This window comes from Tinamus guttatus, unplaced genomic scaffold, assembly GCF_059628265.1.
Source record: "Tinamus guttatus ecotype Peru unplaced genomic scaffold, ASM5962826v1 Tinamus_guttatus_pri_ptg000652l, whole genome shotgun sequence".
NCBI lineage: Eukaryota > Metazoa > Chordata > Aves > Tinamiformes > Tinamidae > Tinamus > Tinamus guttatus.
Window position 1 is genome coordinate 406,062 of NW_028289186.1, and position 62,145 is coordinate 468,206.

Genomic DNA, 62,145 nt, shown 5'->3' on the forward strand with positions numbered 1-62,145 from the left:
GTTGTACAGAACATTTACCACTTTCTGGGAACAGGCCCCCACAGTAATTCTAAACAGTTACATTGCCAAGGCCAGAGTCAGGTAGCACCCTAAGGGCCAAAGAGCTTGGATCTTCAAGTCACCCAAGTCACTGTCGTGGAGGCCTGGATCTGCACAAGCACCCCGTGAATCCTCATACCATTAGATACTGGGGTGTTCTGACGTTGTAGCTTTGGGCCTTATTCCCAGTTGCACAGCTGCACAGTTCTCTGGCACAAGAAATGATTCCCAGGTCAGAAAGGCAACTCCCAGCAGCTACCATGAGACAGCTCTGCAGTGAAGATGGCTTTGCTTTTACTCAGAGGCAGCTTCATGGATGGAGAGGCCTCCAACTGCTCTAATTGACTCTTTGGGGAGGTGCTGTTAGAACAACACAGCTTTTGTCTTCTCAAACAGGCTTTCCAGACGCACCCCTGCAGTCCTCTGTTTCCCACTGCAGTAAGATGGGAATGGGCAGCTGGATCTCTCCACTAGCACTCAGCAACAGCCTGCCTGCTGCTACAAAGTAAAACAAATTATTATGCTCTAAGAACAACAGTCCTTGCTGCATTTCACCCAGTCAAGCAAAACCAGTGCAGACACATCAATTCCCTATAAATTGCTCCTCCTTGTCTGCCCCTGAAGGCACAAAACACTAAAGAGTTCAGTGGAATGTGCTAAAAAGGGCAAAAAGTGTTGGCACTGCCTGATGCAAAGCCAGGTGGGGCCAGTATTAACAGCAAGCCAGTTCTCGGTGGAACAAGTCTGTATTGGCTTGCAGGCAGTATGTTAATAGACCCTGCGGTCTCAGAGGGCTTAACTTTAAGTAGATAATCTAGGAAAAAAGCATCTCTGTGGCTGAGTTTGTACTGCTACTCCCACAAAGACACCAAGTTATAAACCCTCCCCAGAGAAAACTGACAGCCAGCTCAGAACAGGACAAGACACAGGTAACAGCACTTGGGAAAGCTGAAGGATAACTGATGATCTCTACAGGAAAAGAGCATCACCCCCAAGGACATGCAAAGCTAGCACTGTTGTACCAGGGCAAGAAGAGCTCTGACCCATCAGTATCAACAGCAAATGCCAGAGTTCTTCCCTGAAAGTCAACAGACAACAGGAGAACAGAGGCACGAGCAGTTACCCCAGCATGAGAGGTGCTTTATAGGCTTAGGCTCACGTCACTGTGACATGGACCCGTGTTTGTGGTTCTGCTGTTCAGAGGAAGGCCCTGTTGCTCCCCGCTCACTTTTGGCACATCAGGTGCTAAACCCTCTCTGCTGCTTTTCCCTTTGGTACAGATGAAGGCAAACAGCTGATGGAGATTTCTCCCTTTTGCTGTCGCTGTTGCTGCAGGGGATTTGCAGAGTGATGTGTTCTGCCCACCAAAGGATGCAGATACCCCTTTTAATCAGGCCAAGCTCTCCTCTAGCAGTAGCCACTTTGGCATAGACCTGCATCTAAATGTGAATTAGTTTCCTTCAGGCTCATGGTGAATCTGCTATCTGAAACCTGGCAGTTTTTGAAAGCAGTTCCAAAAGAACTTGTCAGAGGGAAAATACAGGACTGAGGAGAAATAAGCAGCACCAGACTCTCGTGAGGGCAAGAACTAAAGATTAATGCATTCCTACTAAATCCTCACACCTCTCCAAGACAGATCTCAAGCCTTCCATCTCAAGCTCCTCTAGGGGAAGAGAAGGATGCCAGTAACATGTGAGTGTCAGTACCAGTGTAGGAAAAATATTGGCAGCCAGGCAGCCCAGAAAGCACTTTTTTTTTCTCTAGAAACCAGCACAGAAAGAACTGTGAGGCAGCCCCAAGACAGGGAATCAGCAGAGCCTGGCATTGTAAACAACTTGGAATCGGCCTAAATGCAGCCTTTGGGACAAAGCTACCGCTGCAAAACAAGAGCTGATACCAAAAACAAGTTAATGAGGATTAGGTTTCAAATGACTACTCAGTATTGCGCACGGAGCAGGATACTGAAACCCTGTCCTTCCCTTCATCAGGCATCTAACACTGTTTTATAAACTTCAATCAGCCCTTCCTCAGTGCAGCACCTAGGATGTACCCGAGCCCTGTCAGGCTCATGGTGCAAAGGAAGAAATATCCCAGGGAGATCTGAGAGGGAGAGCAGCCAGGCACCCTCCGTCCTGCTCTAATGCCATTTGCCACCTCCTGCAATGCTGGACTTCCTTTTTGCCAACAGATTCTAGTGGTAGCCCTGACCAGCAGCGCATAGTTCAGCAGTTTTTTTTTCAACTTTAGAATACAGTAATTACACTGGGATGCCTCATGCTGATGCCAGGGCACAGCACAAGCCTTACAGAAAAACATAGTCCGCTTTTTGTGGTGCTGGGTTTTTTTTGTAAATCTGATTTGAGGGTCTTTTCCTCTCTTTCAGACACAGTTACCCCTTTTCAGCTTTCCACTACATAAAATATTTGACTGAAATCCCAGCCTACATGCAAGAATACTAAGAAGAGATGTCACTACTGCTTTGTCTCTCTAGGAAATTGTATGTGAAACATAGGGCACACATGCAGAAAACAGCAAAGCTGTGCCACTGTGCGTAACAATCTGGCCTTATCAGTTTTCTTGATTTACATCCCCTGAATCTTGGCTCCCCAACCCTTTGCTGATAGATATCTGCTGATGACAGTGTTCCAGTCGGCTCAGGCAGCAACATTTTACAGACTACAATACAGCAGGGCCATGCCTAGAGACAGAGGCTACCAGCAATCTGTTCATATCCCCTGGAACAAAGAAAAGTCTTGACTTTAATGGAAGACTTGCTGACAATTCTCCTGTGCTGAGAGCAGCCTTTCCCCGTGTCTCTCCCCTGCCTACCCAAAGGTACAGCTCACATTAGAGGGCTGGTATCCAGTTGTCAAACACTGGCCTTGTGATTTCCACAATTTAGAAGCAGGAGTCAAGAGGCATCGCTGTGAGATAAAGGAAGAGGAACCTTTTCTGGTGCTTCTCACACCACCGAAGTGCGAAATCTCCTGAAACAAACCAGCAGGAATGTGCCTGGCAGCAGACGTCCCCGCGCTGTCATTCCCTGCTGAAGTCAACGAACCACCATCACCCCAGCGACAGCTGCTTGGGACAAACAGCTCCAGAAGGCAAGTCTCCTGATTCCAATCTGTGCTCCTTTACCACAGCAAGTGACAGAATGCAGTGGGTTCACTCCAGGCATGAACAAAACCCCTCAAATCGCTGCCGTTTAAAAGCTGCAGTGGACAGGGGAGTCCTGGCTGTGAGAAGGGGCCGAGCGCAACTCGCTGAGGCTGAAAACCACTTCAGCACCTTGGACAAGAAGAGCTGGTTCAGGCTCAGGCTCAGTCTCGCAGCAAACGCCCGCGAGGGGAGCAGAGCGCGGCAGGTTCCTCCCTGCGCGCACACCAACGCACTTGCACGGGTAGGCACCTCCGCTGAAGGAGGCAGCTTGCATGCTGCCACCAAAAAAACAGAACAAAACCCCTCCATGAACAGCACTAAATTCTTCTGCCAATTGCATAATTTACAGGGACTGGGGTCATGACACATGGTTGGGTTTAATGAGCCTATAAACCTCGGTGGAAAGGGATTTTAATCTAAACAAGAAGCTGGTTGCTTTAAGCATAAATGCATTACAGCTTTTCTAATAACCGCCTCTATCACCCAAGATAAAAATGCCAGGCAAACAGCTACTAGCAATTATTTTTGCTCCTTTCTTCAGGGAAGAAGCTTAACTGCTTTTATTCTCTAAAATGAAAAAAAAAAAAATAAAATCAACTTGCACACTATCTTGATACCAAAGCAGTCCTATAGCTGACAAAGGCTCTAGCCAAGTGTCGGTATCTGCTTAAGTTCAGCTGCTGCTTTGGTAGGTCACCATCGCACCAAACTGTTGTGGCCTAGAGGGTGGCCAGACTACCCTGCCACGGTGCCCGTTTCATTTTCAATTTTATTTATGGAGACGAAGTAAGTAGACAAAACATGAAGAGTTTGTTTCCTCCTTTAGTTTCTGCTATGCTAAAGCAGCAGCTGCTCAATTTATGTTTGTGGAGGCAATAGCTGATCTGAAGCAGAGCCCCACCAGGTAGCCCTGCCCTGGCTAGCAGCACAGTTAAACAGGACCCTGCACCTCTGACACTGCTCCCAACCACAGACGCTGCCATCTCCTCTCAAATCCCTTTCAAACACTTGCTGTCATCACGTACGCACCAAAAATGAGGCTAAGGGCAGAAGTTACATGAGAGCTGCTGGTTGACTTGAGATTAGAGTGCGCCAGGGAGCAACTATGTGCATCTAGCACAACACAACTACTTGATAAAGAAAAATAGGTAGCGAAAGGCAGGGAGCTTTTCATTCACGATGGTGCTCAAAAATTATACTTATTTGTATCTTTGGCCTGGAGGAAACTAGTAGAGAAATGAAATTTGTCAGAAATTCTTTCCTGTGAGGTAGCTGGAGAAAGGAGGAAAACCACTCCTATTAGCTAAATAAAAGCTAATGATGATATTAAGATTTTTCACACCCCAGAGAAGTCAGCTGTGAAACAAGAGGTGTAACACTGCACTCAAATGTCTTTTATCGATGTATGGTGGGGAGGGAGTGGTAAGCAAGAACTTCCACATAAGAAAAGCAGCAGTTGGCACCAGCACAATTTGTCCAGTTTAGCTCCTTAGCATACGTTTTAATCCTTTCCTTTACACAGCTGCTGTAAGAGAACAGCAGATTAGAGTGGTCATAACCTAAAGAAGGGAACCAATTCTTGTATGCATGAGCCTCAGGGCACCTTCTGCACAGACTTAAATCCAGACAGCTCTAAGAGCGACCATTCATTTACCTCAAATCATGCTCTTAAATGTATGCATGTTCTACCAGCTTTATTATAAGGGTCAAAAATAAGACAACGCTAGGAACACTGAAAGGCCTTGAAAGTGCTGAAGGAGACACACGAACATTTTACTCTCAGACATGTTATGGTTACATGAATACTTCAAATGCCATAGTTTAAATAAAAATATATTCATACAAATTTTAAAAAAAATACAATTTATACACATGGAGGAATTAGCTTACATCATCTCAAAACAACAACAAAAAACCCAAAAAACAGTGCAAAAAAAAACAAATGGAAAGGTAAGTTGCTACCATTGGAATGATTCACAGTTAACAATTCAAAACTGCATATTATCACTGCACAGGAAACCACGAGGCAGGGAAGAGTGCCCCATATTACCACTAACCATCGTACTAATCCAGTTCTTGATTGCTATCCTTGTAGAGTTGCTCTAGGTAAAAGGTTACAGGCACCTGTGTTAGAAATAAGTTTATTGGTAAATTACGGAGGAGCCAGAGGCAGAATTGAAGCCGTTAGTTTGTTGTGAGAAAGGAGTTAAACGACCAGTTAAGTGCAAGAACAAGATTGATCCAATACACGACTCTTTGTATCAATCCTCAGATGCAAAATGCTGCATCTTCAAACATCACACAAACTAGTAATTCCCTTTCTGAAAGCTACGTAACAAGTGATTGCACATGGAACATTTCCCTTTAAAGCAGTTCAGAGTCACCCCTCGTCACTGGTTAAATCTTACTCCTTGTGTGGCACATACAACTTCCTTTGCAACAATTGCCACTGCAGGTACCACACTCAACCCTTCCTTTGCAGAAAGGCTACAATATCCATTTCTCAAAGCAGAGATCTGCCCTTTCTTTTCTACTATGAAGGCAGGGAGGAAAGAACACCAAAAGAAAAGGCCTCCAGATGTCAGTGGAAAGGAACCAAGTGCTTATTACCAGCTTTGCTAAAAACACTTGCCATCACAGCTGTGCCATGCCCTGCATGAGGACTAACTGTACCCTGAACTTTGCCCTAGGAACCACCAGCAGGACCAAGTTCTCTCTCATTTGCAGGACAAGATGCATCCTCCGACTCATCCATCTCTGAAACAAACACAGCCTGATAATAAATCTGTTCCCCAGCTAGCTGGACTGAAAAAACAAAGAAAAAAAGAAAAAAAAAAAAAACACGTGAGCATCCCAAAACTTTATCACAGCAAAAGGTGACTCAAAGAGGCCTGCCAAGAGCATGGTAGGTGTCCTGGCCACAAAATCCCCTCCCAGTCTCAAGTGTAGTAGAGTTCAGCAGTCAGCAGCTTGCAGAGTATGGCCCTGGAACAAGCAGCTTCCTCAAAGTGAGTCAAAGAGGCTGATTTAACAGCTTTAGTGTCTTGATGCACATTAATGAAACTTCCCTATGCTTATCCAGGACAATCTTCAATATAGCTCCTGGATGGAGAAAATGCAATAATGCCTTTCTCCTGCCACAGATAACTCATTTAGCTTGACCCTTTATGGCAGGCAACAGGTTAACAGGAATGCTGAGGCTGTGGAGAAGCTATCCCTGGGATACATTCCCCATGTTACTTCGTCCAGTCTCTTGGCCGAGAGAATGATCTGTGCTTTATCAAGCCAATCAGTTCTGTATTCCCCCGGAGGCACAAGGCTGCCTTCCCACAGAGTTTATCTGCATGCAAAACTCACAAGGGCAGGTGCCCGCTGGAATAACACAGGTGCTTGCCAGGATGGTACCTGCTAAAGCACCAAGCTGGCTGCAACTGGCTTCTAAGTGCTAATATTGCCCTTATGGACATTTGGCTGCTGCAGTTAATAACATTATTTCAAGCATTTTCAGAGCCACAGACAACCCCACTTACCACCCTCAGAGTAGAGTCTTGCCTGTCAGTCGCCAGCACCAAGGATTTCTCCTATATAATAGTCTGAAGTGACACCAATATCATGACACGTAGACAAGGTAGCCAAGCCCAGACACAGGGTATCAGTTACAGATGCCTCCAGGAAGCAACCACTACCTTCCTATGCTCTGAGGAAATAGGGCTCCCTGGTCCACAGCCACAATTAGAAAGGTGTCCCTGGTTCTCACTGCTGGAACAGTACAAGGATCCTGTGTAAGAAACACTAAGAAATGCAGGAGTGCCAGGGTAGTGACAAAGAGGAGTGCCACAAAGTGTCTTAAAAGAGTCTTATGGGACATAATAGCAGCAATAGCTTACAGGAAAAAAAAAAAAAGGGATCTCTCTCTTCTGAGATGCTCTGCAAGCATACTAAAATTTATACACCCAAACAGGAATTGGAACAGAAAAATTTCGGATTCCTGACTTAACTGAGGTGCTCTCAGAAGCCAGCTGCTATCAAGTCATAGAAGGGACTCTCTCCCCTGAAGGGAGGAGACAAACTGGAAATAAGACAGTGAAAAAATATGGGTAATGGAGCACTGGCAAGGAGAGATGAATATCCAAAGAGTTTTTTTTTTTTTTTAAATACAGTTTTCAAGAAAACATAGCCTGGAACTTCAAACTGCAGTATCTCCTCCCAGCTTGGCTTGGCAGCAATCTCTTTCTCACACAAATAAGGCAACAGTTGCAGGAACAAGGGAGGAAGAGGAAAAGGGAGACACAGAGATGGGCAGGGAGAAGATGCTGCAGTTCTCTGCACAGGATACAGTGGAACTATATGATCCTTTTTTCCAAATATCTCAAGTAGCCTAACCCCAAGCAAAGTAGTAGAACGTACAATGTCAGGACAACATCTGATGAAGGGAGATAGCTGGGGCACAGGAAGAGAAAAAAAATGGATTAGGAGTGGTCAAACCAAGTGCTTGAGACCAGTCAACAGCTCTGGACTCAGGCAGCTCCTCTAATTCTCTGGCTAGCAAGATGTTTTCCAGTTCCCCAGGCTTGATATGCGTGTGAGAAGCCAAACGGCAAGTCTTGGGCCTTGTGGGGTCCAAGAAGAATGCGAGTGCGTGTACAGGCTTGGAAGAGGGAGGTAGCCAAATGGCACGTAGGGGCATCAAATGGTCTGATAGTGTTGTCGCAATCTTGCCTGCAGAAACTCGTGGGTCAGGTTGTGCCGAGTGATTATCCCAACAATCTTAAAGAGGAAGAAAAGAGGAAAAGAGATACAAGTCAGTATCACAGATGTGCTGCTAAGACACTCACTGTAAAGCTGTTCTTTCCAACAAGAGCAACAAATTAACAACACACCACACACAAGCAGGAACCAGAAAAGAGGTCTTACCCAAAACGGAGTCAGAATGAGCTCAAACTCAAATCTCACCAAAACAACCCCACCTCTCCCACAGCCTAGCAACAGGCAATGCACACTGCTTTAACTACACCAAAATGGGCAGCTTACTGGCTGGTGTTCTGTCCCTCCAATAAATCGTTTTTCTGCTATGAAGTCTTTTGCTAGAGAATGTATATATGCAATGAAACACTTTGGAAAACGCAAAGTATAATTTGAAATGATCGAACCATGTTTTATGGCTTCATTATAGACTTATGTATCTGTTTTGTCATCTGATAGGACTGCAGACATTTCACATCAGATATAGAAGCTTTAAAGAGCAAAATGGAGAGATACTAGGAACTCGTTAAGTGCTGACCACACACTGGACATCACTGGCTGGCAGGTCACCAAAGGGCCCCCTTCCAGACTGCTTGGGGAACTCTCAACCAACATTTCAGTGATGAAACACCATAGTAATTTTACATAGTGGAAGAGCTTAAAAACTAGGTTGCTCCCTAGTATCCAGTACTGCAGGAGCATCTTGTACTAAATTTGGAACCAGTCAACAGCTCTCATCTTCAGTACAGGCTCTGTGAGGTAGTTACTAGGAACCCTAACAGGTCAAAAAAGGCAAAAAAACGCACACACCACCGAACAAGCACTCAAATTGTCTCATAGGACACATGAGTTATGGCTATTATTGTCAAAATTTGTTTTGCTGCTCAGGCTTAAAGGAAACATGGTTTGTCATTATATTTATAGGAAGTTACTGACACCTGCTGACTATTCCTGAGCATTGTAGAAGACAGATGACTAAAGTGAATCAAGCTCAAAGTACTCAAGAATTATTTTTTATTTTGCTGCTCCTACAAGTAAGGACAGATTGCAAGCTCCTGTCCACTAGAAAAACTGCCTGCTTCAACACACAGAAAATTCTGCACCTGGCCTTGGATAAAGCTGTCTAAAATGAAGCTAAATTAGTGGCCCCTGATGGGTTCACGGTCTCTGAATGGTTATAAGACAGAAAGAGCCTTCACTTGCTGCCAACCAGAGCAGAAGAGAGACAAGTCCTGCTCATTTTGGGAGGAAGGAGGATTCAACATAATCGATGGTAATGAAGTCACAGTAATCAATGACATTTCATGCCCTCAAGAACACATTTCAGGGCCACAAGAACACATGCTGATCCCATTGAAAGTTACCTGTTTCAGGCTAAAATGGATTTTAATTCTCCCAAAGGGCATTACAAACACATAGCTGCTTCCTTGCTCAACCAGGACAGAAAGGAAACACGGACTCACCTCTCCCACTGCATTCACAACTGGTAAGTGCCTGAGTCCCATTGTCCTGAACAGGTTGAAGACTTGTGACACATGAGTGTTTGGAGACACAGCAAATGGTGATGGGTTCATGTATGGTGTGACATCCTATGCAAGAATAAGAATAGTATCATTTGTAAGACGTGTCTTCAGTACTTCTGTAACCTTCCTACTAAAAAGAGAATGACAATACTGCACTGACAGAGCTAACAGCACATGGTTGGTAGCTCCAGAGAGCCTGTAAGTTCCATCTCACTCGAGCGAGAGTCTAATTTTGAGGAAACTAAACTAGATAGGCAGAATCCCACTTCAAGACTAAAGCAGTTATGTGGGACATTATCTCATGTCAGGTACGAGAAGTGATGTCCAGGCAGGGTTCCTGGGAGAATACACGAGCATTTAAAGGTTTGAGACAGTCTTAAACACATATCAGGAAACACTACCACATTGCAGTGCATCTCTTTACCACTATCATGCGAGGGTTCAGCAACGTGAGGTCCAGGTCATGGATATCTGGATAGCGGGGATAATCCTCTAACATCTCTGCATGGGACAGACGAGGCTGACTCGCACTCTGAAATTAAAACAAATCCTACTGAATGGATCTGTCATCTTCCCAAACAATACAGTTGGCTGCAAGCAGCACAGCAAACAATTCCTCCTACTCTCCTCGCTCATCCTGATCTCCTCTTCCTCCCATGCCCACACACACACACAACTTCTGGACCGGCACTTGCAGCAGCTCATCTCCTAATGCAGTGCAAGTCCAAAATTAACTAGGCATTTAGCTGAGGGAATGGTGGATCTGCTCTCCAATTCTTGCCAGATCTATACTAAACACCAGAGGGGAGTAACAGTCTTGTGTCAGACCTCAAACACAAATCCTCATACTGGTGTCAGTGCTACAGATACTCTCCTGGTAAGGATAAATCAGGAAGACTCACCGACTGGCTCTCGGAGTAACAAACTCCCCTAACAAGGAGCGTGACCAGCTGCGAGCGTAAGATCATGCCATGGAAGGTCAAAGGTCTGAAACGTTCCTCCATGGTCCACTCTTCACTGGGTGACTGGTCAGGATACAGGTTGGGATAGGGTGTATATCTGTGATAAATTTAACACTACACGTTATAGATCGCACAAACTTGAGGAAAGATCCCAAAAGAACAAACCCAATAGCTGTATTAGTACTATGGCAGCAGGCCATTAGCTTCTTTTCTCTACAGGCTTTGCAGGCCCCTCAGACTTCGGCAGACAAGACAATATCACTTTCTATATACAGGGCATTTCCCCAGGCATTGCATCCCCTCCAGGAAATAGTTCTGGATGGGCATTTGTACAAAAGTTAACAGGCTGAACATCATCAGCCTTGGACTCAGTCACAGGTGTCCTGAGTACTAGCTTCTGAGACCTTTCTTGCAAAAAATGGGGACACTAGCACTGCTTCCTTTGACCTACAGGATAACAGGAGCTCTACAAAGCATCATGAGAAACACCATTTCCATATATTTGTCCCTCCTCAGATCTTACCTTCTCTCTAGCATCTGCTGCAACAGGTCCTCCTTTTCTGGTGGTTCCTCTGTTGCTATGTGCTCATCACACATGTTACGCAATTCACTAGAAGGGTAGGATTTCATGGACTGACTTCTCTTGCGCTGCTCTCCTGCTCGGGTAAGGATGCTAGATTTCTGGACACAACAAGCAATTTTCAGTACCCATTGAACAGGTCAACTATTATTACAGAGACTTAATTATTTGGTTTGTTTTATATCACCAGATAAGGTGTTTCTCAGTCACTGCTGTTACAGGTACTTCTGTTACAAGAAACGGTCTGTCACCAATGCATTCATTTTCCATTTGCCTGACCTTCATCCAGATTCTAAGTTTCCCAAAAGACTAAATCATTCTCTCTGTCTTACACAGAGGAATATTGAGGCATCTAATACTAGTCTCAAAAGGTGGGTTCAGTACTTTATCCAATCCTTTTTTTACTTCTGCCCTTGAGAGGTTACTTAGGGCCCTATTAAACTTTTGTTTCTGAGAGTATAGCCCATTTTCTGTCTTTATATGTGAATGAAAGATCAGAATGAAACCACGTCCTCAAATATTTAGCATTCCAGTACCTGAATCCTGCACTGCCAAAAGCCTAGATAACATGGGAATGTGCTTTATACCTGCCCAAAGCTCTTTACCCTTCCAATTATTGAACAAGCTGCTTCCTACCTTGAATTTGATGTTGTTGCTGATCAGCTGATTTCCCTTCATGAACTCCCTCTCATTGCCACGGTTCTCAGTCACTACAGGGAAGGCATGATGGACAGTGGTACGCAGGATGCTGACAAGGGACTGGATCCGGGTGTGGGGGTAGACATACGTCAGGTTGGGTTCCATTATGTCACTGGCTCGCAGCCTGTAGAAACAGACAAAACCAAATCTGCAATCTGCTGTGGATTTCTTCTGCCAGGTCCTTGAACTGGTGTGCCCATTATTTCTGCTCTTCTAGTTCTAGCATTTACTTTTTAAATATAACATATCACTGATGCATTACAGGTAAGGACAAAGGTTCCAAATTAGGATAACATAACTATTGAGAAAGAAGGCAGGAGGAAAGACCATGAAAATCTGCAAGGAGCAAAGACCAGTGCAATAGCATTTTCACCAAGTTCTTGCTGAACCTCAAAGATCTTTTCCTCAGATTGCCATTTCCTCAAAAAGGGTTCTAGGACATCTGTCCTACTGCTAGCATCATGCACAGCATCCAATTCCTCTCACAGAAGTTGGTGCAGTCAAGTTCAGAGAGGAAAAAGCATCATCCCCCTACTACTTCATTATTCTCTGAGCCAGACCCTAGGACAAAGTAACCCACAGCCCTGTCGAGAAGAGAAACCTTACTTATCCATTTCCACCTCTGTTTCCCACTCCAGAAGGGGCACTCCTCGCAGGTTCACGTGGATGTCGTAGATGCCTTTGTTGAAAAAGTCTCCCGTCCATTTGGCTACCTGCAAAATGAACAGAAGATCTACTGAGTTGTTGCTCCACATGCAAGACTCCTTAGCTCATTGCTTGGGAGGGGAAGAGGATAAGGACTAGACAGCTTTCAAGCAGACAGCAAGAAGCCTGAACTAAGACCATGCACTCACCATGAGGGTGATCATTATTGGGAGCCCATAGGTGATCTCGTTGGTGGATTCAATCAGGATGACCGTCAAGCTGATCGTCATGCGGACCACTCCTCCCAGGAATGCTGCTGCCCCGATCAGCGCAAACGTTCCTGAGTAGATGTGATCCAAGCCAATATAGCTGAGGTGGAACACAGAGTCCCAGGATTAGAATAACCTAACTGGGAGCAGAGTGTGCATATACAGCGCATCATTCACACACACACTCAGGGCACCTTTTGAGGAGGTTGGCGACCAGGCGTCCGAAGGCAGCCCCACAAAGCAGTGATGGCACAAAAAGACCACTGGGCACAGAGATCCCGTAGGTCCAGCACGAGAGTAAGAAATAAAGAAGGAAGAACAAGGAGAGTGTGACTGGGCTGAAAGTACCTGCAACACAAGAAGAATCATGACTAAAGGGGTAAAGGTGTGTTGGTTGAAGAGTACCAGCTTGGTCCATCCACCCCTCAGCTCACAGCAGACTTCTCACATCTACCTAATTTCATAGTACAAACACAAAAACACTAAAATGAAAGGAAAAAAAGAGAGGAAGAACAGGCCTTACTTCCCAGAGAGGTCCTTCATCTAGTACACTGTCAGATCCCCACAGCCATGAAGGCTTGAAGATGTTCTAGTCTTGTTACTCTTAGGACAGCATGGTTTCAAGCAAGAGGACACTATGAAGCCTAAGCATGGTATGGGCACTGCCACCTAGCTACTCACCATCCTGGTGGAAGAGTTGCAGAATAGCTGACTCCTGTGGGTTGAAGAAGAGTGTTGCCATATCATTGTAGGTTTCGTTCGGGCAGAAAAAAGTTTTGATGCTTGAATTCACATCCTCTGACATACTCTAATGCAGAACACAAAGGACAAAGTTTTACTCCAGTTCCTACTAGCTTTTCCTCTGTGAAGAATGGGAGAAACTTCTGTGCAGGGCTTTCAGCACACACTTCGGGAAGTTTAATCTATAAATGAATAGAAGATATGGGGCCCACTGCACAAACGGGCTCCCCGGTTCATAGCTTGAGCTACTTTGCCAAAATAGGAAAGCACAAAGGGCAGCTTTCATCATCACCCTGAGCTCCCAACAGTGTATGAAGGCTTTCGCTGAAGTTCTGGGAACATATTATATGTTGTCAAGAGCTCATTTTATGTCACTGCCTCTCTGGAGGATGACTGAAACTACGAGGACACATACTCTTCACATGAGAGCCCTTACCTGCAAGCTCAGAGTGCCATTGCCACTATGACTGGTGGAAGACATCTGCCGGCATTCCCCCAGAACCATGGAGGCTACAAAGACCACCACTGTCGTAGTGAGGGCCACCAGCAGGCTCTCCAAGACTCTGCAAGCACACAGCAGAAGACATGCACTGAAGCCAAACTCAGACATTTCACCCTGTCCAAGCTGTGAAGAGGCTGCAGGAGGAAGTAGCCTAAACAGCCACTAGAATTTGTTTAACGTGTAAAACAAGAGACCCGAGGCAAACTTGAACTCGATTGTCAGGAATTGCACTGCCTCCACTTTTCACTGCTTGCCCCAAAGAGGGGTTATTTCTAGCCAGAGAGCAAACAGCAGTCGCATATAAAAAGCCACAGGGAAGGGTTCTGTGATGAGGCTATTCACATGGATGGAAATTATGTTCTGTGGATCCTTACAGGGTAAATGTCTATCCTGTTGATGGTCCTGTTGATGGCAGGCAAAATAACACTTTTTTCCCCACCCCCACAAGGCTTCTTATTTAGAAGTTTTGTCTAGAGCAGACAAACAACTATTTTCCATAAGTACATATAATCCTCTCTCTAAACAACACAGATAGAACCCAATTGTGGATTTAATTAAACAAGATAATTAATAAATGAATGGGACCAGCTGTTTCTTCCACATCTGTTTGGCCATGGCATAGAAAAAACTGTATGGAGATAAAGCTCTGGTTTGTTGAGCAATAGCTGTTGCTATAAAGAGCTCCTCTCAGCCTGTATAAGTGGATCCCAGCTCTCTTTATACCACCTGAATAACTACAGAAATGGAGAAGGACTTTAACATCTGCTTTCTGGTATTTCTATTCAAACTCTATGGATGTTTAATTTTGTGATTTCAATAAATCTCCTCAAACCCTTCTTACTGGGCTTTCTAGATCAATACCTTTGCTTTCGGACACTGAACAAAGACCAGAGATATCTCCAAAAACTCAAGGGAGCTCAAATACCTGACCAGCTTTGGCTTGGGATGCACATTCCGCATACGATACTTTGCGAGCCTCTTGTTCAAGCAATTGAAGGTGGCTCCAAGAAGACCTCCTACAATTCCCATCAGAATGAAGAAGCCCAAATCCACAGCAGTCCAGAGGTGGCATTTTTTATCAGACTCAGAGCACTAAGGGCAGCAAAGCATAAAAAGGCCTCAGGATAGTTGCTGCAATTCCTTACCAACACTTCTGTCTCCACAGCAGACTTTCATCAGCAGCGCCCAGAGCAGAAAAATCCTGTCTTATGCTCTAAACATTGCAGCTAAATATGAACTATCTTCATTCAAATACAAATATGTATCGACAAAACCAGGAAGAAGCACCAAACCACTGAGATCAGAGGGGAAAACATAACATCACTAAAACTTACCTTAAATTCCCCAAAGTTCAGCAGCCCAGGGAGCTGGAAAGACCCCCAACTCCCAAACTGAATCCCAGAGCGGAAGAAATTCAAAGTGAAGGTGGCAGCCATGGAACAGAAGAGCTGAGGAAATAAAAAAGTAGGAATAAATGAACACTTCCAGACATAAGACTGAAACAGTCAGCTCTTGAGACTTACAGCTGGAAAGGGGAACCTCAGAGCCTTTGAGAGTTTTATGAAAATGGTCCTACTGAGAAACTACTAACACAGTTTCCTTGCTGCAAAGAAAAGATTGGAACTAGAATGGCCCATTGTAGACATGATCTGGCTTAATGAACAAGAATTCAGTGCATAGCTATTCTTGCACTGAAAGCTCGTGATTTGTCACTGATGCCAAATTGCACTTGAAAATTAATCACAAAGCTCTAGTATGCTAGTAAGCTTGTTAAGAGTTAAAATTGAAGTCTTTGTTGGCTCAGAGAGTTGCAGGGTATTTGGCATAAAGAATACAAACAGAATCATGAAATCCAGTATCTTTCAAAACACCATCAAGCCAGCAAAGCAGGCATTGGAGGCAGAGAAATCACCATTAGCCATTACTCACCACCTTCCATGTAAGCCCCTGGTTCCAGAAAGAGGAGCCTTCTTCCAAGCTGAAAAGAGTCCCCCCAATTGGAGCCCCAAAGGCAGCCGCAACCCCCGCAGCAGCTCCAGCAGACACAAAGTCCCTTTTGTCTCTGAAAAGGAGGAGAAACCCATGTCAGTTTATCAAAGCAGAGCTCTGGAGGTGCTTGGGCTTTGCAAACTAAGTAACCATTCCCATTTAATGACCCAGGGATACACAAGTGGCAGCTGGGAGGAGTGTTGGCCATGGCAGGCAACACCATTTACTGAGAAGTCATTGCAGTATTGTTCTGTTCTTCCAGAGCACCAATACAGAACAAAGTATTGAAACACTATGTGACTGCTCAGTACAAGGGAACAAATCCAAACCCTAGGTCTCCTGCATCACTTGAACGAGCTACAGACTGAAGGGAAGGGCAAAAGTTTGTTCAGAGTCAGGTAAACTAATCTTCCCTGGAGTCTACCCTTGCCATAAGGGGTGCATAAACTAGTGCCCAAGAGTGGCACCATTGATCCCAACAGTGAAACCATTAACGCTTCAGACTGAAGGTTTTAAACATGGAGGATTTTTTGGGGCAGCACAAGAGAATAAAATGAACAAGACCACCAGGGAGCCATTAAGGGCAACACCAAAGAGTCAAGTGAAATGCCCTAAAACTCATGCTGCAGCATGAGACTGCAGGCAGGACACCAGAGAAACTGGAAAAACAAGTGCCTTCCTTGTAGGAAAATCTACTTTTTCATTTTCCTCACCTCTCCTGCTGCATATCTTGGGTACAGTACCTGTCACTGCGAAAATAGGGAAAGTTAAACTGGATCTTCCTCAAAGAGATGCTCTGAAACTGCAAACAGAGTAAAGGCATCAGAAAAACAAACCAATAAAAAATAACAACTCTTGTCTACCAAAGTCCTTTTTTCCCACCATATTCCTGTGATCAAGTAAACCCGAGACAAAGCTCTTGAGACAAGAGACATTCCTGCCCAACACCACATTTCAGTCAGGAGTCAGAGAAGTGAAACAGGGCTTCCCCACCTCACCCAGTCTAGAGCCCAGGCCAGCACTCACCTGTGGCAAACCCGCGCCCACGACAGCACCACTGTGGATCATTGGACCCTCCTTCCCAACAAAGAGACCTGGAAAAACAGGATTTATGAGCACATTTTGCCTCTCTCTTGCTCCCCTCTCCCAGTCTCCATCAAGAGATTCACCCACCACTCCCAAACCATGACAGGGACCCGTAATTTTGAATGGGCATAACTTTGAATAGCCTCCTTAAGCTTGCTCTAGATAAAACATTCTGGAGGTCACATCTCAGGCCTCCTGCTCAGGCACTTCTGACTATCTCACCTAGGAATGTACCCACTCCCCAGATAGTCCTGACCCTTCCATCTGTTTTCCACTCAGTGTGTGCATTCAGGGGTCGTGACTTGGCTCCAGTCCATCAAAGTCACTTCACTAGAAAGGTAAGAGAAGCCTCCTGTGCGCTACAGACAGCAGTGTCAGCACCTCCCAGTGTTAGTAACTCCCTATCCCAGCAAGATCAAGTCGCCACAGCCCTTCTTACCTCCTGCCACACTGAAGAGCACTCCTATAGCTTTGCACACCACTGTCCGGAGACGTACAACCCCTGGAACCTTTACTCCATTCAAGTAGCATTTAATCTCAGGGATTCCTGATCCAGCTGCCACAGGCTGCAGAGAAAACATTGACACTAAGTTGTACCAACATCATAACTGCCTGGCAACCCTTTGCCAGCAAGCACAGCAAGGGACCAAGAGACACTGCCTAGCTAAGCACTATAATTTACTAGTATTGTAAAGTCTGCTTGAGAACTCTGGGATGAGCACACTTTAGGCAGGCAAGCAAACCTCACAGGTCAGATCTGTGAGAGAGCAAAGCATGGCTGCTTAAGCAGAAGCAGTGGACCTCAGTCTTACCTGGATCAGGACCAGAAGACTGGCAAGAAAGACAAAGGTCAGGTTGAAACCCAGCAGCTCCAACAGTGACAGGGCCAGACACCCTTTCTCAGTGCATTCCTCCACGGCTGCAGGAAGGGTCAAGGAACACAACAGAGCTCCCCCGCACCAACACACAACCATCTGCTACTGTCTGGAGATCCCACTGGCCTCAGGAGCCAAGCCCACATTTCCAACTAGGGCGTCTGACATGACCCATTCAAAAGTCAGATTTCATTTTCAGAGCTTCCAAGCGAATCACAAGCAAAGGAAAGACCTTGTTCCCTGTGCTCTAGGTGTCCCTGTTTGAGCAGAGGGGTTGGACTAGATGATCCCTAGAGGTCTGTTCCAACCACAACCATTCTGTGATTCTGTGTGAAAGCATTTATCACTTTCAAGGACTAGCCTTTTCCAAGATATTGATACTGGAACCATTTTTTTGTACATTTTTAAGTACAGAACTTAATTAACCTACAAGCCAATTGACAGCAGAAATCTCTAAAAGGGCCAACTTGCCCAAGCAAAAGCATGGTATTAAAAAGAAAGAGATCACTGGAGTCCAACAAGAAGTTAGACTCTATCTAAAGGATACAGCTTTGCACTATCTGGAACTTGAGCTGGGTAAAGAGCCGTACAAAGAAATCCACAAAGAGGCCTACCTGTGAAAAGACAACAAACCCATCATCGGAAATTAGTACATACAAGAAAGACAGACCAGTCGGTGTTCAGCAAGTCTTAGTAGATGTAGCCATATGTGGGAAGGCAGAGAATGACACCATTTCTTTTCCTTTCTTCAAGGTAAAGTAAAATTGGAAGCTCAGATTTGCTGCTTCCCTTGCTTTCACTAGCACAGACACATCTCATAATTACTCCCAAAGTGATGCATTTCTGACTGTTAGTTGGGTAGTGCTGTTAAAAAACATAACATACTTCATAGTACAGAAGAAAGCTAGTCTTCAACTAGAAGCATACAGTGATCAGAAAGTAATTTTAAAACACTATAGCACATCCAGAGAAAATAATACTTAAAAATATTAAATTATAGATTAACTGTAAATTGACATCCTATTTTATTAAGTGTTCACTTTGCACAATTTTTCCTATATGTGGAATTAAAGTATATGCTAGAAAACTTTGAGAAAGAAAACACAGCAAGATCTGAAAGACAAAAGGGTTTCCCAGAAAGTAATCTAGCAAAAATGTGCTGCAATTACCCGGAAAAGGCCTCTAGGTATTACCTACTAAGACCTCCACTTCATGAATATCATTTTCCCCCCTTTACTCCTTGGCCATTTGCTTTCAGTGATTCCTGCTTGATGCCCTAGAATTTCCTTATTCAAATAGCATGATCCTTACCAGTCCAGTGCAGACTCCAATGGCAAAAACCATGACCCACTTCACTGCTTCATATCTCCGGGCTTTCTGTTTAGGAAAAGGAAAGCAAAAACAAAACAAAGTGAAAAACAGAAGCCAAGTCAAAACAATATGGAATTTTCACTCTAGATTAATTACAGCTAGAGTGATAAGCCAAAAGGAGACTGTGTCAACAATGAATTGAAAACAGGGAACTGAAAGCAGTAAGCACCTCACTTTAAATCTGAGATTCAGAATGCTGGGAGGTGCAATCTTGAAAACCATTTTTACCCTTTGCATAGAAAAATAGCAAACAAAATTTCTTTCATAAAGGAAAAAGAAAAGAAGCAACGAACAACAAAACCTTCCTATCGTAAAGAATATTTCCACAGCTCTACCTCTCAAGTTAGAGAAAAAGAGATCTTACTTTGTTGTCCATGCTCTCCAAAACTTCCAGATAGGGGTCATTAATGCAACGATCATAATCCAAGCTCTAAAAGAAGACCAAAAGGTAAAACAAAGGTAAAACAGGGTGAATCAGCTGTGACAGGCTATTGAAAACAAAACAAAAAAAAAAAAAAAAAACAACCACCCACAACCTAAAGACAGAAGACCTTCTCAAGGATTACAACAGTAATTGCTGTCACCACAGTAGGTACGTAAGCATGGTAAAAACTTCTAGGAACAGCTTTGCTTAAATATTTCAAATCGAGCCAGTCCCTGCAAACTTGGAAATGACAGAAAAGACCAAAATCCCTTATTCAAGCTGAGAAAAAAAAACAAGTAAATGAAAGCATATGAGTGGCTAAATACAACTTTAGAGTCATAATGTACAGATTCAGACTTCATTTTTAAATACTCTCAGCTTAACAGTGCAGGATGTAATATGAGGTCTTTGTACCTACTATAACAGAAGTACTAGACAGCAACTCCTCCCCAGGCAAACAAGGCAGCGCATCCGTTCTTAACCATATCACAACATGGTGATCAAAGCAACAGAGAGTTGCCTGTTTGTACTCACAAGTAGCAGTAGCTTCTGTTTGCATCAGCTTCACCTTTCCAAGCAAGCACTGAAGCTGGGCTGGCAGCACCCACAGCAACAGCAATTACTCAAAGCAGCCCCTAGCTACCACACAGACATACTGATTCTTCCAGAAGCATCTTGACTTTTTTAAGTGATAGATGGGAAAATCTGTTTTAGCCAGCATCAGTAAGGCAGCCATGACCCACGAGCAACGGATGCTTTCTATAATCATGAGGAAGTGAGATTGTTACGTGAGATCTACAGGCTCTGGTAAAGAAGGAGGCTGAATGCAGCAGGCTGAGAAGATGAACTTTCTTAACAGATGAACTTTCTTAACATCTGACTTGCGTACCAGATGTTCAAGCTCTACCTAGAACTTTTACTTAGAACCACTAAATGGAACAAGGAGCATCTCCTTGCAAGCTGAGCACCGGCTGCCAATGCACCATCAACTATGATGACAAAATCACAGCATTTGCCCCATTGCAAACTCAGACAGATCAACACCTGCCCACAGCACTTTCCACATTAATTTCACAAGCTCAGGATGTTTAATTTCCCACCTCATAGTCTTTGCGTGGAAGGATCTCATCTTCTTCTTCATGAGTTTCTCCTAGGATAGTCTTTAAAACAAAAGAAAAAACAACATGGGAATGGAAAAATCGCTAGAACCACAAATGCATCTACAGACACTTGCCCACTGAATCAGGGAAGGCCTATCTCATTGCTGATTACAAAATTAGAACACAGGTTTATAGAACATCCCTGCTTTTGGAGTAACTACATAAAATTATTTATCTAACAAGTTTTTTATGCTGCACGTACACTTGCATTCACTATGTTACACCTACAACAGAGCTCCCCAGACAGCAGCGAGGCAAGTACCAAACCCAGAGCTACTAGGAGCTTTCCTAGGAAAGAAAAGCTCCAGGAAAGCCGTAAAACAGAGGGCAGCGGGAAGGCGCCGTGCCCGAGGGCTCTGCCCACGGCTGCTGCACGCCGAGAAGGGCAGCAACCGGGCTGAGGCACCGGGCACCGCCACATGGGCCCGCCCTCGGGGCTCCCACCGGCCGGCTGAGGCGGGGGCCGTACCAGCTCCTCGGGGGTGCGGCTCTCCCGCTCGCCGCAGCAGCGCGGGCAGCAGCCGCACAGCGCCGAGCCGCACCCCGCCATCTTCCCTTCCCCGCCCGGTCACGTTGCGCGTGACGCCGCCGCGCCGCGCGTGACGCGCCCACGGGGCGGGACTAGGGCGTGAGGCCCCGGGGCGCGCTGAGGCCGCACCGCCATGTCAGGTAAGGGCAAGGGCAAGTGCGGGCGGGGCTTAAGGCGGCCCCCGCGGCGGGGCTTAAGGCGGCCGCGCTGAGGCCGGGCCCGGCACGGGCCGCGCTTGGCGCCGCGGGCAGGTGAGCGGGGCCCGGGCGGGGGGCGCCAAGGGGAGGGGGCCCGTAGGCTGCGGGCAGGGCGCCTCTGCCTGCCCCCCCGGCCGCATGCCGGCCCCTGCGGGTACCAGCCCGACCGCCCCTTCTCCTGTGCTCTGCGCGCTCGTCCCCTCCTGCGTCCTGGCCGCTGCCCTGCAGGGTAGGCAGCAAAGGAGGCCCTCGGCCTGATGCGGTGGCCCGCAACAGCGAGTCCCTGGTGGGCGAAGCCGAGTTTAACGTGCTTGGGGTGGTGGAGCCTGCGGGGATGAGAGTCCCTGTGCTGCCTAAAGGAGCTTGCCCAGCCCCGCGGTAGGGACATCCCAGAGCTAAACAAATAGGTTGCAGCAGCATCATGTAAATGCAACCGGCACCACCATGCAGGTCAGCATCTGCATGCTGGGCCATGGGTCTCTGCCCCAAGGCAGGGACAAGGTTCACTGAGGAGTATTAACTGACCTCAAGGAGCATTAGTTGACCTCAAGGGGCTGCTTGGTGCTTAAGATTTTCTTATTTTGCAATTGCTTTTGCCATTTAGACAAACCCTTTGCAAGACCTCTAGGGCTTCTGGCTGCACTTGTGAGATGTGTGTGATGAGAGCTGGGTCAGTGCCCCTTCTGTACACTTGCTTTTGCTCCACTTGCCAGTATATCCATGTTGCTGAGTTTACCTTGGCCTGCTGTGTTGGTACACAAGAGATCTGAGACTCCGTATTTCTCTTGGCACCAGAAGTCCCACCCTCTCTTTGCATATCTGCCTGCTGGAGACATTCCCACGTGGGAAAAGCAGAATTTCTCCCAAAGTGTGTGTGTGTGGGGGCGTGTTTTTTTTTTCTTTTCTGTAAACAGTAGAAGAAGAACTCAAAGTCTACTTGGCTGACCTAACCCCACAAAGTGTATGACAAGGACAGGGTGACATGAGTGCAACAGCTTGTGCAATCATTTCCTCCAGAACAGGTGCCAATGTTAGGTCATGTTCAGCCAGCTTGCTCCTTCCTGTTACTGATTGTAAGTTTTGGCAGGTAGATAAGTAAATACTGCACAGATAAGGAGCTTTACGGCAGCTCTTCTCTAACAGTCTGTAATCACTGCCTAATTTCAAGGCAAAGAGTAAAGCTCTTTGGGGAGATGACATCTAGCAATGCAGCTGTGGCCCAGAGAGGTAAGCAGAGTGTGTAACCTGGACCCACTTTTTCCATCCGACTTGCTGTGCAGGGCTGTTTCCCCACTTGTAAATCCAAGCACAGCTGATCATATTACAACAAGGCAGGAAAAAGGGGATGGTCTGGGTGTATTCCTTTCATCAGCTCTGCAGGAGACATGCTTGATCCATGGTTATGTGAGGCTGGTAGTTTGTCTTTCCAGGAACAGTGTGCCCATGTGGGACATCTTGCTGGGACTTTCGCTGAACTTGTTTCAAAGCAGCTGCAACTGCTGGGGAAAGGAATAAGCAAAGCAGATACGATGGGGGAAAGAGCTGTGTGTGGAGCAGATATCATCTCCACAGACATTTGTTTCCCAAGTTATCTCCTGTGGAGGAAAGCTAAGGTTTAGAAATGCAGCTGGTTGATGCCAGAAGGAACAAAGCAGAGAGGACATGGCACTTGTCATGTTAGCCTGACCCAGAGGGGATTTTGCCCCTTTTTTTTTTTTTTTTTCCTGATCTGTGCATTCTTGTAAACCTGCCTCATCAGCACTTTCCTGCCTGTCCAGGCTGTAAAGAAACACTGCCTTTTGGGCACAAACAGAGGGAAACTGTGCAGATGGCACATGATCATGTCCAAGAGGCAGCTGCTCTAACATAAATTGCTGGCATTTCCAGTCCAAGGTCACAAGATGAAAGAGCCCCTCACCTGGGCCAAAGTGACCTGACCATTCTGAGAGCCAAATTTGATCCAGAAGCCAGAGGAGAGCTGTATCAAGATGGCATGAAGCTACCTGCTGTATTTCTCCTAATGCTACCTAAACACACCCTTCTTTATTTTATTTCCAAGCATATTTCCCACAGCAGCTTATAGTGAAAACTAGCAAAAGGAATTGCTTGGTGGTGGTTTTTTTTTTTTTTTCTTTTAAACGTTGTTCTTGGCACAGGCTTCCCTTCCCGACCTGTGGTCGTCCCTGCCCACTTACTGCTCCTTGGTTAAGATCTGTTTTCCTCTCTTGTACCCTACTTCTCTCTGCCAGAGAGTTCACCATGGTCAATGAAAATCAACATACCTGCAGCGCCAGCTCCAGCTCCAAGTCTGACGGCGGCAGCAGTAGCGGGAGTGAGAGTTCCAAGGACAGCTCACGCTGCTCCACCCCTGTCCTCGATGCTGAACGTCATGAGCGACTGCGGGAGAAGATGCGTCGACGGCAGGACTCTGGAGACAAGTGGTTCTCCTTGGAGTTCTTCCCTCCACGCACGGCCAGTGGTGCCGTCAATCTCACCTCCAGGTGAGGGCTGCAGGGTGGGAGAAGGGAGAAATGAGGTACCTTCTAGTGGAGGGCTGGGGAGTAGCTGATGAGGCAGGCTCAGGCCTGTGCTCTGTCTCCCCTTCCAGGTGACGGAGCAGGTAACGGGGCTCTGCTTTCCTGCTGAGAAAGGTAATGGACTCCAGGTAACTTGTTTTCCTTGGAAGTTCTGAAGAGTTAAGTGTCATGGAAGGGTTTCCGAGGAGACGTGGCTGTATCTCTTCTCCCACACTCAGTGAAGATTGAGCAAAAAGAAATATTACTGGATGGCCAACATGCTTATGGTGCTAGAATAGAGAATCCCACTTGCTTCCATGGTCATCCAGCCACTGTGATTTGTGTTTGTTTTACTGAGGGCTCTAGTTTTAGCCACCAAGATAGATGTCCTTATCTACCTGCTAAATTAAAGGTGACAGTTTTCAACAGTTGAAGCTTGTCCTGGGGCCTAGTGGGGAGACCCAGGAGCCACCATGTCCCCACTTGCATGATAAAACAGAGTTTCACAATTCTTGTCACTGCTGTAGGTGAGTGCTGGTTTTACCTCAGCCAGAAGGCTCTGTGTGAGTATAAAGCTGGAGGAAGACAAGTTAGGAGAGAACTTGTCTCTTCTGTTAGACACACTTGGGGAAGGGGCGGGCGGGGAGGAAATCTGGTCCATCTTTCCCTATTCTTGGTCTCTACAGCCAATAGTTTCTTTTTTCCCCAGCATAAAGCTGGGAAGGGGGTTCCACCATACTTTCCTGTCCCAAAAAGAATGGGACTTGAATTTTCTGATGGAGAACAATGCCTCAGTCTGATAGAGGTACTGACAGGAAGTTTATTTTACAGTTTACTTTTGCTCTTCTTCCAAAATAGATTCTGAGTTCCTACTCAGTCTTCAATGTCAGCTTTCCTTATTGCATTGGCCACTTGCTGGACTCATAATTTAACACTTTCTTTGTCTCTTCTGCTGCTGTCATTCAACCTCCCTCTGCCTGGTGCTAGCAGTTTGGCAGTGATCAAGCTAACCCAAGCAGAGAGAGGGGAGGTGGTTACTTGTTAGATTAATATGGTTCTAAAATCCACAGGTTCGATCGCATGGGAGCAGGAGGTCCCCTCTTCATTGATGTGACGTGGCATCCCGCAGGTGACCCAGGGTCTGATAAAGAGACATCTTCCATGATCATTGCTAGCACTGCAGTCAATTACTGCGGCCTGGAGACAATCCTCCACATGACATGCTGCAACCAGACCAAGGACGAGATCACAGGGCATCTGCAGAAGGCCAAGCGGCTGGGGCTGAAGAACATCATGGCACTGCGCGGAGGTGAATCCTTTTGTCCTAGAGCAGTTACGAGGCATACAGTCCAGGTCATGCTGTATTACAATTGGCTCCAGGGTAAAATGGAGAAATATGATCAAGAGATTCATTCTGCTGCAGGAATCCAATGTTGAGACTGAGTTTCACTTGATCCTTTTGTTAGCAGTCCCTTTGGCAGCTCAAGGGTAGAGACAAGCAGTCCATGGGAAAAACTGCAAATCTGAGGCTTCATTTTTCTCCTCCTTTTGGTAGCAGGAGACTTTTGCAGAACTAACTGATCAAAATCCAGCAAACATCTGCAGAGACTTGTGGATGTGTTCTCTTTTCAGACCCTGCTGGTGAGGAATGGCAGGAAGAGGTAGAAGGATTCAACTATGCTGTTGATCTAGTGAAGCACATCCGCAATGAGTTTGATGATTATTTTGACATCTGTGTGGCAGGTAAATGTCTTTCATTGCAGTGTGGGACAGGGGCTGAAGTGGGAAAATCAGTAGTCCCTCATCTGGGCCTGGGTTATGACAACACACCCAGATTGGCTGATTTCTAGTGTCTCTTGTCCTGGTTTAACTTTGCCCATTCTCCACTCCCACTAAAGGCTACCCAAAGGGTCATCCTGAAGCAGAAAACTATGAGGCAGACCTGAGGCACCTGAAGGAGAAAGTCCTTGCCGGGGCAGACTTTATCATCACGCAGCTCTTCTTCCGATCAGAAACTTTTCTCAAGTTCATGAAGGACTGTCAAGCCATTGGCATCACCTGCCCCATTGTCCCTGGCATCTTTCCTATACAGGTGAAAACTCTGGCTTGATGAGGAAATAATAACCCAGGAGTGTCTGGTGTTGGTTCGTGGCCTGAAAGAAGTCTGTGAACACCCTCCATAAAGTTTCTGGGAAGTGTGGGTGCTCAACATCTGATCTATTTGTATGTGGCTTGCCTAATTAAACCCTTAGGAGTGAAATAACAAGCTTAAAAAGGCTTTCTATGCCCAAGTGGCAGAAAGGGATATAAAAGGCAATAAATCCTAAGGATTTACAGCTTTGGTGCCATCCTTGTCAGCATGGCAGGGTCACGCAATTAAAGAGTTCTGTTGAGAAATTACGTGAGGTGACATGACCAGGCCTGCACTATCATCCTAGCCCTCCTAGAGAAGGGGTCTAGGAATAGAATCCAGGAGTCCCATCTCTTGCTTGTAATATTGGAAGAAGAAAAAAAAAAAAAAACTCCTACCTTTTCATCCAGGGTTACCACTCTCTGCGCCAGCTGGTGAGGCTTTCTAAGCTGGAAGTGCCTCAAGAAATCAAAGATGTGATTGAACCCATCAAGGACAACGATGCAGCTATCCGGAATTATGGGGTGGAGCTGGCAGTGTCCATGTGCCGGGAGCTATTGGATAGTGGCATGGTCCACGGGCTCCATTTTTACACCCTCAATCGGGAAGTGGCCACTACTGAAGTGCTTAAACGCCTAGGCATGTGGACAGAGGACCCCAGGTGAGCAGAATATGGTGGCTTCTGCTAGTTCCTCCTACACATCTCATCCACTGAAAGCACAAGCAGTGGATGGGTTGGCACTTCTCCGCTACTTCTTTTAGCACCTTCGCGGTCTCTGATAAAGGAGACCAAACTCCTTGCTTTTTTTTGTTAAAAACAGCTTCGCATATTGCCTTTCTCTCACCTCATTCCATCTTGGGCATCAGTCCTGCAGTTAACCACTTAACAGACACCCAGCGAGCATCCTGTGGGCATGTGGGAAGATTTTCCCATAAAAGATAAAGAGCTACCTGTCCTTCTAACTGTCTTCAGACCCCGTTACTTGCTTTCCCCAAGGGTCAGTTCCTCCAGGAGGAGGGTGTCAAGCCTCCTGTCAAAAGTCAGCAGAAGAATTCTGATAACTTCTGCTCTTCTCATACAGGCGGCCTCTGCCCTGGGCAGTCAGTGCTCACCCCAAAAGAAGAGTTGAAGATGTTCGGCCAATATTCTGGGCCTCTAGGCCAAAGAGCTACATCTATCGAACTCAGGAGTGGGATGATTTCCCCAATGGTCGATGGTAAGATGGCAGGGAGGTAGAGGAGTTGAATGCAAGTGTGCTGCACATCTGATTTCAGCTTTGGGCTCAGGAGATGGCTGAAATGGTGGCTTCTGCCTGAAGTGGTTTCCAATTAATTGCTTGGAGTTGAGGGAGGTGAGGATAATAGCACCAAAAGTGCTGAGGCTTTTGGTCTCTTGATGGTTGGATTGTCCTGGATATTCGTCCTCTTTTCAGATGACTGTTGTGTTGCATCACCAAATCAGCTCATCTTGCTCCTCAGTGATCTGTTAATCCTGTGTTTGCTCCCCTCACAGGGGTAACTCCTCCTCTCCAGCCTTTGGGGAACTGAAGGACTATTATCTCTTTTACTTGAAGAGTAAGTCCCCCCGGGAGGAGCTCCTGAAGATGTGGGGAGAGGAGCTGACCAGTGAAGAGAGTGTCTTTGAAGTGTTCACATGTTATATCACTGGAGAGCTCAACAAAAATGGACACAGGGTGAGTGGCCTGGGAAGAGCAGGTCACTGTAGCACAGACATCAGTTCTTATTTCCTCTTGCTACTGTGTCTTGCTAAACAAGGATTCACATTTCCTCTGTCCAAAAGAAATTGCTGAGTTAGTGAGATACTCCTACTGTATTGAATCCCGCAGCCAGAGCTAGGAGTCAGCATAAGAAGGAAACTGCTGCAGCGTGGCAGAAGCAGCAGTACAGGCTTTGGCAGCCATTCTCAGGGTTGAGGAGATTCTGCCCCTTGAACCAAGCTTGGGAATTGTCTCCTGAGGTAGTTGTACTTGACAGCATTAGGGTACCTCTGAGTTCCTTCAACATCTGGCTGTTAACCAAAGGATTATGCATCCATGGTGAGACATCCTCTCTCTTTGTGGCAGGTAACATGTATGCCTTGGAATGATGACCCTCTTGCTACTGAGACCAACCTTCTGAAGGAGCAGCTAGAGAAGGTCAACAGACGAGGAATCCTGACCATCAACTCCCAGCCAAACATCAATGGCAAACCATCCACGGACCCCATTGTAGGCTGGGGGCCCAGTGGGGGTTATGTCTTCCAAAAGGTACAACATTCCTCTGGGCTAGGTACCCTGTTTGGTCTCCGTTAGGTGAACAGACTTTCACACAGGTACTTCACCAGTTCCTTTGTGCTGAGACAAGGAAGAGCTCCTCTGGTGTCACTGGAGACAGACTATGGCATTGCTGTGGCTTACTTCCCCCCAGCTGTTTTCTTCCCTTCAAAACAGTACTTCTTTTCACTCTGTCCTAATCTAAGGCTGAGTTATCCACTAATTGCCCCCACCACATAGCACTAGAGTTCTGCTATTCAGAAAGTTGCCAGGTTCATTCTGTGGCCTGCAAAGCAGTCTTACCTCCCATACCTTCCTCCTAGTGTCATGCCTTTGAAAGCCCTTCTCAGAGCTGCTCTCCAGCACTGTCAAAGCCTGGCCTGTAAGGGCAGTGGTAGGAACCTGCACTGTCAAGGTAAATGTCAGGCTATGACTGGGGAACAAAGCAGCCATGTTCAAAGGGAATCCAAATGGCTAAAGCCTTAAGACAAGCAGATGGCAAATGCAGTTACAATTTTAAATTGAAAAAAAAGAGAGGTTCCCTGGAGGTGAGGGGAAATCCATCATCCAACACAATAGCCAGGAAATGAGGGGGAGGGGAAGCAGTTGTTGAGAGCAGCCAAGCACAGAGCAGCAGTAAATGGAGTAAAGGGGGGTAACAGAATTAGGCTATGGGAGCAGAGGACTGCAAACAAAAGAGGAGATCTGGGAATGGTGGGGTGCCTGGGTGAGTCCAGCTGAGACCCCTGGATGTCCTCCCAGCAGATGAGGCTGCCTCAGCATGATTCTGTTCTCACAGTTGCTCCCCCAAGTCCCAGCCCTGCCATAAGCTAAAGCTCCTACTCTCTGCCCCTTCCTCACTGCTGCAGGCATACCTAGAGTTCTTCACCTCCAGCGAAATCGTCACGGCCCTGCTCAAAGTGCTGAAGAAGTACGAAACGCGGGTGAACTACCACATTGTCAACGTCAAGGTAGGTTGCCATTTATGGGATACTTTCCTTCCTCCACCTTGAGGGAGAGGCAAATACCAAAGATTCAGACATCCCCAGGAACACAGTGGCACATCAAGGGAGGGGAAGATGAAACAGGTCAACTGTGACATGCAGCAGCTGTCTGATCCCTTAGCAAGGACAGGGTAAATGAACTGGTTCAGTCAATACCTGCTTTTCCAGCAGCTGCTTCAGAAGGCATTTCCTTCCTTTCCCAGGGCCAGAATATCACCAATGCTCCTGATCTGCAACCCAATGCTGTCACCTGGGGCATCTTTCCAGGCAGAGAGATCATCCAGCCCACTGTGGTGGATCCTGTAAGCTTCCTCTTCTGGAAGGTGAGTCCTCCCTCCTGTGGGGTACAGTGCTGCTGTCAGGCCCAGGGAGTCCACGGTCTTGTTAGTTTGTACCCTCACACCTATAACACTACTCAAAACGGAGCGTGGTGGTGATATTAGCCTGAGGTCCAAATACAGCTGCTCCCAGTTCCCAGTAGAGCTTCGTCCCAAAAGCTTTTCACATACACTAAAGACCCAGTAAGAGGAGTCTGCAGAGCTACTGCTGTCACTGTAGTAGTCTCCAGAGCTCTGGGGCTTTATCTCTCCCTCTCCTCTCACCCACAGAGGCAGTGTTGAGCCATTTTACTGCAAGTTGTGTACACTTTCAGCTGTTCACACTTTCCACTGATTGTGGAAAGCAAAACCCTGAGCTCTTGCCTCTTTCGCCAAGATTAAAAAAAAAAAAGTGACATGCTTGCCAGCCATAACATGACGTTGCTTTTGTCCTAAATGAGGTAGTATGAAAACACAGCTCCAACAGGTGTGTAACAACTCCTACACACACTCTTTTTTTCTCTTTTCCTTGGCAGGATGAGGCCTTTGCACTGTGGATTGAGCAATGGGCCAAGCTCTATGAAGAGGAGTCACCTTCTCGCATGATCATCCAGTACATCCATGACAACTACTACTTGGTCAACTTAGTGGACAATGACTTCCCACTTGAAAACTGCCTCTGGCAGGTAGTGGATGACACTTTTGAGCTGTTGAATTCTTCAACAGAGCAGTGAAAATTCCTCCTCCGTCCCCTTATGTCCTCTTTCCGTCCACTCACTGCAGGGAGAAAAGAGCAGCTCCTCTCAGGATCCGGGTGGACCATGCACTCCTAAAATCCACCTCTGCTCAGAGCCAAGTTAGCTCTCTAATCTGTCTACACTGCCTGCTTTTCTGTTCTCAGAACAAAGGCTTCCTGGTCCCTTTTCCCTGGACAGCAGCCAGAACCATTTGAACCTCTGAGCTGAGAATCTAGGCTGAGCTTGAAGTTCAGCGCTGCAGGGCAAAGAGGTGCTAATCAGTGCTGTGTTGATCAGAGGTGTAGGAGAACTTTTGTGTGCAGATACGATGATGTTCAGGGACCTAGGGGTCATCTTCTCATTCCAGAAATACTGCTGCAGGACCAAAACACTCCTAATCAGCAGTGCCTATGCAATGAGACTATTGCAGTATAGTTACCAATCCTAAAATGAAGTTCAAGCTACTCTTTCATAGCACTCCTAAGATCAGTTAAAATCAAGTAGATCTTACCAGACTCTTTCATACTCACTCCAGAAGACGGTTCTTTGTTTCTTTTCCTGTTTGTCCTCTCTTACTGTATTTCCTGTTTGCCTTTTGCTAGGAATATGTGCATTTCACTTCTGGGTGAGAGTGAGTAGAAATCACTACACTTCTTTGAATAAGGAGAATAAAATGCATAAAATGCAAACATCTCTTGCACAAGGTTTATACTCTTGCAAGCAACACAAAAAAACAGTGTTTGCAAACTCATCTCAGGCCAAAGGTTTTTAAGAAAACAGTTGCTCCTGGAGCAGTTCTGCCCGTATTTCCAATAAGGACCTTAAAGTATGAGCAAAGCTCCCATAGTGCAACAAAACTGCATAAATCCTACAATTAGCAAGAGCAACCAGCTGCAGCTTTTGGCTCAGTTCTGCAAGGCACAAGAGCTGTGCTCCTCCTTTCCCAATACTTGTAGGAAAATACCCTGTCTTCCTTGCCCAGACACTTATTAGCCTTAGGCTCAGAGTATTGCAACAAGGGGCTGGGGCCGCTAGGTCCAGGGGGCTGCTGCTTTGTTACAGTTGCACTAAACAATCCCACAAAGCTACCCCAGGCTAGGAAAAACACTGCCTTGGGGCTGATCCCAGTGGGATTTCAAGATCCCTGCCAAGCTGCTAGCATCTCTTTCAAACAAGCAAGGAAGAAAAGCCCTTTCCAGCTTCTTCAGACCCTCTCATTATAGCTGTCTGAGTCTGGGCTCATATACCTAGGGTAATTATAGGGCATCAATCACAGGAGCAAGTAATAAGAGGGTTGGGGGTCAGACACGCCTGTCTTGCCTCAGCAAAGCTTTTGGTGCTCAGCTGTTCCCAGCAGGTTTCTTCATCCCGAGTCCATTCAGTACTGAAATGAAGCAGCAGGAAGCAGGCAGAAGCTGGCCTCCTCCTGGAAACCTTAATGAAGAGCTGATGGATCTGCACAGGGGGAGGAGGAATGGGCCATATGGGAATCCCCTCCAAAGGAAGAAGCAAATCTAAAAATAAAGACCTGTGCATTCACACCAGCCAGAGACAGTCGAGACCTGCTTGCGCAGGCAAGCTCCTGCTCATTTCTTTAACATTTGTTTGCTAACTCCCCTGCAGAAGCTCTAAGCTCTCACTCTGGAAGAAACACTGAGTAAAGGGAGAACCTGTAAAAGTGGTTTGACCTTTAATCAGAGTTCCAATCAACAAAATCAGAATCAAAATGAGAGATAAATATAACCTTGTAAGAAAAGGAAATAAGTTTCAGGTTTGTAGCTGTAGACAGGTAGGATAGCAGTTCTTTTTTAAAGAGAACACTTCACTAGGTACCATCTCTTGGTGGTTGTCGTCCTTTGGTTATAATGCCTGGAGCATTACTTTAATCATGCGAGCAGTGGTCCGTATCCTCTTGCCTTCACAGGACCAATTCCTTGTTGTGGAAGCTGGCTGTATCCTCTGCCTGTCCCAAGATGATCAGCTGCAGGCAGCCTCCTCCCACTCAGCAATGTCCTTTGCTCTCCAGCTGGAATGTTGTTAGCCGGCGCCACCTTCCAAATGCCTTAAATAGCAGAGTGGACAAATCAAACATTCAGATTATCCTTGAGGGGCTGTAGCCACCCACACAGAACCAGTAATCACAGCTCTTTCTCTAGCAATGGCCACACCATTTACTAGCATGGCCATTTATTGGGAGACCCCTTCCTGTCGCTATTGCATTACTGTAGAGATCTAACTCTTTTCAGGCGCAAGAGAAGCACATGGATCTAGCACCTTAATTATGTAGCACTTCTCAAGCAGTAGCAGCAATTGCAGATATTTTCAGAACAGTAATTGGTGTCTGGAGCTTAGATGCTAACCTTTTAACCCTTGAGGCAATGCAACTGTTTCAGACTCTCTGCCAGAGGCTTGGAATCCATAATAAAATAAAAGCAGGCACAAATGCTTACATGGGAGAGTAGGTTCCTGGCTTCCTCCTCCAAAACACTCTGCACCACACAACTTTGCAGGTAGTGTCGTCTCCATGTCCTCCAGGCCTTTTCCATGAGCCGCTGTTTGTCCTGGAAAAGAGAGAGTGAGCAGATTAGGTGAGCTCTGGCAGGCAAACCACATCACTTCCCTTTAGTCCCACCTTGCTTCCAGTCACTTTCCCTGGGACCTCTTGAATGACACTACACCGATAACGAATGAAGGTGACAGCTACCGTAGTGCTTGCTGAATTTATCTTCTGCAAACACTGCAGTTACTTAAGGCACAAGACCCTGAAGCAAGGTGCCTTGGCCGTGCTGTAGCTACAGCTCCTCAGTGACTCTCTCTACATATGTTTCACCCTGTCTCACGGACAGGTTAGAGCACCTCTCAGAAAGCCACAGAATACCAGTGTGTTCTACAGCTGGCCGGGACTGAGGGAAAGGTGAGGTCAGATGACCACCCTTGGTAGGCTATGAACATCAGAGGGATTTGTCAGGAATGCAGATGAGGACACAAACTGTGATACTTGCTCTGGACTTAGCAGATAAGCTACACAAATCACCCCGAGTCTCAGCTTCCCATGTGTAAAATAAATCAAAGCACGAACAAATACATGATTATGCCAGTCTGCCACTCTGGCATTTGAGAGAGAAAGGTGGTACAAGTAGCCAAAGCAGGAGACCAGGATTTCCAATGCACCCTGGTACTTGTTAAACACCTGGGGTCTCACCTCCCAGGGCATGTGGGAGGCTGCAAGCAGAGCAGGCTTGCCTGATAACACGAGACACTCACCAGCTCCCGCACCAGCAGTGCCACGCTGCTGGCCTCCTTCCACTGCTGCCATGCCCTTGCCAGAGAGGGCAGCCTCCTGCCACGCTGGCACTGGTGCAGCATCACTGCGTGATGCCACCACCTCAGATACTTCCTCCTGGAGGCAAGAGGGCAAGAGAAGCTTGGTCAGCCCAAGAGATCCATGAGGGACTCCTTCCTGACCACATCATCACTGGAAGAGGAAGTCCAGAGTTTTCCACTCTGCTTACCCAAGCCATTTCTTCTCTGGCTCCTCAGAGCACACCTCACAGTTGTTCTCCTGGATTCTGGCATGTGCAGGCATGACTCCCAGCACACCAGGTCTCTCCGCCAGCTGATGGAGAGGCAGCTTTTCCACTCTTCTTTCATTTCTGTATATCATCAGCCAGTGGTGAATGGCACTGGGAAAAAGCCTCAAGCGGGCAGCTGGTACTGGCAGTGAACCTTTCTCTCTGCATCCTCTCTTCTCTATAAAAGAAAGAGATCACACACAGGCTAACACTGCAGCTAGGGAAAGACTGATCAGAGCTCACAGGCCCTTTGGCTCCTGAAGCCAGATGCAGCCCCCACTGCCACATGCACCTTGCTCACAGAAAAGCTTCAGGCATTTGTGACTAGGGAACACTGTTCCCCTTCTCACACTCACTCCCCACATGCCTCAGAGAAAGAGGGGAAATTTTCTTACTGATGGACCATGACAGAGCCATCTTCCTGATCTTCCTAGCTCCTATCAGGGTACTGCACTGCCGCAAGCACTGGGAGAAGGCAGCTGCTTTTGTCCAGTAGTTGCAGGCCTGAAAAATAAGTGTTAACAGACCTGCAGCCAAAACTAGACACACACACACACACACATATACAGAGTAGCCTTACAGATAATGAACATTTATACCCCTGCAAGTGGCTTAATATGCTAGACCTTCAGTCAGAAACCGCACTGCTGAGATGCCAACAGAATTGATTCAGCCCTTCCTAGTCAATTGGCTTCTTTGTGGCTTACTAGCTGTGAGCCTTTTGAAAAGGACTGCAACTGACTGCTCCATCTGCTTTCTAGGAACGGTCATCATCCCATCTCATTTTAGAGCAAGGACTTTAGAGCAAATGTCCCATTCCTTAATGCTTTACTCCAGATTGGTGCTGCAATCAGTTTCAGAATTTTGCAATAAGGTTGTGCGTGTAGTCTGTAAACATTTCAAAGCAGACAGACAATTTAGAGAGACTAAGCAGTCACCTCTGGTGCCCTGTCAATGTATCTCAGTGCCCAGAGACCCAACTGTGGTCCTCACAAGAGAGCAGAGTTGTCTCCCTTGGCTCTCCTTACCTGTTCCATGGTGGCCACAGACCCTAGGCGCAAGGCTTTCTGTCCCCTTGAGGCCAATCGCCAGCGGTGACAGGCTTTGGCCTGACAAGGTGCCTGCTGCTTGTGGCTTCCCTCTCCCAGCAACTGCTGTTTAGCTCTCAGGAATTCCAGCCTCCACTGGGCAAAGCTCACTGCTAGGAGACGGTGCTCTCTGGCACTCTCAAAACAAGAAAGGGCTTCACGCTGCCTCAACCTAAAGGCAGTGACATGGGACCAGGTGATTAGGCACCTGAAAACACACAAAGGAACAGCAGATGCTTGAAGTCACATTTCTGTATCAGCTCTGAACAGACTACGAAGTTCTACCTTCTACTCCCTACCTTGCAGTGTCACATCTAATTGGTGAGAGAAATTAAAAGAGCATTCAATTCAGCAAGAACAAAGACTGTTCCTGTTACTCCTTCCACAATCAATATTTATCTCTGTGTTGTTAATGGACAAAATACTGGAAAAGTAAGTCTAAACTCCTAGATTACAGTTGCTTTCCACTAAGAAATTCCTCTTGTTTTACTTCAGAACTTCAGAATCCCAACACTGCTGGCTCTTAATTCCTCAAAGCCTTGGAGTATGATTGCTTCAGTCTGGGCATTTTAGCATTTCTCCTCCTCAAGGGCCTCTGCAATGTTATACTATGCTCTGCTTTGCCCATAAAACAAATCTCAGGATGTCCTGCCACTACAAACAGATGTCTCACAGAAAAGAAAGGAAAATCTGACACTAAAACAGTCAGTCTTCGATTTCTTTGGGCCATTAGCTGATCTGTAGGATGAAGTAAGGAGGGCTTTTCCTTATGGGACAAGAATAATTGCAAAAATCTCCAGAACCTAGCTGACATTTATATAACAAGGGCTTGCCTGCATAAGATATGTGAGTAGAATAACACAAAAGCTCTGTGTAGAATAACACAAAAGCTCTGTGTAGACAATTTTATTCCAAATTTAATGACTACAAAAAGACTATTAACAGCACTGTAAATTCACACTCACAGCAACTTCTCTACATAGGCCAGCTCTTACAGGCTGATGCACAGGAGGTCAGGTTTACTCTAAAACCCCAGAAGCCAATCTGCTTTTAACTCCCAGCTTTTCCTTTTTGTTTCTTGTCCCAGCTGGACTTTCATTATGCAAATCACCCCACTGCACCAGCGGGCAGAAGTGTAAATATCCTCTGCCTGGCAGGCCTCTCTGAAGATCAAGGGGATCTATTGCAGGTTACCCTAGCATGAAAAATGCCCCCCTCAGAAGAGACAGGGCTGAGCCTGTACCACATCCAGGTGAGAAATTAGAAGTGCCCTCTCATCAAAGGAGCGCTCTCAAGCAAGATTAATGATGGAGACACACTCTACAGGAAGAAGCAAAATTAAGGACTTTTCTGAAACACCATTGCCATCAGGGTGCCATCACACAGACTGATTTAGAGAAGAAAGTGCAGCTGGGCGGAGTGAGTACACAACCTAAGCATCATGGCCACTGAAGTTTCACAGTGTTTCTAGTTGCTTTTTCCTCCGCAAATCTTTCTCTTCTCTTTGGCTGAAGCTGCAATTCAAAAGGAAATCTGCTAGGGCCAAACCTGCGCTTCTCAGATCTTAAAAGAATCCTTGCATAAATCATTTTACTCAATCGTATCCTCCCCAGAGATCTCAAGGAGAATCTCCTGAATGCTCTTTCTGGTTCACTGTACCTGGACACTTGACTGCTTTACAGACAAACAGCAGTCTCATACAGTAGAAAACAAACAAGATTTCAGTGAGAAAGGGAGTGAAGATCAGCTAAGAGATAAACAAGGGTGATAAACACTGGCAGCAGAAATCTTGCTCTTCTGATGAAACTCCTGCACTATAGCATGAAACTCCAGAACATATTACTGCTTTACCTGTAGTGTAGGTAATACCGTGATGTATTGAGTATCATGATTTACTCTTCACAGGCTTTACTGAATATTGTTTGTGGGGCTTTTTGTTTGTTTGGGGTTTTTTGTTGTTGTTGTTTTTCCTCCAGAAGTATATTTAACTCAAAATTTCCCATTAGTTTAAATGAAAACCAGCAAACCTGTGCAGTAAAATACGCTTCCAGAATAAAGCAGCATTTCTCTGCTTCCTCACTTGGCAAGACCATGTCCACATGACCAACCTCTTCTTTTCCTGGCAGCTGTGCTGAGCCCATTGCTGCTGCAGCTCTCTCATGACCCGATTCCCTGGGACAAAATACAGATGAACAGTGCACAGAGCTATTACCACAAGCAGGACTTTCTCCTCTCCAGCAATTACTGTAACGTCCCTGTTTTATAGACTCAAGTGTTGTTATGGGATGGGGTAACTCACTTTGCCAGCTAGAATGCCAGTGCCACAAAGCGTCAGCAGCTCTCTGGTGGACATGACACCTGAATCTCCGGTCAACTTCAACTTTCTGGGACAGTCTCTTCTTCCACAGATTAAAAACCATTTGACAGCAGTGGATGTGATGATTTATGGATGCTGCTGCTTTTCGGTTCTTAGTCTCCACAACCCAGTGGTGCCAGCTGAGAAATGGCCTGAGGACAAGGATCATTGCAGTGACTGTAGGAACAATTTACACAGATTCACACCCTTGTAACTGAAGCCTTAATAAACATACACCCAGGAGACTTTGGGAAATATTTAGGAAGGGGAACAAGGCTATTTTGGTTGGTAGAGAGTTACCATGGATTATAATCAGTATTGCTGGGCTTGCCCTAGTTTGTGAGGCATCTCAACAAACCAGATAGATTGTGTTCATGTATAATTCTAAGGCAGCAACAGCCAAAATAATGAGCTGCAAAACTCCCAGCTGAAAATAGAAAAAAAGACAGCTAGAGGAAGACTTGGGAGAAAGCAAGTAAAGAGCTCCTAAAAGAGACAGCTTTAGGAAGACACTGGAAAGCAGACTGCCTACCGAGAGAGCTGAACAAGTCTGCAGTATTGCTGGGCCTTCACAAGCTGCTGAGTTCGAGACGACCAGATGAAGAAGTACCTCTGTAGGCAGCATTTCTCTGCTTGTTGCCAGTAACGCTTCACCTCCTTGTCCAAACTGCAGTCCTGTAATCCAGCAAAGCAGAAATGGCCCTGGCCTTCTTCTTGGACACAGTCAATCCACTCAGCTCAATCCTTTTTCCTTGCTGTTATGGCTTTCATAGCTGTGACACTCAGCTGTTGCTAACCCATATGTACCACATTTACATGTAGACATGCGGATATAACACATCCCCTTTAAATCCTCGACGCATGGTCAAATTCCCATTTAATTGGAATGTAGTAGAAAAGAGTTGCCTCGATAACTGCCTCGACCTCCCAAACCTCCTCTCTGAACCCACAGAAAGTACAATGAGAGATACCACACCCTGTCCCACTGGACGGCAAAGGCTCTTCACTAAATTGTGCTATGCAAGAAAATCATTTGTACATTTTCATTCACAACACCACTTTTCAGCCTCACCTCTTCCCATGCAGAAGAACTGGCAAGAGGCTGGACATTACTGCCTGGAGTATGGAGTGCCAAGGACTGAATCTGTCCTCCCACAAAGCAATTTCCTCTGCAAGAGAAAAATATCAGGCTGCTCAAACATCAGGCAGAGAAGGGAGAGAAAACAGAAGGAAAAATATCTGGAAGAATGCTGTGAAATAACATGAGCTACTAGTCAGAAGAAAGGAATTCAGCCAGATCGAACAAGGAGTTACTTCTAGGAGTGTCCCAAGGATCTAGTCTACAACTCACCCCAATCCAGGACTCTGTGGAGGAAAGGATGCCTGCAAGCAGAGCTCCCCACCCAGCTCGGCTGGCAGCTCTGTGCATTGGTGTAGTTGCAGTAAAGAACTGTAATAGGGCATTTGTGTGACATCCTCAGCAGTCAGAATGGAGGAAAAGCTCTGCTGGCTGCTGTCACTAGGACTATATTCCTGTATGCATGGAGGAGAAAAAACAAAACAAACACACAATCACTTTAATGTCGTTAAAATGATATTACTCAGGTAACAGCTCTGACCATGTCACTTATTGCCCTTTTCAGCAAGATTCAGGAAAAATCCATGGTGTATCCAAAGGAACTACACAGTGGCAAACCCAGTGGTTCTGGATTGCAAACACAGATTTGATGGGAAGCAAGTGCACAAAAGAACCTCAATAGCTTGGTGATTCCCCTTATGCCTCCTCACTAAATAATGAAATTGTGAGGGCACAGATAGAAGTAACTTTATCAAATGCTTCTGGTGACATTTTAATTCTTGGACCCCATAGGATCAAGCTTTTGAAGCTTAAATGCTAAGCACTGTTTTTTAATGTCAATAACCTGTCAAAGCAGAAATGTTTTTCTGGAAAAAAAAAATAACAGCTTGATACTTCAGATCTGTCTGACTCTGCATCAATATCTCCTTACCTTTTCCAATGAGCTTTGAGAAGCAAAAGTAGCTGGAGCACTGCTGTGGAAGCCAGAAGATGTTGAGAGGTCCTCAGAAACTAGCAAGGCAAGAGGATCTTTATGAACAGCCTTGGGAGAGTGCCTAGGACTTCGTTTAATTGTCTTCACCATGAGAAACATTTGGTGCCACAATCTCAGAGCTTCTCTCAGACGGCACTGCTCCAAAGCCTGAGAGAAAGAACTAAGAGAGAAGCAGAAATTGAGATGGCAAAGTGTTGGAAAAGGAATACCACAGAGGGATGCTTCTTCAGACACAATGGAGAGGTAACAGGGCTTCTTCCAGAAGGATCAGGAAAACAAGTGAATAAAACCAAGGAGGGCAGGGCTCCAAGAATTGGCCCTTCTTCACTCACTCAGCTCTCCGGTGCTCGCAGAACCTCGTTTTCCACAGCAGAAATACCCTCTGGAGTTTCACCTTTTGGTAGAGGTCATTAAGAGAGTAGCCTGCCTTCTCAGGAAAGCATTCCGCAACAGTCCACCGTGGCTGAGCTTCATGTGTCTTTGTCGCAGGCTGGTCAGCTACTGACCTTATAGTTGGCCCTTAATGAGTCACAGAGAGTGACAAGAGACAACATTTGTCAAGGGGAATTCCTCAGAAATTCAACTCAGTCCAACCCCACAATAGATTCCTTTCAAAGTTTTAAAAGCTTTCTGCTAGGTTTATGAAAAAAGTTGCCTGTAACTTCACTGATTCATCCACAATGTTTGAACTTCTGCCTCCACTCCAGTTGATTAGTACTAAGTATATTACCTGAGCCTCTCTGTTCACACGATTTTCAATTCATCATACAAGAGAAGAAGGAGGCAAGAAGCTTAAGCACCTCCAGATCTTATATTCTGCTCAGATCCTGAACTGCTCACCATAATACTGGCTCCACCTCAGGATGAAGAGGTTCACTATCGTTCGCTTATTGTTCTTCCTGACCTGCAGCATCCGAACCCACTGCTGAAAGTACTTCCTCAGCAAGCCTGCTCTGTGTTGGGCCAGGTTACACCTGTTATGTGCCTTCTGCTTAACAGACTCCTTCCATGCATTAAAGCACCTGAGGGAATAAATAAATAAATAAATATGCTATATCACTAATTTTCTTTAAGGCTTTGGTTTTTGAATACGTTAAATCAATTTTCTACTGCAATTAATTTGACACATGTCAATTAAGAGATCTTTCTACCTAAAAGCAACACGACCATGTTTCAGTTCAGTTTGTAATCAAAAAACTCGTACTTCCCAAATTCCAAAAATTCTCATGGGTCTATGCATTTCATCTTTATTAATCCCTGACACAGAAGAAAAGGGTGTCTTTAAGAGCGAGTGATGCATCACTGTGAGCTGCCTCTATCATTCATTCCTAGGGCTTGCATAGCAAACAGACTCTTCACAGTAAAAATATGCCTTACCAGCTTACCGAAAAACCAAATTTCTTTGAATCCAAGTTGTAAATGTTAAAATCTTTTCTATTTCCAAGCACCGAGAACGCCACATCTGGAAAGTGTTTCGTAGCAGCTTTTTTTTCAGGAGGGCTTGGGCTTCCTCCAATCTGGCTTCCTCTTTGCTCAGCACCTCCTTCTGCAGGCGCCACAATCTGAAAGCTGCTGTGTTACAGGGCATGAAGAGATTCACAAGAAGAGAAATAATTTAGAAGAACTTTGAACAGCTTAGTGTCACACAGAAAACACCCTTGGCTGAACTCCAAATATCAGAAAATGGGCTTTTAAGGGAGGTAGCTCTCACTACTGGAGCAACGGCACCTGCTGCAGCTGAATTCTTAAAGGGAGTAAGACAAGTGTATTACACAGAAGGTAAGCCGCCCTCCATCAGCATAGATACTGCCCAGCACTTCGAAGGATCAGGTTCTGAAAGAACAAAAACTAGGCACTAACCAAGAATTATGGTGAAAAAGCAATACCCATCAAGCTGCTCCAAGGCTGCAGGGCATGTGCTTACCAGCTAGCCGTCTCATATCCCTGATAGCTTGAGCTCTCCAGCAGAACTCATCTCCTCTTTGTCTGCGATGCAGTCGTGTCCACAGTTCTCTCTCCACCCTGAAAGAGTCAGGTGCTTTAACCTCCACCTGCCTGAGCAGCACCCACAGACCAGAATCCAGAACCACCACCTCCACAGTTCTTGTTCTTCTGCTTTCAGAACCACAGGAATTAAATCATCTTTTCTTTTGACACATCCACTGTCCTGCTAAAAACTGTAGCAGTGCCTCATTCCAATTTCATTTACACTTGTTTCCCATATAAGTCACAGATGAATTCAAGAAACAGTACAGGAGAATTTCTGTCACTCAAATCAGACAGAAAATAGTAATGCACAGAAACTCTGAAATAGGACCGTTCAGTTACTAAATCTCGCAGTGGTTATCTGTAGCAATATATATTCTCTCAAAGAAAATGAAAAAGTAAAAAGCTCTCAGCTTACCTACAAGCCTGCTCAGCTTCCTTCAAGCATCCTGCAGTAAACTGCTGCTGAGCTGCAGTTGAGGTTGTCATGGTTGCTAATCTTCCTACTCCAGAAAAATCCACTGATAAACTTTGAGCATAAGAATATGGCTCAGGTTGCAGAGTTTGCTCCTTGCTCTGTTTTGCCAGAGCTTCCTTCCACTGAAGAAGGAACCACAGTTAGAACAGACTGCAGGAAAACACTAGCACAAAGGTCCACATCACTGATTTTCACACAGGTTACTCCTCCTTCCTCCCTACCCCAACATCTTTGCCTTCTTCAACCGCACAGTAGAACAGTGATGACATCTCTCCTAATGTCCCCAGCCCATCCTCACCCTGTGGAAGGTGACAGCCAGCAGAGCTGAGGTGTGTTTTCGCTGGGCTATCTCCAGCTGCATCCTCCTCAGGTGCACAGCCCACTGCAAAGCACCAAGGCCCTTCCTAAGTAGTTGCTGTCTGTGAAGCTGCCTGGCTGCAGCTCTTTTGCAGAAGACGTGGCTTTTCCAAGCTTGGAAACACCTAGTTAGTGCTTGTCTATCACACAAGTTCTGGAAACTTAAAGAGAAAAAGACAGGATTGAGCTCCAATAACAGCAAGTAAAGCTAAACTTAGCCAGGAGGTGGCAACCAGAGTCCAGCCATCAAGCTGCAAAGAATTACTTCAAACTGTTCTCTCTCAAGACTGAAGGGCCTTAAGCCTCACACCAAATTAAGGCCTCTCTCTTGCTAAATTGGTAGCAATCTCATGTCTTTTCCACAGGTCATGTTTCTGAATCCCATGTCATGTATAAGCCCTGTTCTTGTTCTTCACTGACCATGCAACCAAAAAGCTGGAAACCACTGCACTGAAAAGCAGCATTTATGGTACCAGTGATACCTTTCCTTTGCTAGTAACACCCAAAGTTGAATTTGGAAAGTAAATATAAATGATATAGAAATTACTTTTGGGAGCATGCTCCATTTTTTGCGGCAATCCATGAAAAACAAAGGGAGGATGCTCATGAGCCAACCATTATACAATAATATAGACGAACTCCTAGAACCAAATGTCCCCCAAAAACTTGGCTCCTTAACCCTTAAAAAACTTTCCCCCCCTCTCACACTATCTGCACATAAATGCATAGATTTATTTTACCTTTGCTCATTCCCCTTCACAGACCAGAAGCTGCTCTCCAAGATCTGCAGAGAGAAGACAGTAACACCCACAACTATTCACAATGCTCCGATAAAGGATCTGTCTGTGCCCAGCATGGCAAATCATTCTGGCCTCAGGTTGGACATTGTGTTAGGTACCTGGACTCTGTCTCCCCCTTCACCTCCCACCTTCTTGCTCTGGGAATCATCTTACACACTTCAGACATGGAAAAGCACAAACAGGAATCTCACAGCCCTGCAACAATTCACAGATAAAATTAGTTTAATGTTTACCTTATGCACATAGGTCTTGGGAATGTAAATGCCTAGTGAACATGCTAATGCTAGTCTTTGAGAAGGAGCATGTGAGAAAAAAATGCATTGGAGAAGGGATTCTGACCATTCAGTGGCAGGAAACTATAGAGCAAGCAGCCCCATTACTGCTGTACCTCAACTCTGCACCTCTAGTAAGACATGGACACTGGCACAAAGACGAGCTGCAAAGGGGGATGCTGCGCAGTGAGCACTCCCTCACCTCGCTGGACACAGTTTCCTGTGTCTGGCTGCCTTCTTCACAACACTGTGGTTTGCTGGCACTCCTCTCCATAGAAGGCCCTCCAGACTGGTCCATATCGGTGTCAGGTTCCCAGTTCCTCATGCTATGCTGGCGGGAGGGTTTGTTTCTCCCTCCTTCTCTGCTCAAATTCACACTATCTATGTCAGAAAATTCACCAAAGACCGTTTCAACCTGAATGCTGAAAGGGCTGGGTTTGCTGCTGTCCACCACAGCCATTCTTCTGGCTGCTTGCAATTTAGAGTCACACACCTCTTCCGACTCTTTGCTGGACTCACCAGGAGGTTCAGAGGTGCTGACTTCTACAGATTTAATACTAAGCTGCTGAATTGACCCAAACTCTCTATCTCCAGAAGGAGAAGCGACTCTCATGTGCATTTCTCTTGGCGACCCATGCATGGCTACATCAACATTCATCTGAGCACCCTTAAACTGCGTCTCCAGTGACACCTGCAGACCTTCTGGATATAGGCTGGATGGAAAGCTTTTTTTCCAAGATACAGCATGTAGGGGTGCCCCATCAAAATTATTTTCTCCTTTAAATATCTTTTCAGAAGAATGATTTTTTTTGTGAACATCAAGACCTCCTGTTTCCAGAGCTGGCTTTGCCTGGGACTGGTATTTGAAACAAGGGGAGCAATTATAGGAAGAACCTGCTTCTGCATCCACCAGCCAGCCAGAGCCCACTGCAGCAGAGAGAGTTTCTCGCTGGATGTTGCCTGAAAGTTCGGTTTTCCATGTGTGTGAGTCAGTATGTCCGTATCTGTGAGAGACAGAGGCAGGTTCAGCACAACAAAAGTCCCTTGGCACTGCACTGAGGCTCCAGTCTTTAGCAAATGGGACACCCCATTTCAGTCTTGCCTGAGCAGCGTGAGTACTTACTCTAGCTAGCTGCTCTCCTGTGCTCAGGATACCAGAAGCTGAATCATCAGGAGCAAAGCACAGACTGCCATTCACTGGAGAAGATGAGGGCTCCAAGGGGACAGAGCCCCATATCCCCATCCAAACAGTTTCTTGTTTAAGCCTCTGGATTGAACAGTGCAAGCTGGCAGAAGTCTGTGAGGACTCCAAAAGAGACTGAAGGGATGCAGAGTTATGAACAGACTCTGCCAGACTAGATGGCCTGAGATCTCCCAAGGAAAGGGCTGAGGCACAACAAAAAGAGTTCACGCTTTCCCTGGAGCACCTTAAAGAGAGATGCTCCGCTGACTTGTTCCCAAGAAGGGGATCTACAGCATGAGATGGTAAACGTGAAGGGTTTCCATGAGCCATGCCAGAAGCAGCAAAAGACCAGCACTGTTGTCTTTCCACTGGATATTCATTGTTTTTGTTCCTTCTTTCTGAAAAACAGCAATTAGAACATACGGAGCAGCAAACATCTGCCTTTGCTTTCCGATGGTGTTGCTGAGGGAGGCAAATGCTCTCATTCTCTCTTCTTTCTAAACTATCAGCATAAAGGTAAGAGGGTCTCTGAGGAAGATCCACAGAAGGGAGCACTGACAAAGCAAGACAGGGAGTCCTATAAGCCAAATCCTTAGAGCTGCGCTGCTGCAGTCTTGAGCAGAGATTATTCTGCTGCTGGAAGCAGGAATTGGAGAGCTGGCTGGTGGTGTCCCGAAGCGTCTGAGAAGGGCAGGGAAGATTAGTCTGTATCAGCCTGGGATTTCTCTTCCCAGCTGGCAGAGGTGCAGTATACAGCCAGCCCTGTCCTGCTCTCTGGCTGTGATCTACACTGAATGCAGCAGACTCAAGACAGTGATGAGAAATGTCTACTCGACTTCCAGCACTCAAAAACAGATCAACATTCACATTCTTCTGAACGTTTCTTTGCTCTGAAGAAAAACAAAAACAAAAATAAACAAAGGAGCATGCACATTCCTCATCACATCTTGCATAGCTTTCAAAAGACCTTGGGAATTCTTCTTATAAATCTTGTCTCCAACCTATGAGCTTCAGTCCTGAACATATAATGAAAATTAGGTGTCCCTGCTTGAGAAGGGGGTTGGACTAGATGATCTCTAGAGGTCCCTTCCAACCTCAACCGTTCTATGATTCTGTGAAAATTACTCTTTTCTTATTTCTCAGTAATCATATCTGGCAGAGCAGGATTGATTAAAATGGACAACCTTTGTTCTCAACAGAGAGTCCGGAAAAGAAAGACTTTCAGCATTATGTTGTCACCTGCAGCCTCCCAAAGAACTTCCTCTTCTCCTCCTGCCAAGACCCTGGAGTCCATAGCCGCTTTTCCAGGATACTTTATACACAGCAAGATATACACAGGGATTTATGTGGGTGTATATAAATTCAGAATACAGATTCTTAAGTTGCTGCTAGTAGACAAGCACAATTCAAGAGGACTGTGCTTTCATTTCCCAAAATTTTAAAGGTGAGCTGGCAACCATTCTATCCTTCTATTCCATTCCCTTTTCAATACCTCCTAGGATTTAATGTTGTTGCTCCTCTTTTTCTTAACTCACTGATCAGTGGAGATCAAAAATTGCCTGTTTGCTGCTACATAGCAACATCAACAAAGTACTCATCAGAGGAGAAACTGAAGGGAAGCTGAGAAACACTTAGACTATTGGGTTGGTTTAAAAAAAAAAAAAAGACAGCAATAAATTCAAGCTGCAAAGTGGTGTTGTGAAAGACAAATGCACCTACCATCTCAAAAAAAAAGTCAATCAACTAGTTATTTTTTTTCAAACATATTTGAATAGCAAAAGGCCTTATTTTAAAATGCCTTCTGTTTCCAACCTTTCATTCTCTATAAAGCCATCTGAACTAGGTTCAGTCCTCCCTGCAAATGTAAATGACCTGCTTGTCCTTCTCAAATACAAACTCTGTCAGTAATCACTGCAAACGGAGGAGCAGGCTCAGTTACTGAGGTGACAGGAGGTAGTCACACGGTGTTGCAGTAACCCTTGGGAATGGCTGTAACTGTCTTTCGTACATTATTAAATATATTACCAATGGAAAGATCATGTTATTTTTTTCCACACAATTAGAAATTGGCATTTAAAATGTGAACAGACTTCCAAGAGCTTTGCTGCTTTCTTCGGCATGTCTATCTTTCCCAGAGGTTTCTAGGATTATTTTAGGAGCTGTTCTTCACTTGACTCATTCCTAATTTCATGTCTCATTCAGATGAGAAAGAGACAGCATCCTTGGAAAATCACATTTGCTCGCCTTTCCAAAATCACCAGTCAGAACATTGAGGCAATAACCTTTAAGCAGTGGTTCATCTTACGCAAAAGGCAACTGGATTGTAAAAAGTGTAAAAAGTCTTTTTTTCAGAGGCCAAAAGAGATATTTAGGGCATGCTACTGAATTTGCAAATTGCAAAATCCATGAGCAATAGATTTTATATTAGCTTTTATGTTCCCAACTAAAACACTTCTTTAACACATTTGTTATTTACATTTTGCAGCACAATACTAATACATTCAAACACAGAAATAAATCCAATTAGCAAAAATGAAGCTGATCAAAGTACTTCTGTTGTAAGCAAAAGGAAGTAAATAGCACAGTCCCTGAAAAGTAAACCAACAAGGTCTTCTGAGTGAATGAAATTTAGCATTATGCTATCAATAACAGATAGATAATGAATACATAAGCAGCACATAGGCAAAGCTGACCTTCCCATCCATGCAGATCAACACAGATCAGTCTCACATTTCAAGCTGAGACGAATGATTTGTCTAAGAATATGCTACAGGAAAGTAAGAAACAGCGCTTTTCACTCGCTGCTTAATCTTAAAAACTGAACCATTGATTACTATCATGACACACTTGGCCTCTAGCCTCACATTGTCCAATTGAAACTAGAGAGCATATACGAGTCCTCCTCCCTTAACTGGACTGGGGGTAGTTTCTGCCCCATCAGCTGGCTCAGGAACAGCTATGAAGGAGCATCCTTTACACACCGCCTGCCAAGAGTCAGACAGTGCCACGGGATGTAGTGGAAGCGGTGTCAAGGAGAGGGCCATTCCGCTGCAGGCTCAGCCTGGGGGAGCTGTTTCAGGACTGCTCTCAGCTGGCATTGCTGGTGAATGCGCTACAGGCCCCCAGCGCATCATCCCATCCCAATTCACAGCAAGCCACGTGCTCCCTGGGGTGCTCACGCACCTCTCCTTGCAGTTACTCACTCCAATCACCATCATCGGACATGCTGCTCACTCCAGCCAAAACCTCTGGGACCGGACGGACATCTCTTTGTGTCTCTGAGTGCAAGGCAAACCTGCAGCTTTGTTCCCCGTTAATGCCCCAACCCCAGCCATGAGCTCATTCCAGCTGGGTCACTGTAAGCAGCTTATCCCCTATGATTAGCAACACCGCCTGTCACTGGGGCTGCAGATGGCCAGAGGAAAGCCGCTCTCACCCATGGCTAATTAAAGCCGCATCCTCAAGACAGCCCAGATGACATGGAACCAAGCCGGCTGGGGCGTTTTACCCACACTGTCCCACCAGCGTACCTGCAAAGGGCACCCCTTTTCCTCCTCCGGGGCGGCGCCTCAGCCAAGGGGGTACATTTTCCTTCCTCTCACCCGCTGCCCGGCCCAAACTCGCCATGATGTCCCACAGCAGAGCGCCAGGCAGAAGAGCCAGGCACCCAAAGCCACCCCCTAAACAGCGGGGACAACCACCAGCCCCAGACTGGTGGCAAGGCACGATGCCCTTCAGCGGCTCTCCAGGACCGCCGTGAGCTCGCGGATCTCCGAGGAGCGCCCCCCTCAGCGCGACCGTTAGAAACCGTTAGCGCGACCGTTAGAAACCGTTAGTGGCGCGCACAAGCCCCGCCCACAAGCCGCACGCGCCCCCTCAGGGACAGGGGAGCGGCAGCAACCGAGCTAGGTGCAGACTTTTCATTTATTGTATAATTCTATTGTTATTAATTTAATTCTTTAAAAAACACTCTATTATTAATTTCTCATTTTAGACAGGCATCAGCTCAGTCAATTGGCAGATTAAAATCGCGGCACAGGATCACACCTGCCGCACACCCAGCCGAGGAGCTCCTGCTGCGAGGCTGAAAGGGGAGCCCGGTGAGGAGGCGGCAGCGGTGGTGGCTCCCTCCCAGCAGGGGTGGCCGTCCTCGGGCATGGCAGCGGGCTTAATGAACCCCCACGTGCCATGTTAAATCAGGTAGGGATCTATGAGCACACCAGCGCTCACCTTAAACCCTATGTGAACAGCGCCGCTCCTCCAGAAATAAGAATCAGTAATTAAAAGCCAGGAGAGAGGCCAGGTTTTTATCATCACTTCTCTGATTTACTGCCCCAAACTGGTATCCTTAATTCATCGACTCCTTTGCCCTGCTAGGGTCCTCCAACCTGTGCGCAGCAGGTCAGCTAAAAAGGCATCAATGATCTTGAAGATCTTTTTCGACCATAATGATTCTGTAATTGCCCCTTCATGTCCATGCAACTCTCCCCAAAGCATTACATTTACAACAGTCATTCTCAACGTGTGGTTCAAGGGTCCCAAAGGTCTGTTTAAATGCATTAGTCAGGGATCAGTACCCTCACTGTACATTTCTGTAGAGCAGAAAAGACCTAAAGAAACATTAACTAAACATAAAAGTCTGCACTATACTTGAACCAGCAACTCTACAAAAACAAAAACTTCTGCCTACCTAATCTTCATTCTTCCCCATTTGATCACAAGAGCAGTCCTCTTCTCTACTGCATGGCAGTCTGTGCCAGCAGTCAACTGCAAAATGAATGCACAACACTCAGAAATAAATCAGACTATTGCAATTCTGTGGCATTTAAAATATGCTTGGTGAAAGCAGGAATGATGATGGTCCAGGTACAGCAGCAGAGCAAAAGATCATTGCACTGCTTGTGTAGTGGTAAAAGGACCTTTTCATGTTTAATGTACGAAACTCAGTGTGGGAGAGAAATGGTTGTTTTTCAACATACAAATATCGTGGTTTTAGAGCTTAGAGCAAAGTTAATAGGGACTCATGGTCACTGAAGAGTTAATGAAGAAGCAGTCTTGTCAGGGAAATGCAACTGTAGTATAACAGATGTATAATTTAAATGTCAACCTAGTTTAGAAAAGAAAGATACATCTTCCCTGTACTAGTGTTTTTACTCTGCCAATGTTCACATGCTCTTTTTCTTCTAAGGAAACCTCTTGGGACAGCTTTTCATTTTAACAATCTTAATTTACTAGTCCACCTTCACTGCCCATGCTCTGCTATGCAGGACCCTCTAGTTTTCTGACTAAAGCTTAAACTAAAACCCATTGAAACCCTGTAGACCTCCTCCTGTAATGACTCTCCCAGACTCCCCAGCTATAGTCATGACTCATCAGAAACTATCAACATTTTCAAATGAGATATGTGACCAGTGATCTTTTTTCAAAACACAGAAGAACTGTGTTCACTTTATAGTTTTCTTAGAAAAATGTAACATTTCAAGTTCTGTTAAGATAGGCAGCTGAAGGCAAGAAGACATTTCAAGGCACAGTATCTGCAACCTAAATTTAACAGTCATTTTAAGAACATCCTAACATCCTGAGAAATAGTCATTTTCCATCTAAGCAACAGTGAATAAACCTGGAAGGCACTGGAGGCACACAAGGTACTGGAAGCACAAGCAACTTCCTGGCCCAGTAAGAGTATTCTACACCAACCGCAGCTGCGTGCAAACCACCAGTTAGCATGGGGATTTCTCAACATAAAGCTTAGTCAAATAATATGGTCAAAACCAGTTCTCCAGAACTCCGAGAGGTTTCCTGGAGATGCATTCTTCATAAAAGCAGGTTAAACTCCTGTGTTTTTTGAAGGCAGACCATGAGTCTTTTAAAGTCAGCTTATCTGGCAACATTTTGAATGACTCCCTCACTTACAAGGAAGGGCACACCCAGTACAAGACACGGTAGAATGTGGAAAGCGCTTCCACTCACACAGACAGAGAAGAGATTTAGGGGGAGGGAGACAGGAGCGTATACTGCGGTTGCAGAGAGTCACAGCACTTCACATGGCATCGCCGAGATCTTCTGTAGGAATGCATCTTCCTAACCTTCAGGAAGGCAGGAGAAAGTAAAATCACATCGTCTCCTGTTTGGCCAGTACCAGGTCTTGCTCCATCAGAAGAGATATGGGAATAGGGTAAGGCTGGACTGGGCGAGGGAGCAGCTGTTTGCAGGTCCAGACGAGGGCCTCAGTACGGCGGCTGGGGTGACTTGCTTGCGTCAGGCCACTGCGGCGAGGCATCCTGATGATCGATTTGCTCGTAGCTGCTACGGTCCTGACCTGCACGGATAAGGCCTGAGTGGAGACACAAAAGAATAAGCTTGAGAAATAAAAACTAAAGAAAAGGAAAAGCACAAGAACCGAGCCCCCTAGGAAAAAAAACAAGAGCTCAGCACCGCATCACATTAGCTGCTCTCCCAGCTCCCCAGCATTGGTGTTCTGTGAGCCTCTCTACTCAGGCAGAAGGTAAGAGTGCTCATCCTCCAGGCACAGACAAAAGAATCGGGGTGCTTTAGAACATGCCCCTTACCACAGGAGCATTTAACTCGCAGAGAACTGCTCTCCCATATGACTGTGTACAAAGCAATCCCCATACTGATACACAGCAGCGGAACGGACAGACTGTGGCAATAGCATATTTCAGCAAGATTAAGTATACGAAAAGTAGTGGAAAAGGATATATCCTGCAACAAACAAGCAGCAGGAACCATGGCTAGCTGACAGCATGGATTTAAGAGCATGATTCATCCATGACTACGCTTCCCGACAACCCAGCTATGCCTCAAATACGCCACACCAGGGCATTAAATCTGAATCCAGCAGTGCTCTCAGCTACATTACGAACAATTTGCCTGGGGTGTAACAGTGGTACAAAACCATGTTACTGCCCCACAGTGAGCAAGGGATGACGAGAGAGAGTGCAAAGAGTCCTCTTTCTAGGACAGGTGTCTGCCACGATTAGGGAGCAATCTGAATCAAAGGTGGGCCCCAAATCATGTGACAAGGCCCTGTTCTAAGCAGCAAGGATGCTGCCAAGCAACAGAAATAGATTTTGCGTAAAAGAAGACAAGGCTGAGAGGACCAGGAAAAAGACAAGACAGTTGAGTTCACAGTGAGGGTGCCAGATAGTATAAAAACAAGCTAGCAAGGTAATTTGACAACCACATTCAACACAAAACTACAGCACAATTTGTTCTGAAAAGGTTGCAGGAAAGACAGTAGTAAAAGGTGACTGAGTTCAGCCAGTGCCCAAGAAGAGACTCTCAGCTAGTACTGTGCCCATTTTGGGATAGTGTGGATGGAAAGAAGGATACTTCCAACCTCTATGCAAAGGGGAAATTACTGTCTCTTCAACAATACCTATCCTTACAAGCACAGTGAGCAGCTAATAAAAAATGAAACAAACACAACCCACAGCAAAATGCAGCTGTTGGTACAGAACAGGAGAGGTGAGGAAAACGAAGTTGAAAACAATTAAGGTACCTAGGACATGTGAGGCCCAGAGAAAGCCTGAAGTCAGAAATCCGGCCTCATGTATAATCCAGCTAGAAAGGATGCTGCCCTCACTCTCCTCCAGAAAGGCGGGGAAAAAATAACAAAAGATTGGCAAAGAGAAAAGGGCGCCTGACAGGTACACACAAATGTAAGTGGAAAAACAGGGCAAACGCCTCTCAGCTGCATTGAGTAAGAGAGACAGCAGTGACATCAATACCATTGCAGGCAAAATTACTGTCAGACAAGGACTCCAGGTCTGCAAGGGAAGCGAGGAGGAACATAAATTTAGGGCCTAAGACACACGAGGACCACAAAATGGGAGAGCAGACATTAGCAAGAGAAAGAGCACAATCCACCCCCTCTCTGGTAAGGTGTGGAGGGCAGAATCCAGCTGCACAGAGCTCAGCCTGAAGGGTCCAAAGTGCAAGGTAATCCCCCGACACCAGAGAAGGTGGCCCATACTGATGTGGAAGCAGGAAAAGTGTTGTACCTATGTTAAATGTGTACTCTCCTCCACGCTCCCGGTACATCTGATACACAAAATAGCAGGACACGGGTTTGAGGAGGAGGCTGAGGATGGCCATGCCTGCAGCAAAACGCCTCAAGTCTGTGAGAGAGTTCTTTGCGGGATAGAAGACACTGATATGAATGATGTCTGTGAGGACTGTGAGCAGCAGGCCGGACAGGAACTGAAAACAAACAGAGAACAGCACATGAACTGATAAGGAAGACATCACAGTCAGTTAAAAGGTCTATTTCCTAGATCTGTGCTCGCACAGCTATACCCTCACCCCAGGAAGGGTGGCTTCCTTACCCTCACTGGCTAAGGAAGACAGAGTGGAAGAGTCCTAAATGCATGATCTTGTATCTTTCCTTCACATGTTAGACACTGTTTCATGTATGTTCCAGGGCTATTTTTCCTGGCCAGTTTGTTTCAGAGTCCCTCCAACTCAATCATACTAAATGTTTTTAGCACTTGGTTATCATTACAGGTCACAAATGCAGGTTAAAAAATAAGAATCCAATGTGCCCCATTGCTAGGAGCAAAATAAGGAATAGTGAGTGCTTCTGATCACGGTTTACAATGCCTAGTGAAAGTCAATCTTTCCTGATAAAGGTGGGGAGTCTGACTTATCCACTACTGTACTAGCAACAGCTGAGGATCGTCACTGATTCAAAGGAGCTGTCTGCACCCTCCACCCTCTCCCTGAGCATCCTGGTGGAGGCAAATACCCTCGTACTCACCATCATGATGGCATCAAGGGAATCTCGCTGCACAATGGCCCAGATTCCCACTGCAAATACGCTGAAATTTCCCCAGGCATACGAGGCTGGAAAGATGTAACCCATGCACCCCCTGCCACACAAAGACAGAAACAGTCCTTTTTCATAATAAGCCTGCAACAGTCTGTTTGCGTTCAATCCCATCTCCTGTGCAGACACCTCCCTCTTGGATTTAGGATCTCCTTGCATACAGAGAAGGGCACATAGGGAATGGTGACTCCACAGGAACGTCCCATTCCTAGTTTGAAGGAACACCCTCTTTTCACCCAGGACAGGTCAGCTATCAATCACTCACCACATTGTGAGCAGCCAGTGCACCAGAATGATGGCCTGTGAAAAAAAGAGAGGAAGACCGGTCAGGAAGCTGTGAAAACCAGGGAAGACTTGAAGTGCAATGACACTGTTTTGTTTCCAAGGGAAGAGTAGAAGAATGTCTTTGCGAGCTACGCTGGACCCACAAACCAGTGCAGAAAGCTAGTTTAGCAACTGTGAAGACACAAAACCATTTTTCCCCTGCCTCTGCTGCTGGTATTTCCCGTGGTGCTGCACTGCAGTCATTCATTATTGCTGTCATTTCTCTTGACAGTTAATTCAGCGCCCATTTAGGCTTTCCTAAATGGGTTATTGATTTTGGAACTTCAGAAGAGTTTGTACAGAAAACCAGGCAATTTGATTTACACTATTTTAGCACAGCTTATACATGTCCAATTTGGGGGCCCATCATCAGAAAGTTCATGGACAGCCACGCCTGCAGCTCCTGGTCATTTCACCCAGTCCTCAGTAAATCTCCTTTTCCTTCCTTCGAGCCTGTTAAAACAGCAGCTCAACTTCACTGCAGTTACTAACAGACCTGAAGGCATCTGCAAGGAAGCAAAGAACACAATCCAGCACAGCACACGTCTCCATTCCCAGTGAAGCCTCCAGAGAAACATAGATATTTTTCTACTGCCCTGCCTGTGAGAAAGGCCGAACAATAGCCTGTATTAAGATAAAAGCAAGTCTAGTAAGTTAGACTCGAGAGAACGTGGTCAAATGACACTAAGGACAGGAAACAATGTCTTTTCTGCACCATCATTTACTGAACTATTTTGTTAAATGACTTGGATGAGAGGGGTGCTTGCAAAAACCTGCAACCTTCCACTCATAGCGCTTACCCAATCAAGGGGAGACAGGGGATCTTTTCCCGTGGGAAATCATCAGTCCCACAGGCACTGTGCGACTACCCAGGCAATCTCACAAAATACCACCAAAACAAGGCAGTATTAACCTCAGCATAACCTCTCCCCACACACATACTCAAAAAAAGGGGTAAATCTGTAAGTAGAGCCAGGTAAATTGTTTGGCCCAAGAAAGCTGTATGCAGGGAGGAGAATTAAGCCCTTAGGAAAAAATAAATAAATATTTACTGACTTTCTGCACTTACTCGGTGGCTCAAAAGTTCTCTCCATGCTCTAACTTAATACAAAACTAGTTGCTCAAGGAGAGAGTTAATGAAGCTGTAACATGAATGAAGTGCAGCCAGGAAATGAACAGGAGTGACACATCTGCTGGGGCTCAAGCTGCTCTGCGAAGATACCACGATGTAGACATCTTATGATAAGACACCGTTCTTGCTTTCCTGTAACACCCTAGCACAACTGATGAGCATTCACTCCGAGTAGCCTACATTTTGCTGCAACTTCAAATATTGCTTAAGCAGATTTTTAATAATGATTTTTAAAAAAATTGTTCATGAAAGCCTACAAAATGCACCACTCTCCCCCATGTCCCCTCCTCCCATATTTTACCGTGGAGACCAGGCAGAAGCTGCTAATCAGACAAGATGTTCCTGGATAAGAATGGAGACATGCAAATAGCATTTACCCAAGAGACCATCACAACACCAGGGAAATTCTTAATGAGGTAGTATTTAATTGCATGTTACATACCCACAAGCCCCCTCAAGGCTCACCAGTTAACATAATTAGACAGTTTTTATTTCTTTCTGAAGCTGTCTAGATCAATACTGCAGTTACTAAATTATAAAGCATGCATAATCACAACGATAAAGTCAGGTAAAAACCTTTATTATTCAAAGGCCAATAGAAAACCAAGGCACTCCTTTCCTAGTTATTAGTCTAACTTATCTGACAGTTCTTCAGGGCACTACGAAATTAACTGGTGGTCTTGGTATGCTTGAACATGTTAATGAAAAATATTCTTTAAAGCTCACAGTCACTCTCTGAGATTAGACAATTTTCAGGTAGGCTCAGGATGAGACAAGAGAAGAATTTTAATTTTTCCCTCTGCTCAAGGACTTGTGCCCCTACACACGAAGGGCATAAATTTCTTCTTCTAAGGGAAGAACTTCTTCTAAAACTTGAACTAGTGCTGAGAGTAGTAAAATATAAAAGGCAGAATTTGTCCCCATCCCTCTGGGGATGATAGGAGCAGCCTTCTGGGCTGATAGGAGGATGATCACATGATTAAAAGCATCTCATTGAAAAGTGAGGAGAGACGAGGGAAATTACTAGCTCCTCCACAAATCCCAGCATGTGATGGAACTAATTGGCAACATAAAAGACACATGGTCTGGTTATGGTTGGATGGAAAATTCTTTGGAACGGTAATTCACTCCTTCAAGCATGCCTCAGCACACAGTCTTCAAGCATAAAGCTGAATTTGCTCAAAATAAAATGCTCCAATTTCCAATTAACTTTTAAACTTTTTTTTTTTTTTTTTTTTTTGAAAATGAGCTCATCTACTCTGAATGGCTTATACTCATCTGAGGATACACTAACCCCAAATTTTGAGTTGAGTAATTCCTTCTAACTTAGAAGCTAGCTTTGCTTTGAGCAGGAAGCTGACCTAGATGATATACAGATGTCCCTTCTAATCTAAATTATTTTACGAGTCTATGAATTAGCATCTAAAGAAGCCCATCTCCAAGCACAAAAAGCATGTATCCACATGCATTCCAAAACATTGCCCAGGCTTGATCCAAATGAAGCTTTGTATTTCCAAGCTCAACATAGTTATTACTTGTTGTCAAGCACTCATTGCCTTGTTGTCAAGCACTCATTGCAAAAACAAGACTATGCTGCTTTGAGCACACTTGCTATTACTGAGCCAGCAGACACTGTTCCATGAAAACGTTCCTCATCTGCTCCAGAGCAAAACTTGCTACATGGATTTTATAGTTCTGCAAGTGGCCTGAGGGACCTCAAGGCTAAGACATTGCTGTTTTCTGGCACCGACACTGCTCAGTCATTCAGTCTTCTCAGACCTACTTCTACCGGGAAGTTTCTCTCTCTAACCTTTCAGAAACGCGAGCAGATCATGCTGATGAATTGCAGTGGTGTGTGTTGTTTCCCGTCCCTTCTTGAAAAAGGTCCTTCCTCATCTTTGTGATGTGCTGCTCCCAACTTGGGGACAATTATTAACCCACCACTCCCTAGCCCTCAAGCCCCAGATCAGAACTAGCAGACTTGAAAACAAGGAATTGCTTAATGCTGAAAATCATTTACCCAGGACAAGTTGGCTCTTACAAAGGAAGAGATTTAGGACTGGTTATCTGAAACTAGAGAAAAAGCAACATTTTATTTACGTTGACAGTGGCTCATTCAAGAAACACATCTGCTTTTCAGCTCCTCTAGCTCCATCTCCCATGGTGAAACATTAAATTTATTGGTAAAACTTTTAATTAGACGTCCTTGTTTTTCAATGTTGTTTTAGTATAGAAAAGCAAAACAAACTGAAATAAGCTATAAGCAAAGCAGATGGCAAGATCTTCTTATCTTCCCAGTGGCAAGGGAATCACCCAATACTCCAAGTTTTCCAGAGTAAAATACCAATTGGTTTCCAGAACATAACACAACCTCCATGCTAGGCCTTGAAAAATCCATTTGCCTATTTGCCCTAAGAAACTGCTTTTCTTGGTGAGCTAGTAGGTAAAACCATGAATATATGAACGCTAAACTTTTATTTTGAACTGCTCACAGCTTATAAATCAACAGCAGAAAACAAACAAACCCAAAACAAAACACATGGGCTCAGCATGGCTTTCACACTTTGTTTGGTCAAATTTATAATCAAAAAAGCCCTTGAGACTTGTCCCACCAAACACGACACGTAAACTAGAGCAAAGGTGGATAAAGGTGCACACATCTAGAAGCCTCAGGGCTCTGAAAATATGATAGGAAGAAGAAAAGAGGGAGAAAATTTCTTCTGTTACCAGGGAAGGCTCCACTTCCAAACACCAACATGAAAAACAAAAGCAGTGATTCTGGCCTCTGCGTAAGGATGTGCTTCTCACCAAAGTGAAAAGTGTAATAATACACCTTTGAGAAGTCCCTTATTTTCCATGTCTCTGGCTACCAGATATCCAGCAAAAACTTCCAATTACCTCAAATTATCCCCACCAAAAACAAAACAAAAAACACACCAACCAAAAAAGCAATTTTAACTATCTGCCAGATGATAACCCCCAAGTAAACGGGCTCCTCTTTCCAAGATATCCCGCCTGGCAGCAGAGGCGTCGCCTCCTCACATCTCGTGCAGTGCAAAGCCGGGATTAACCCTGGTCAGCTGAGCTGGGGACGGCCCCGTGTCAGCAGCCAGTTCTCCCACCTCGAAAGACTGCAAGGAGCTTGGAGCCTTGGAGCTCGCTGACTGCCGGTTTTAACGACCGGGAGATTTCGCAACATTCGCCCCGGTGACGAACAAGACATTGAAGAAATGCCAGTTTTTCCTCCTCCCGGAGACTTCCACTTCTGCTGTCCGGGCCCGGAGCGCAGGGCTGGCTCCCGGGGGTCGCCCGCCCGCTGCCCGCCCCTCGCCTCGGGGGGTTTCGGCCGAGCCGCTCCGCTCCTGGCGGCGGAGCCGGCAGGCCCCGGGGTGCCGGCCCGGTCCCTCCGCGCCACCCCTACCTTGAGGCTCACAGCAGGCAGCTCCATGGCCCCGGCCCGGCAGCCCCGTGACTCGCGGCGGCGGCAGCGGGGCCGCCTCACGTGGCGCGGGGCCGCCCAGGGGAGGGCGGAGGGGCGGGAGGAGCCGCCGCTTGGGCCTCGCTGCGCCCCGCGGGGCAGCCGCGAGCGCCGCCCTGCCGGGCGCCCCCTGAGGCCTCGGGCAAGGCGGGCCCGGCCGGAGCCGGGGCGGCCTCACGGGGCCGGCAACCGGCGCGACAGCCCTGTGGTGATGCCAAAAGTTTGGGGTTTTGAAGTAAAGATGCGGTGTGAGAGGCGGGCTGGGCCCTGCAGGGCACTGGAGGACGGCACTGGTGTTTCCATGTCGCATCTTGCGTGTTGTCTGTGGCTGATGTTGCTCCTAAAGCTGAGCCGTGCGCCCTCACTTGCAAGCCAAGCACAAATACGCATTGGGTTTACGCTGCAGTAACTATTGGGGTTAAAACTGCCCAGTGTCTCCTAACTGCCCCACCTCACCTCAGAGCTATCTCAAGGGCCTCCGTCTCAGAACAGTCTATGGCAAGAGCATCTGGGGAGTAGGGAGGATTATACCAGGGTGAGATCTTGACAAACCTGCTTCAAAGTCCTTTCACATTCAAACAAGGAAGAGCTGCACAGCACAAACCAGGCGATCTTCATGCTCGTTCTGCAAGAAGACTGTTCCTGTTTTAGAATCCTGCCCGGTTCAGAACACCCTTCTCCCCAGGCTTGGCAAAGGAACTAATAAAAACCAATGATTTGCTCTGATGTCTTTTCAAACTTAGCCTTCCTTGCCAGTGTACACTTCACCTGTCTGCAGTGTATTACTGGGTCAGCTGCTTTCTTGTCGTCATTCCGGCAGACTTACAGAAAAGATGAAGCCACTGAGGAAACAGGAAAGAGTCACAAGTTCATTGCAGATGTTGGATCCTTGCTCAATCCCATTTCTATTTCTAGTTCAAGCAATGCAGTCAAAGTTATGCATGAGTGATGAAATGCTGGACATAAATCACGTTTGAACTATGTCACAGCGTCCATAGGAATTAAAAATGTCCAGTTTCTCCTAACTGCCCAAGCAACCTCACTTCAGGGCTATCTCAGATACTCAAGCAAGCCGCAAATGCAGCCCTAGCCAGGTCCTGCACTGCATCCTGAGTCTTGTTGACTCACACGGCTTATACACAACACACCGAGCTCTCCCACATGGTATGGTATTAAATGCAGAAAAGAAACAACTTAGAAAATGGTAACCAGAAGTGCCAGAAGAAAAATGATTAGCTGCATAGTAGCTAAACAGCAGCAAAGAAATTGTAACACCTTAAAAAAAAAAAAAAAAAAAAGGATAAGCAGAGACTTTAAATAGCCTTATTGTTGCCTCAGTGTTTGAGTGGAAACAGCAATAGGGCTGTCCTTCTGCTAAAATAGGTGCCTAGCAAAGGAATAATGTTGTTATAAAGACAAATCTCACTGTCGTGCTGTGGCCCAGTTTATGTAAGAGCACTGCTTAGATTGCAGCGCTAAGTGGGCGTCTTTGCTCCTTTCAACATTTTCACTCAGCCTGAGCAAGACAGAGAGTCTCATTATCATTTATAGAGCACGAGCCATAATTTGGATTGATGTGACTGCTCTTTAATGCAAAGCATTCGTTTCTCCTTTTACAATAAAAGCACTTCATTTTGTTCATCAATGTATTGCACAATTAATTCAGCTCTGCTTATCATAGCCTGGGCTTGCATGTCATGGACTCAAGGGACTCAGAAGCATCTTAATGATCTCATGGATATGAAAACAATAAGAACTATGACAGACATAATGCATTTGCACGTCTCACACCTATCTGATCTGTGGGGTGGGTTTATTGTGGTTTTTTTTTCTCCACTTTGCTTTTCTTGTACCTTGTAAATTGCCTCTCTGTAACCTGCTGCCTCTGTTTCCTGCCCTAGGCTTGATAATTCAAAGCAACATGGTGTGTCGTGCACATGTGGTGTGAAAGACAAGCATGGAGATAAAGATGAAGACCTGCAGGGAGAAGCAGATGACCCAGGAAACTAGAAAGGCAATACGGAGATTTTCCTAAACAGCAAACCGGTTCAGGTGTGTTCAGCTCACTACAAACAATTTAATATCCATTATGTAGATGGTTTATGAAGTATATTCTGCTAGGTGGGTAAAAACCTTGTACACAGCTGGCTCCCCTCCTGACAGCGTAAAAGGAGGCTAAGGCAGCAGCCGTGTTTTCCTTTATGTCTCAGGAACCTGTAGTCTTGATGTGCAAGGTTATAGCAGTTCTGTAGGGCAGCAGAGGAGCAGATAACATTGCCCTGCAGTCCCTGACCTGCAGAGATGGACACAAGATCCCCCCTCATAGTTCTGCCCTTCTTTTTACTCACTAAGGGTCTAATCTGAAGGTAGCTGAAGATTGCAGATGACACTCTGAGCTGTCCCCTTGTCTCTTGAGCAGAGAGTAATGAAGGCAGCAGCCCTGCAGAATTGTATATTATCTATAGAACCTTTCTGAATAAGCAGTGAGGAAGGATGTATAGAAGTTATCCTGGCACTGGAAACTCTCTCTTCGATCTCAGTGGGAAATCAGCAAGCAGAAACATTATCACTAGGGCTGGAGGGGAAACCGAAGGGGTTTGTAATGCTGGCAGGGAGCCTTCTCCTGCAACTCCACTGCAAAACAGTGGCAAAATGATTTGGGGAGTGGCAGGGTTACACTAAGGTGCAATCTTGACAAACATGAAAGTCATTTCTGATCTCACCAGGGAAGAGCTGCTCCTCAGATTTTCTAAAATCTAACTAAAGCTTTGAGCTGCAATTGAGGGATTACTTTTCAAGTTTCTCTGTCACTCTAGAAAATGAATTGAGGTAGCAGAATTGGATTTTAGAGGTGAATGTTTTTTAGGGGTGCAGGCTGAAAACATTGCAAGAAAACAACATCCCTTATTGTTTTCAATAAAAAAAAACATGAACAGCAGTGTTTTCTCCAGGCTTTATGTAGCAGAAACTCTGAATGGCATGTAGTGGAACAATTTAGTATAGCATGGGTCTGAAATTGAAGCACTTTCCCACACTGTGGATTGACAACAGGGTAATTAGCTGGCAGAGAGAGGTTTCAATAAGATACCCCCCCCAAGCTAAAATGAATGCAGACTATTACAAACCTTAAACAAAATGATTCCCAAGTGTTTTAATTTGTGCTTCCCCTCCTTGTCTTCCTTGTACTCGTCATTTTGGCAATTGCCAGCAATAACCCCGAGATTCAGCAGCATTTGCAGAGCAGGCAGCTGCTGAGATGATTATGTCAGATCAGCACGCTGTCCTCTCTGTTCCATGTGTAATGACTCTCACCCTTGGAGAAGTGGCTCAGAACGATGTGTGCAACTCAGATGCATCGTGTGGCTGCTACAGCAGTGACTCCAGACCAGTTTGGGTGGGATTCTTTCACTCACCTTACTTGCATCTGTGCCCTGTAATTAACTCCCAAAATTATTCCACAGAGCTCTGCTATAGCTGGTTTGGGCCTGATCCAAAGCGCTTTCAAGACAATAGAAAACCTTGCAAGAGCTCTGGATTAAACTGTCTGGGGGCAGCAGAGAAGCTGAGGTTGTGTGAATGCTTCATTTCATGAATGTTTCTCAAACAGTCGTTTGCAATGAACATATAAATCAGAACTCACATTGCATTGGTCTCTCTCTCTCATTCGGAGCTAATGCCCCTAAAGGCAGAACAGTCTGTTACTGCAACTGCGACATTCTGAAAGG

General features: G+C 45.8%; 4 protein-coding genes across 5 annotated transcripts; 1 reads left to right on the top strand and 3 right to left on the bottom strand.

The window, feature by feature from the left end:
- Positions 1-7,500: 7,500 nt before the first annotated feature.
- Positions 7,501-21,320, bottom strand: CLCN6 (Cl-/H+ antiporter 6). Its single transcript, XM_088536220.1, has 23 exons — positions 21,240-21,320; positions 20,711-20,770; positions 19,551-19,616; positions 19,127-19,192; positions 18,363-18,429; positions 17,753-17,859; positions 17,380-17,506; positions 16,881-16,948; positions 16,598-16,656; positions 15,795-15,927; positions 15,200-15,313; positions 14,791-14,957; positions 13,800-13,926; positions 13,304-13,430; positions 12,817-12,970; positions 12,563-12,722; positions 12,315-12,421; positions 11,646-11,832; positions 10,953-11,110; positions 10,370-10,526; positions 9,892-9,999; positions 9,408-9,533; positions 7,501-7,968 (listed from the first exon to the last, which is right to left on the bottom strand). Exons 1-23 carry the CDS (start codon positions 21,318-21,320, stop codon positions 7,888-7,890), a joined length of 2,607 nt encoding a protein of 868 aa, XP_088392346.1. The 3' UTR covers positions 7,501-7,887.
- A 163-nt stretch (positions 21,321-21,483) lies between these two features.
- On the top strand, positions 21,484-31,011 carry MTHFR (methylenetetrahydrofolate reductase). 2 transcript variants are annotated; one of them, XM_088536216.1, is made up of 12 exons: positions 21,484-21,550; positions 23,746-23,997; positions 25,083-25,321; positions 25,645-25,755; positions 25,911-26,104; positions 26,554-26,804; positions 27,226-27,360; positions 27,657-27,837; positions 28,228-28,410; positions 29,286-29,387; positions 29,624-29,743; positions 30,274-31,011. In XM_088536216.1, the coding sequence occupies exons 2-12, from the start codon at positions 23,756-23,758 to the stop codon at positions 30,469-30,471; spliced, it is 1,956 nt and encodes a 651-aa protein (XP_088392342.1). In that variant the 5' UTR covers positions 21,484-21,550; positions 23,746-23,755; the 3' UTR covers positions 30,472-31,011. The 2 variants fall into 2 exon arrangements, with proteins under 2 accessions (XP_088392342.1, XP_088392343.1); XM_088536217.1 differs by lacking the exon at positions 21,484-21,550 and adding an exon at positions 24,105-24,147 and having other exon boundaries at positions 23,894-23,997.
- Positions 31,012-32,333: 1,322 nt separating this feature from the next.
- On the bottom strand, positions 32,334-45,542 carry CUNH1orf167 (chromosome unknown C1orf167 homolog). Its single transcript, XM_088536126.1, has 20 exons — positions 43,658-45,542; positions 43,124-43,167; positions 42,325-42,544; positions 41,967-42,148; positions 41,487-41,584; positions 40,948-41,134; positions 40,403-40,584; positions 39,895-40,081; positions 39,500-39,722; positions 38,842-39,023; positions 38,563-38,659; positions 38,023-38,165; positions 37,434-37,642; positions 37,162-37,306; positions 35,075-35,342; positions 34,442-34,550; positions 33,987-34,224; positions 33,739-33,874; positions 32,925-33,035; positions 32,334-32,536 (listed from the first exon to the last, which is right to left on the bottom strand). Exons 1-20 carry the CDS (start codon positions 44,966-44,968, stop codon positions 32,477-32,479), a joined length of 4,332 nt encoding a protein of 1,443 aa, XP_088392252.1. The 5' UTR covers positions 44,969-45,542; the 3' UTR covers positions 32,334-32,476.
- A 5,108-nt stretch (positions 45,543-50,650) lies between these two features.
- On the bottom strand, positions 50,651-53,534 carry AGTRAP (angiotensin II receptor associated protein). Its single transcript, XM_010224850.2, has 3 exons — positions 53,418-53,534; positions 52,663-52,861; positions 50,651-50,972 (listed from the first exon to the last, which is right to left on the bottom strand). The coding sequence occupies exons 1-3, from the start codon at positions 53,520-53,522 to the stop codon at positions 50,866-50,868; spliced, it is 411 nt and encodes a 136-aa protein (XP_010223152.2). The 5' UTR covers positions 53,523-53,534; the 3' UTR covers positions 50,651-50,865.
- Positions 53,535-62,145: the final 8,611 nt, after the last annotated feature.

What these genes read in the sequence shown, in the direction of transcription:
- CUNH1orf167 (XM_088536126.1), bottom strand. Translation starts at nt 44,968, where the DNA reads ATGGCTCATGGAAACCCTTCACGTTTACCATCTCATGCTGTAGATCCC. An exon ending in CAAAGAAATTTGGTTTTTCG is followed by an intron (nt 40,585 to 40,947) that starts GTAAGCTGGTAA and finishes TTATTCCCTCAG; the next exon opens with GTGCTTTAATGCATGGAAGG. An exon ending in CTGGCATTCTAGCTGGCAAA is followed by an intron (nt 37,307 to 37,433) that starts GTGAGTTACCCC and finishes ATTTTGTCCCAG; the next exon opens with GGAATCGGGTCATGAGAGAG.
- AGTRAP (XM_010224850.2), bottom strand. Translation starts at nt 53,522, where the DNA reads ATGGGTTACATCTTTCCAGCCTCGTATGCCTGGGGAAATTTCAGCGTA. An exon ending in CCCTTGATGCCATCATGATG is followed by an intron (nt 52,862 to 53,417) that starts GTGAGTACGAGG and finishes GTTTGTTTTCAG; the next exon opens with TTCCTGTCCGGCCTGCTGCT. An exon ending in AGAGTACACATTTAACATAG is followed by an intron (nt 50,973 to 52,662) that starts GTACAACACTTT and finishes GTCTCCACTCAG; the next exon opens with GCCTTATCCGTGCAGGTCAG.
- MTHFR (XM_088536216.1), top strand. Translation starts at nt 23,756, where the DNA reads ATGGTCAATGAAAATCAACATACCTGCAGCGCCAGCTCCAGCTCCAAG. An exon ending in GGGGTTATGTCTTCCAAAAG is followed by an intron (nt 28,411 to 29,285) that starts GTACAACATTCC and finishes TCACTGCTGCAG; the next exon opens with GCATACCTAGAGTTCTTCAC. An exon ending in ACCACATTGTCAACGTCAAG is followed by an intron (nt 29,388 to 29,623) that starts GTAGGTTGCCAT and finishes TTCCTTTCCCAG; the next exon opens with GGCCAGAATATCACCAATGC.
- CLCN6 (XM_088536220.1), bottom strand. Translation starts at nt 21,320, where the DNA reads ATGGCGGGGTGCGGCTCGGCGCTGTGCGGCTGCTGCCCGCGCTGCTGC. An exon ending in CCCAAGCCAAAGCTGGTCAG is followed by an intron (nt 13,927 to 14,790) that starts GTATTTGAGCTC and finishes GTGTGCTTGCAG; the next exon opens with AGTCTTGGAGAGCCTGCTGG. An exon ending in GCAACAACATCAAATTCAAG is followed by an intron (nt 11,111 to 11,645) that starts GTAGGAAGCAGC and finishes TGTTGTGTCCAG; the next exon opens with AAATCTAGCATCCTTACCCG.